The sequence below is a fragment of the Phyllobates terribilis genome, unplaced genomic scaffold, assembly GCF_046119375.1.
Source record: "Phyllobates terribilis strain yellow unplaced genomic scaffold, ASM4611937v1 Scaffold_11__3_contigs__length_659146591, whole genome shotgun sequence".
In the NCBI taxonomy this organism is placed as follows: Eukaryota; Metazoa; Chordata; class Amphibia; order Anura; family Dendrobatidae; genus Phyllobates; species Phyllobates terribilis.
Genome location: NW_027362771.1, coordinates 38,536,190 through 38,608,278, shown reverse-complemented (window position 1 = coordinate 38,608,278; position 72,089 = coordinate 38,536,190). Strand labels below are relative to the sequence as shown.

Below are 72,089 nucleotides of genomic sequence, written 5' to 3'. Positions count from 1 at the left end.
GAACCCCAGATTTTCGTTCAGACCCCGTGGTGCCAGGGTATCTAGGGTAACTATCCATCTCGCCTCCTTTTGTGCCAGGAGGCGTTTGGCATTCCCACCCCGGGAACCCAGGCGTACCACGTCAATTCCCCGTACTTTTAATGATCGGGGATCACAGTTGTGAACAGCCCTAAAATGACGTGGTAGAGTCTTAAGTTCCCGGGGGTCAGTGGCCGTCCGAGCCGCGCCAATGTCCCGTACGTGCTCGCGAACCCTGATTCTGAGCTCCCTTGTTGTTAATCCTACATAAATTAAATGGCACCCACATGTGGCATAATACACCACATGTGTGGTGCTGCAGGAGATATAGTGGCGGATGTCAAACTGGCGGGAGCCATCAGAGTTCGCGAAAGACGTGCTACGCAGGACATTGGCGCAGGCGGCACAGTGCCCACATGGAAAGGTACCCACCGTGGGACCACGGGATCCGAAAGGATTGGACAGAGGGGGAATGTAGTGGCTGGAGACCAGCAAATCCCCCAAGGTATTTGACCGCCGAGGTGTAATAAGTGGAAAATCACCTATGAATTCCCGGAGGGAAGTTCTCCTCGCCCAAAACACTCCAGTACCGGGAGAGAATCCGCCGCATCTCCCCCCACTCATGGTTGAATGTGGATATGTAGCGGATTCTCTCCGGCACCCCATGTTTATGTGTGGTAGAAGGGTAAATGAGATGATCCCGAGAGGTGTTACAAGCCCTCACATAGCCACGGCCGATGCATCGATTGCTATAGCCACGTTGTCTGAAACGTTCAGCCAGATCTGAGGCCCGTTTCTCAAAGTTGGAATTAGTCGAACAGATCCGCCTCATCCTGAGGAACTGTCCGATCGGGACGGCCCTGATAGTCGAGGGGTCATGTTCAGATGTTGCATGTATCAGGGAATTTACTGATGTAGGCTTTCTAAAAACATCAGTCTGGATCCGAAAGTTGGAATCCACCTCTAGGGTGATATCCAGAAAATCTATCCGTTTAGGATGGTAAATATAAGTCAGCCTGATCGCACGTTTATTCGAATTCAGTCGTGACATGAAATCGTCGAGCTCCTCCACAGTCCCCTGCCAGAAAAATAGAACATCATCTACATACCTCATCCATGACACGATCCGGTCCGCGCCCTGTACCCCCTCGTCGCCAAAAATCTCCCTCTCCCACGCGCCCAGGAAGAGGTTAGTGTACGAGGGGGCACAGGCCGTCTCCATCGCCGTGCCACGTCTTTGGAGGTATACTGTGTGCTTAAATATGAAATAATTATGACAGAGGACGAATTGGAGGAGCTCAAGGATAAATTCCCTGGACGGACCGTCTAGATCGGAGCTCCCCAGGAAGAGGCGGGCTGCAGACAGGCCCAGATCATGGCTGATGCAGGTGTAAAGGCTCTCGACATCGGCCGTGACTAGGAGGGTATCATCAGTCACAAGGACGCCATCAACCCGCGTGAGGACGTCCGTCGTGTCCTTGATATATGATGGAAGAGTTCCAACAAGTGGACGGAGGTGGCAGTCAATATTCTGACAAATGGGGCCACACAAACAGTCCAATCCTGACACGATCGGACGTCCCGGTGGGTTGAGGGCGTCCTTGTGAATTTTAGGGAGTAGGTAGAAGGTGGCTGTCCTTGGGAAGGGGACCGTTAGTGCCTCAACGGTCCGCTTATCAATAATACCCAAATCACAGGCACGACCAAGAATGCCCTGGAGTGCGTCAGGGTACAAGTACAGTCATGGCCAAAAGTATTGAGAATGAGACAAATAGTAATTTTTCCAAAGTTTACTGCTTCATTTTTTGTAATGGCAATTTGCATATACTCCTGAATGTCAAAGAGTGATCAGCTTAACAGCAATTACTGTACTTGCAAAGTCAATATTTGCCCAGAAAATGAACTTTAACCCCCAAAACACATTTCAACATCATTGCAGTCCTGCCTTAAAAGGAGCAGCTAACATCGTTTTAGTGATTGATCCTTTAACACAGGTGTGGGTGTTGATGAGGACAGGGCTGGCGATCAATCAGTCATGATTAAGTAAGAATGACATCACTGGACACTTTAAAAGGAGGCTGGTTCTTGGTATCATTGTTTCTCTTCAGTTAACCATGGTTATCTCTAAAGAAACACATGCAGCCATCATTGCACTGCACAAAAATGGCCTAACAGGGAAGAGTATCGCAGCTACAAAGATTGCACCTCAGTCAACAATGTAACATACCTGGCGGCGTCCTTGCATAGTGGTCCATCTCCCACTGTGCAAGAGCGCGCACTTGATCTCCAGTCCAGTCTGCTAGCCTGGCTTCCCTCCATGCTGTCTGCTTGCCTCTGTGTCTGCTGCTTAAGGGCGGCGCCCGATCACTTCCTGCTTTTTGTACCTGCTGCAGGCACACCCCTTGTGCGTCCTCACCCTATTGCTGTCTGTCATCTGGTATTTAACCCAGCTGCTCCAATGAATCCCTGCCTGAGCATTGTGTTTCTTTCAGTGTGCTCTTTCACTCTGAATGTGCCAGGTCCCTTTCTGTGTTTGCTTGCTTGCCTTTCTTGTAGGCTGTATTTCCAGTCCTGTCTGAACACACTCCTTGCCTGTTCGTTCCGCCTTCTAGGGGCCGCATACCTAGACCCGCTCCCGAATCTTGTCTGTCCTGTCTGAACACGCTCCTAGCCTGTTCCTCCCGCCTTCTAGGGGCTGCATACCTAGACCCGCTCCTGTATCTTGCTACTGTGTCTGTTCTTGTCTGTAAACTCTTCTAGCCTGTTTCCTGAGTTTCTCTATGTCCGTACCTTTCCTTTTTCTGCAGAGTCTGAACTCGTACCTAACTCCTGCTCGTTGTCTCTGTACTTCCGTTTGTGAGTTTGTGGTTCACTCGCTACTTCACTTCAAGTACCCTGTGGGTATCTGGTTCTGCCTTTCCCTTCCTGTCTGTTCCGTGTGAACAGAGCCCTGTCCCCTCTGCTCTGCCTTGCTCACTGCTCCGGCGGTTCTAGCCTGCTCTGCCTTGCTCACCGCTCCAGCGGTTCTAGCCTGCTCTGCCTTGCTCACCGCTCCGGCGGTTCTAGCCTGCTCTGCCTTGCTCACCGCTCCGGCGGTTCTAGCCTGCTCTGCCTTGCTCACCGCTCCGGCGGTTCTAGCCTGCTCTGCCTTTGCTCACCGCTCCGGCGGTTCTGGCCTGCTCTGACCCTTTGCTCACTGCTCCGGCAGTCTTTCTCCACTCTGACCCTTTGCTCACTGCTCCGGCAGTCTCGCTCTGCTCTGACCCTTTGCTCATTGCTCCGGCAGTCTCGCTCCGCTCTGACCCTTTGCTCACTGCTCCGGCAGTCTCGCTCTGCTCTGACCCTTTGCTCACTGCTCCGGCAGTCTCGCTCTGCTCTGACCCTTTGCTCACTGCTCCGGCAGTCTCGCTCTGCTCTGACCCTTTGCTCACTGCTCCGGCAGTTTCGCTCCGCTCTGACCCTTTGCTCACTGCTCCAGCAGTCTCGCTCTGCTCTGACCCTTTGCTCACTGCTCCGGCAGTCTCGCTCTGCTCTGACTCCTTGCTCACTGCTCCGGCAGTCTCGCTCAGCTCTGACCCTTTGCTCACCGCTCCAGGCGGCCTCGTCCTGCTCTACTCTTGCTCACCGCTCCAGGCGGTCTCGTCTTGCCCTGCTCTCGCTCACCTCTCTGGGCGGCCTCACTCTGATGTTTGTCCGCCACATCTGTGGTTCTGTTCCTGAGTCCCAGTGTGTACTGGGTCCTATTGTCACGCTGTCTCTGTATACTGGAGGTAGGGGGCCTAAGCTGACCCTAAGCTGGGGCCCTGACTAATCCCTCAACCTGGAGGTACTGTTAAAGGTACAGAGGTCCAGGCCGCCAGCGTAACCCCTACCTCCTGAGGATCCCTGCACCTAAGTAATCTAGTCCTGAGAAGGACCCCGATCACAACAAAAGGGGACAAGTAATAATATGCCCACACACAGTACTTAGACGAATGAGACAGTACAAGGGAAAACCCAAAACCACCTTGCATACAAAAACTACACAACTACAACAGAGGGAACACCAACGGGAAAGGAGATAAATGATAAAGCGAGGAAGGGAAAAAACACTCCAAATACACTTATCTCTGAAACTCCAAATACCACGATCCGCTCTGTTTAGTCTGCATGAAATGCTTTCACCGACACTTCCCTAACAGACCAGCAGGCATTTGAAGGAGTCTCACTACAGCAGCATTGATTGCAGCTGGGCGAGGCTGGACCTCGTCTAGCACAGAGAGAGAGAGAATTAACTCCCTCACTGCCGAAAAACACAAAGCACCAAAAAGTCAGCTGCGAGAAGTCAGGCTGTGTAATCGTGACGATCTTCGTGGCGACACACCCGTGACAGTACCCCCCCTTCTACGAGGGGCCTTCGGACCCTCAGGGCCAGGTTTATCCGGGTGAGTCGTGTGGAAGGCCCGAACTAATCAGTCTGCGTTAATATCCGACGCAGGAACCCACATCCTCTCCTCAGGACCATACCCTTTCCAATGAACCAGGTACTGAAGGGACCGGCGATTAAAGCGTGAATCGATGACCCTCGATACCTGGAACTCCAAGTTACCCTTGACCACCACTGGAGGGGGAGGTAAAGGTGACGGTACCACCGGCACCACATACCTCTTAAGCAACGATCTGTGGAACACGTTGTGAATTTTAAACGTAGGGGGGAGGTCAAGACGGAATGCCACCGGATTAATAATAGAACTGATTCTGTACGGCCCGATGAACCTGGGACCCAGTTTCCAGGAGGGAACCTTAAGTTTTATATTCCTGGTAGACAACCATACCCGATCGTTCACACTAAGGTCCGGACCAGACACTCTCCTCCTATCAGCCATACGTTTGTATCGGTTCCCCATAGTATTCAGATTCTTCAGCACCCCTCTCCATACTGAAGCGAGTGATGAGGAAAATCGTTCCTCCTCAGGAACCCCCGAAGAGCCCCCCCTACTGAAAGTACAAAACTGGGGGTGAAAACCATATGCCCCAAAAAACGGGGACTTACCAGTGGACTCGCTCCGCCTATTATTAAGAGCAAACTCTGCCAGAGGTAAGAAAGAAGCCCAGTCCTCCTGGTTCTCTGACACAAAACACCGGAGATATGTCTCCAAGCTCTGGTTCATACGTTCCGTCTGACCATTGGTCTGAGGATGAAAAGCCGATGAGAACGACAAATGCATCCCCCGCCGTGCACAAAACGCCTTCCAGAACTTGGACACAAACTGAGACCCCCGATCAGACACCACCTCGGAGGGTACCCCGTGAAGCCTCACAATCTCCCCAATGAACACTTGCGCAAGAGTTTTAGCATTAGGGAGAGCCGGAAGAGCGATAAAATGTGCCATCTTGCTGAACCTGTCCACTACAACGAGTATGACCGTTTTACCCGAAGACGGAGGGAGGTCCGTAATAAAGTCCATAGACAGATGAGTCCAAGGACGCTCCGGGATCTTCAAAGGTAAGAGGGCCCCAGACGGACGGGTATGTGAGGTCTTAGAGCGCGCACAAACCCCACAGGACGCGACAAAAGTTACCACCTCCTTATGTAAGTTAGGCCACCAAAACCGACGCGAGAGGAGATCCACAGTTGCTCTACTCCCTGGGTGTCCTGCAAAAACTGAGTTATGGTGTGCCTCGATCACCTTTTGTCGCAACTGATCTGGAACAAACAGTCTCCCCGGAGGTCCAACAGGGGCGTCCCCCTGAGCCTCCAATACCTCCTCCTCCAGCTCAGAGCATACTGCCGAAACCACCACCCCCTCCTGAAGGATAGGAATCGGGTCGTCCGTATTCCCGGCCCCAGGGAAACTACGAGATAAGGCATCCGCCTTTACATTTTTTGACCCAGGACGATATGTAACGACAAAATTAAACCTGGTAAAAAACAATGACCACCTAGCTTGTCTGGGATTCAGACGTTTCGCGGACTCCAGATATAGCAGGTTCTTGTGATCGGTGATGACGGTGACCGGATGGACTGCCCCCTCCAAAAAATGGCGCCACTCCTCAAAAGCTAACTTAATGGCCAAGAGTTCCCTATTGCCTACATCGTAATTCCTCTCAGCGGACGACAATTTTTTAGAGAAAAAGGCGCACGGATGCCACTTACCAGGGGACGAACCTTGTGACAATACTGCTTCCACCCCTACCTCGGAAGCGTCTACCTCTACAATGAATGGCTGTGACGCATCAGGTTGAATGAGTATGGGTGCCGAGGCAAAACATTTTTTCAAGGAGGAGAATGCTTGACAAGCCTTGTCAGACCACCTAGAAAAATCCGTCCCCTTTTTAGTCATGTCTGTGAGAGGCTTAAACATGGACGAGAAATTACGAATGAACTTCCGGTAATAATTAGCAAACCCCAGGAAACGTTGTAGTGCCTTAAGATTCTCTGGCCGATCCCACTCAAGAACTGCCCGCACTTTCCCAGGGTCCATACGAAAACCGGACGCTGAAACCAGGAAGCCTAAAAACTGGAGTTCCTGTACGGCGAACACACACTTTTCCCATTTGGCATACAGTTTATTATCCCGCAAGATCTGTAACACCTGCCTAACGTGCTCCTGATGAGACACCAGATCCGGCGAGTAAATTAAGATATCATCCAGATATATGACAACAAACTGTCCCACCAGGCGGCGAAAAATGTCATTAACAAAGTGTTGGAACACCGCCGGGGCATTAGTCAGACCGAATGGCATGACAAGGTTCTCATAATGCCCCTCCGGAGTGTTAAACGCCGTCTTCCACTCATCCCCCTCCTTCATCCTAATCAGATTGTACGCCCCCCTGAGATCCAACTTAGAGAACCATTTGGCGCCCACGATCTGATTAAAGAGATCGGGAATAAGTGGGAGCGGATACGGATCTCGGACCGTAATCCGATTAAGTTCACGGAAATCCAGGCAAGGGCGTAGACCTCCATCTTTCTTCTTAACAAAGAAGAACCCCGCAGCCACCGGTGAAGATGAAGGTCTAATATGCCCCTTAGCCAGACTTTCTGAAATATAATCCTTCATGGCCTGCCTCTCAGGACCAGAAAGGTTATACAACCTAGCTTTAGGTAACTTGGCCTCAGGGAGCAGTTTTACAGAACAGTCATACTCGCGATGAGGAGGTAGTTCCTGACACCCTTTCTCCGAGAATACATCCTCAAAGTCCGCCAGAAATGGAGGTAAGACCCAAGGAGTAACCGCACCGATGACCGTGTTCATGCAGTTTTTATTACAGAATTTACTCCATTGGCTTATCTCTCTGGTTTGCCAATTAATAACCGGGTTATGCTTAGTTAACCAAGGAAGGCCCAACACTATAGGAGTGGGAAGACCCTCCAACACGTAGCAAGACAACAGTTCTTTATGTATCGCCCCCACTTGAAGTTTTACGTCATGCACAGCTTGCAAAAAACTTCCCTGACCGAGAGGCCTGGCATCGATCGAGAATATGGGGATGGGTTTAGCCAACTCACTCAATCGCATACCTTGAACCCGGGCAAACCGAGCATCAACCAGATTAGCCCCGGCCCCACTATCCAGAAGAACAGATATCCTCTCAGTTCTCGTACCCACCACCACCTCCGCCGGTACGAGAAACTGAGACGAACCTAGGGACGAAATACCTACTCCCAGATTGCCGTCCACCACACAACCTGGGATCAACAGTTTTCCGACGACTCTTCACTCTGCAAGGGACGGGATGGACACCCCCCAATAAAATGTCCCTTTCTCCCGCAGAAGAAACACCTTCCTGTCTTATGGCGCACCACCGGTCCCCTCCCCCGAAATGATGTCCCTCCTAATTGCATAGGCTCCTCTGGACTGACCAGGGGAACCACCATATGAGGGGACCTGTAGGAGGTGGAGTCATCACAGGGGGTAGAGTTATCCCGCACCTCTCCCGAAGCCGTCTGTCAACGCGAATAGCAAGGGCCATAGCGGCTTCCAGTGACGCGGGAGAGTCATACTGTGCCAACACATCCTGTAATTTGTCGGATAAACCTTGACAAAACTGGCTCCTAAGAGCCGGGTCATTCCACTGGGTGTCCGTGGCCCACCTACGGAACTCCGAACAGAATTCCTCCGCCGGACGATCTCCCTGCTGGATCCTACGTAACTTAGACTCAGCAAGGGAGATCCGATCTGGGTCATCATATACGAGTCCCAGAGCAGCGAAAAACCTATTCACTGACTGGAGAGCCGGGGAGCCCGGGGGAAGAGAGAACGCCCAAGATTGTGGGTCCCCTTGCAGGAGCGAGATGACAATTCCCACCCTTTGTTCTTCACTCCCCGATGACCGAGGCCGCAGCCGAAAGTACAACTTGCATGCCTCCCGGAAAACAAAAAACTTGTCCCGCCCCCCAGTGAACCTGTCAGGGAGAGCTACTTTAGGTTCTGGTCCGGCTTGCTCCTGAGGATACAAAACCTTGGACCTAACGTCCGCCAGCTCCATGGACAAACTCTGCAACTGCCGAGCTAGACCGGCTACTGGATCCATGGTAGCTGGAGAAAAACTAAGTGGTCGGTGAAAATGTCACGCTGTCTCTGTATACTGGAGGTAGGGGGCCTAAGCTGACCCTAAGCTGGGGCCCTGACTAATCCCTCAACCTGGAGGTACTGTTAAAGGTACAGAGGTCCAGGCCGCCAGCGTAACCCCTACCTCCTGAGGATCCCTGCACCTAAGTAATCTAGTCCTGAGAAGGACCCCGATCACAACAAAAGGGGACAAGTAATAATATGCCCACACACAGTACTTAGACGAACGAGACAGTACAAGGGAAAAACCAAAACCACCTTGCATACAAAAACTACACAACTACAACAGAGGGAACACCAACGGGAAAGGAGATAAATGATAAAGCGAGGAAGGGAAAAAACACTCCAAATACACTTATCTCTGAAACTCCAAATACCACGATCCGCTCTGTTAGTCTGCATGAAATGCTTTCACCGACACTTCCCTAACAGACCAGCAGGCATTTGAAGGAGTCTCACTACAGCAGCATTGATTGCAGCTGGGCGAGGCTGGACCTCGTCTAGCACAGAGAGAGAGAGAATTAACTCCCTCACTGCCGAAAAACACAAAGCACCAAAAAGTCAGCTGCGAGAAGTCAGGCTGTGTAATCGTGACGATCTTCGTGGCGACACACCCGTGACACCTATCCCGCCTGTGTTCCAACCTGCTAGTGCCTCCCTGTCTGCACTCTAGCCGTGCTTGCCTGTACCCCCCTGCCTGCATACCCGCCTGCCTGCATACCAGTCGTGCCTGCCTATACCCACCAGTCTGTGTGCCAGCCTAACCTGTCTGTTCCTGTATTCCCCTGTGTGGGTCAACAGCCGAGTCCGGGGTCTGTCCTGGAGTAGCACTTGGTCCCTCTGCTCGGTTCCTCCTTGGTGCACTGGCGTCGTATGCCGTCGTGCGACCCTGGTCGGATCAGGTGAATACCTAGTTACGCCCTTCCAGGCATTCACTCTCCGGCACAGTGGAATCACACGCACACGCCGCTCAGCCCGGGCGTGTGCATTACAGCATGCTCAGGCCATGGTTCCCGTTGAGCCCCACGGTCTTCGCTCTCTGAGACGTTTTCCAGCGAATACCTGCATTAAAAATAAATAAATAAATAAAAAAACATTTTTTCTTTAGCTGAGTTCCAGGCGAAGTACGCACCCGTCCAGATGGATCTTTCTGCACTCGTCCCTGCGGATCCGCCACGGTACTTTGGGGATCCAAAACAAAGTCGTGCATTTGTGGAGCCATGCATGCTACACTTCAAGGCCTACCCTCTCTATTTTCCTTCCGATTGGGCTAAAGTAGCCTTTATGATTGACTACCTAGCGGGTGATGCCTTGAAATGGGTCACCCCCCTATGGGAAGCATGGGATCCTTTCGTCCTTGACCTGCAGGCCTTCCTGGTGGCCTTTCGTATGGTCTTCGAGGACCCTAACCCTGAAGCCCCTGCTGAAGCTTCACTTCCCAATATCCCGGAGCAGCCCCGACGGGTAATGTGTGTGGGTAGCGCACTAGTCCTCCTGCCTGAAGAGACTACTGCCCACCCAGAATCCACACAGGATGACTACGCTCTCCGGAATACTTCTCACGACCTCAAGAGGCAGTCCAGACGTGCTAGGCGTAGAGGCAAGCCGTCACGCCTGGGTCTGTCCTCCCAAAGACCTCCTGATCCCAACCTTGAAGTCCCTGCTGAAGCTTCATTTCCCTGTATCCCGGAGCAGCCCCTATGAGTAATATGCGTGGGTAGCGCACCAGTTCTCCTGCCCGAAGAGACTTCTGCCCACCTAGAATCCTCCGGGATACCACCTGATGACAAATGGATAGACTTCCCTACACCCGGTACCCGATACTTCGTCCGCTCCGTCCTGTGAGCCTGACAATGGGTACCTCAAAGCGGTACTTAACCCCGAGTCTCTACACCCCTCCGACCAGGCGGAGGACCTCCAGTTGTCTCCAGAACCCTTCGGGGTGCTACCTGGTAGCGAATGGACAGAGTTTTCCCTATACTCTGTACCTGATACCTCGCCCGCTTCGTCCAGTGAGTCCGACCTAGTGTACTCCGAAGCAGAGGTTATCCCCGAGTCTCTACACCCCTCCAACCAGGCGGAGGACCTCCAGTTGTCTCCAGAACCCTTCGGGGTGCTACCTGATAGCGAATGGACAGAGACTCTCCTATACTCGGTACCTGATACCTCGCCCGCTTCTTCCAGTGAGTCCGACCTAGTATACTCCGAAGCAGAGGTTATCCCCGAGTCTCTACACCCCTCCGACCAGGCGGAGGACCTCCAGTTGTCTCCTGAACCCTTCGGGGTGCTACCTGATAGCGAATGGACAGGAACTCTCCTATACTCGGTACCTGATACCTCGCCCGCTTCTTCCAGCGAGTCCGACCTAGTGTACTCTGAAGCAGAGGTTACCCCCGAGTCTCTGCACTCTTCCGACCCGGCGAAGGACCCCCAGTTGTTTCCTGAATCTTCCGGGGTACCACCTGATAACAGACAGTGACTTTTCTACACCTTGTACCTGATACCTCGCCCATTTCATCCTGTGAGCTTGACAAGATGTACCCCGAAGCAGAGGTTACCCCCGAGTCTTTGCACCCCTCCAACCCGGCGGAGGGCTTCCAGTGGTCTCCTGAACCCTCTGGGGTGCTACCTGATAATAAGTGGAGAGAGACTTCCTTGTGTGCTATTCCTGGTACTCCACCCGTTTCGTCTGTTGCTGAGGATGGCTGGATAGGAGGTAGCATCCTAGCTACTCAGAGGAGACCAGTTTTTCCGGTGCACAGTGGAAGTGATCTCCTTGAAGTAAAGGATTGGCCCTCGAATTCCCTGTGGAACATTCTGGCAGGCCTGAATAAGAGGGGGCGTAAGGGGGGGGTACTGTAACATACCTGGCGGCGTCCTTGCATAGTGGTCCATCTCCCACTGTGCAAGAGCGCGCACTTGATCTCCAGTCCAGTCTGCTAGCCTGGCTTCCCTCCATGCTATCTGCTTGCCTCTGTGTCTGCTGCTTAAGGGCAGCGCCCGATCACTTCCTGCTTTTTGTACCTGCTGCAGGCACACCCCTTGTGCGTCCTCAGCCTATTGCTGTCTGTCATCTGGTATTTAACCCAGCTGCTCCAATGAATCCCTGCCTGAGCATTGTGTTTCTTTCAGTGTGCTCTTTCACTCTGAATGTGCCAGGTCCCTTTCTGTGTTTGCTTGCTTGCCTTTCTTGTAGGCTGTATTTCCAGTCCTGTCTGAACATGCTCCTTGCCTGTTCGTTCCGCCTTTTAGGGGCCGCATACCTAGACCCGCTCCCGTATCTTGTCTGTCCTGTCTGAACACGCTCCTAGCCTGTTCCTCCCGCCTTCTAGGGGCTGCATACCTAGACCCGCTCCTGTATCTTGCTACTGTGTCTGTTCTTGTCTGTATACTCTTCTAGACTGTTTCCTGAGTTTCTCTATGTCCATATCTTTCCTTTTTCTGCAGAGTCTGAACTCGTACCTAACTCCTGCTCGCTGTCTCTGTACTTCCGTTTGTGAGTTTGTGGTCCACTCGCTACTTCACTGCAAGTACCCTGTGGGTATCTGTTTCAACCTTTCCCTTCCTGTCTGTTCCGTGTGAACAGAGCCCTGTCCCCTCTGCTCTGCCTTGCTCACCGCTCCGGCGGTTCTAGCCTGCTCTGCCTTGCTCACCGCTCCGGCGGTTCTGGCCTGCTCTGACCCTTTGCTCACTGCTCGGGCAGTCTTGCTCCGCTCTGACTCCTTGCTCACTGCTCCGGCAGTCTCGCTCAGCTCTGACCCTTTGCTCACCGCTCCAGGAGGCCTCGTCCTGCTCTACTCTTGCTCACCGCTCCAGGCGGTCTCGTCTTGCCCTGCTCTCGCTCACCTCTCTGGGCGGCCTCACTCTGCTGTGTTTGTCCGCCACATCTGTGGTTCTGTTCCTGAGTCCCAGTGTGTACTGGGTCCTATCCCGCCTGTGTTCCAACCTGCTAGTGCCTCCCTGTCTGCACTCTAACCGTGCTTGCCTGTACCCCCCAGCCTGCATACCCGCCTGCCTGCATACCAGTCGTGCCTGCCTATACCCACCAGTCTGTGTGCCAGCCTAACCTGTCTGTTCCTGTATTCCCCTGTGTGGGTCAATAGCCGTGTCCGGGGTCTGTCCTGGAGTAGCACCTGGTCCCTCTGCTCGGTTCCTCCTTGGTGCACTGGCGTCGTATGCCGTCGTGCGACCCTGGTCGGATCGGGTGAATACCTAGTTACGCCCCTCCAGGCATTCACTCTCCGACACGGTCCAGTGGAATCACACGCACACGCCGCTCAGCCCGGGCGTGTGCATTACAAACAATCTATCGCATCATCAAGAACTTCAAGGAGAGAGCTTCCATTGTTGTCGAAAAGGCTCCAGGGCGCCCAAGAAAGACCAGCAAGCGCCAGGACCGTATCTTAAAACTGTTTCAGCTGCGGGAGCAAGGGCTGGTTTCAAGGAGGGCAGCAAAGAAGCCACTTCTCTCCAGAAAAAACATCAGGGACCGACTGATATTCTGCAAAAGGTACAGGGAGTAGACTGCTGAGGACTGGGGCAAAGTCATTTTCTCTGATGAATCCCCTTTTTGATTGTTTGGGACATCTGGAAAACAGCTTATTTGGAGAAGAAGAGGTGAGCGCTACCACCAGTCTTGTCTCATGCCAACTGTAAAGCATCCTGAAAACATTCATGTGTGGGGTTGCTTCTCAGCCAAGGGAATCGGCTCACTCACAGTCTTGCCTAAAAACACAGCCATGAATAAAGAATGGTACCAGAATGTCCTCCAAGAGCAACTTCTCCCAACCGTCCAAGAGCAGTTTGGCGCCCAAAAATGCCTTTTCCAGCATGATGGAGCACCTTGCCATAAAGCAAAGGTGATAACAAAATGGCTCATGGAACAAAACATAGAGATTTTGGGTCCATGGCCTGGAAACTCCCCAGATCTTAATCCCATTGAGAACTTGTGGTCAATCATCAAGAGACGGGTGGACAAACAAAAACCAACAAATTCTGGCAAAATGCAAGCATTGATTATGCAAGAATGGACTGCTATCAGTCAGGATTTGGTCCAAAAGTTGATTGAGAGCATGCCAGGGAGAATTACAGAGGTCTTGAAGAAGAAGGGGCAACACTGCAAATATTGACTTGCTGCATTAACTCATTCTAACTGTCAATATAACCTATTGGTACTCATAATATGATTGTGACGCGCCCCCTGGGCCATGTTGTGCAGCGTTGCGCATGCGGGGAATACCCGGAGCCGGATCTGATAGGGGTAGTAGTCCTCGTGGCGGTGACCCGGTCCGTGCCCAGGGTGTCAAACCAAGTGGCAGAACTTAGAATAAGATGTTATATTGTTCGACTACGCCACCCGTTGATTGCGGCTATGAAGCCGCCGCTGCAGGGCAGACCGCTGAGGCCGGTGGTACGGGTGTGCAGCGTGGATAGTATAACCCCCAACGGGAGGGGTATGGCCCCAGGGCAGCAGGCGAAGCGGGGATGATGGTAGTGATGTTATAGTAGTCCCCGTCCTAATAGTGCTAATGCGACAAGGAATCAGTGAGACGTACAGCTGCAGTTTTCAATGCTTTACTCACAGTTCTTTATCAGGTCCCTTGTGCGCAGTCAAGACCGCCCGAGTCATGCTGCGTCCACCAGGTCAGGGACTCGGCCAACTCCCAGGCAATTCCAGAGCGTGGTCCAGAGCTCCCCTCTCTTCCTTCCTACTGGCCGTCCCCACCAGGGACCCACCTTTGTCCGGCTCCCTCGGGCCTTCTGCTGGCGAAGCCTTTCCCGGTTTCCCTGACCCTATACGGTATGCCTTCCTGGTGGATATGGTGAGGGGTCGCGCTAAGACTTGACCACGACCTCCGGTTCCTGGCTAAGGATAATTGGCCTCCACCAGTTTGGGATCCGGTACCCTGTTCTGCCAACCCTTCACCCGTTATTCCGTGGGATCTTAGGGTTCCCTCTTTTCTTGCATCTCTGGACCTTTCCTGGTGTTTATGTTCCTTCTTCCTCTTACTTCTCTCTCTCTCTCTGCTTCAGGCCTCCACTTCAGGCCTGGCTCTGGAGCTGGGCCCGGACTGAGCCTCAGCTCCCTGTCAGCCCTCTCTGGCTGAACTCTCTCAGACTGCACTCCTCTGCACCTCTCCTCCGTTCTATCATGGTGCCCACCTTTTATACTCCCTTCTGACACCCGAGCCCAGGTGACCAGCACCCAATGGGCTCCTACCTATGCCCAGAGTCCCTCCCCTGTCTGCTCCTATACCACTGGGATATTCCTCCCCCCTCCCCACTCCAGCCAGGGACAGACGCTGTCGTACCTGCACATCTATCTGGTGGGAGTACCGTTGATCTGTCCCCCGGAAATGGGGTGAGTGTAGTGTATGCAGCTAACTGAGCCCCGTTCCACACTCCATCCTTACCCGGGAGTGGAATACCGCACCTCTGGTTCGAGGTGCAATACCCCTGTAGCAGCCGAGTCCTCGGGGTGCTACATTTGCAATTATATTTATGTATGTGATATAAACATCAGACAAACACTAATAAAAACCAGAGGCCAGCAGATCATGTGAAAATATAATTTTGGTGTCATTCTCAAAACTTTTGGCCATGACTGTACAAAAAAATACATTGCTGTATACAATGTACATGTATAAGCTGTTTCTGGGTTCACTGCCTGCAATACAGGTCAAGATTACCAAAATCTCCTATGTTTATCATTATGAGATGTGGCTTATAGTTAACGCTGATGCCTTTCAAACATAGAAAAGTGAGTTTGTGTCATGGGGATGTGGAGGTTTCACCAATGTAAGATACACCAGGTAACTGCTCTCCTCCAAATTAAAGATGTCCGAGTACATGCAAAGAAGCTAATTAACCAGATTTGCTAATCTGGTTGAAAAACTTCACTCAGAGACTGAACCACGCAAAATGGCATCCTTTATTATGTAGACATGGGGTTATATAGTATTCTACTCCTAGGTGGGATTAGTAAAATTCATTGCTCCTTCTGATAACTTGGCACGCTACAATTTGCTCATCCATGTATCTCCTGGCCTCACTAACGCTTTAGGAATTCTGATGGAAGGGGCGAAGTCGTCTCTCAGCGCCATCTTTGCCAACTCGACAATAATCTCACTGTTATCAGCCATGCACATGCATACGTCATTCCCAGAAAATCATTTAGTTATTTATGTCTACAATAAGAATAGAAACTGTTAGTTATATATTCATTAGCTATCAACATAATCCATGTGCATATACACATTTGCATACTTAGATTATTCCATCATCTCTATGTTAATTCACATAATATATATATTTTACCTTGACAGACCCCCCTAGAATCAATTATTTGCTTTTAATATCCATATGCTAAAAATCAGAGGGGGAGAAGGAATTGACCCTATGTTAAGACTAGTCTGGAACCCTACGATGTGGTGGGCGCCCCGTCCCTTTTAGACGGACCCATCGACGTTTCCTAAATCTAACTTAAACGAAGACCTACAAGAAAGGGATGGAGACCCTAAAAGATCTAGTGACTGTGTAATCGAGGGCCACCCCTAACACAGAAATATGGATATTAACTTTACATACCCATTTCCTTCCTCTCTGGTACAACACCGTACTGCTGCATCTACTGTTTTGGCAATTAACCTTGATACAGGGAATCACACAGATTAGCAATACACTAATTGGAATTATCACACTTAGTAAAATAATTCCCCCTTGGATTAACCAATTTTTCCAATCTCTAATCCAAGAAAAATATTTATCCCAGGGATCAGTCACACCTGAATTCCTTTCCAGTTCGTCACTTAAATCTGTCAATTTTTTGAGAGCCTTAGTAACTTTCCCTGTGGGGCCGGTATTATCTGGGATATAATTACAACAATGCTGACCTATCATTTTGCATACCCCTCCTTTTTCTGCAAGTAACATATCCAGAGCTATTCTGTTTTGGAAGGCCATGGTAGATTTGGGTGGTAGTTGGTCAGCTATCCCTTGTAAGGCATCTTTGGTGTAATTGACAAATCTTTGTTGATTATAATATATGTCATTTATCCAATCTATGTTCTTGTTAACGGATATTATGGGTATTATGGACTCAAATCACGCCTTCACTTGGTCTCAGGCCTTGAATTCGTCTGGCACCCCCTTAGGCACTCCGAGAACATCAATATATACAGTACAGACCAAAAGTTTGGACACACCTTCTCATTTAAAGATTTTTCTGTATTTTCATGACTATGAAAATTGTACATTCACACTGAAAGCATCAAAACTATGAATTAACACATGTGGAATTATATACTTAACAAAAAAGTGTGACACAACTGAAAATATGTCTTATATTCTAGGTTCTTTAAAGTAGCCACCTTTTGCTTTGATGACTGCTTTGCACACTCTTGGCATTCTCTTGATGAGCTTCAAGAGGTAGCCACCGGAAATGGTTTTCACTTCACAGGTGTGCCCTGTCAGGTTTAATAAGAGGGATTTCTTGCCTTATAAATGGGGTTGGAACCATCAGTTGTGTTGTGCAGAAGTCTGGTGGATACACAGCTGATAGTCCTACTGAAAAGACTGTTAGAATTTGCATTATGGCAAGAAAAAAACAGCTAAGTAAAGAAAAACGAGTGGCCATCATTACTTTAAGAAATGAAGGTCAGTCAGTCCGAAAAATTGGGCAAACTTTGAAAGTGTCCCCAAGTGCAGTTGCAAAAACCATCAAGCGCTACAAAGAAACTGGCTCACATGAGGACCGCCCCAGGAAAGGAAGACCAAGAGTCACCTCTGCTTCTGAGGATAAGTTTATCCGAGTCACCAGCCTCAGAAATTGCAGGTTAACAGCAGCTCAGATAAGAGACCAGGTCAATGGCACACAGAGTTCTAGCATCAGACACATCTCTTCAACAATTGTCAAGAGGAGACTTTGTGCAGCAGGCCTTCATGGTAAAATAGCTGCTAGGAAACCACTTCTAAGGACAGGCAACCAGCAGAAGAGACTTGTTTGGGCTAAAGAACACAAGGAATGGACATTAGACCAGTGGAAATCTGTGCTTTGGTCTGATGAGTCCAAATTTGAGAACTTTGGTTCCAACCACCTTGTCTTTGTGCGACGCAGAAAAGGTGAACGGATGGATTCTACATGCCTGGTTCCCACCGTGAAGCATGGAGGAGGAGGTGTGATGGATGTGGGGGTGCTTTGCTGGTGACACTGTTGGGGATTTATTCAAAATTGAAGGCATACTGAACCAGCATGGCTACCACAGCATCTTGCAGCGGCATGCTATTCCATTCGGTTTGCGTTTAGTTGGACCATCATTTATTTTTCAACAGGACAATGACCCCAAACACACCTCCAGGCTGTGTAAGGGCTATTTGACCAAGAGGGAGAGTGATGGGGTGCTACGCCAGATGACCTGGCCTCCACAGTCACCAGACCTGAACGCAATCGAGATGGTTTGCGATGAGCTGGACCGCAGAGTGAAGGCAAAAGGGCCAACAAGTGCTAAGCATCTCTGGGAACTCCTTCAAGATTGTTGGAAGACCATTTCCGGTGACTACCTCTTGAAGCTCATCAAAAGAATGCCAAGAGTGTGCAAAGCAGTCATCAAAGCAAAAGGTGGCTACTTTGAAGAACCTAGAATATAAGACATATTTTCAGTTGTTTCACACTTTTTTGTTAAGTATATAATTCCACATGTGTTAATTCATAGTTTTGATGCCTTCAATGTGAATGTACAATTTTCATAGTCAAGAAAATACAGAAAAATCTTTAAATGAGAAGGTGTGTCCAAACTTTTGGTCTGTACTGTATATGTGGGTCAAAACTGCCTTTGGGGTTAACTTCTCTCTTGGCCCTGTATGTACCTGCAAACGCAGCCTTTATTTCCTCTTTGGATTCCTGGGACTCGGATATAAGGTAAACAGACATTATTGCTTTAATTAAGACACATTCCCCGGTCGTAGTCACCTGTGTTCCACCCAACAGCACCCCAGTAATCACATTTTTGTCCCCAGTAATTGTCAGTGACACAGATATATTGGTCAGCGTCCACCCACAAAGCTCTTAACCAGTCACTACTAAATTTCTCATACCCACTACTAGATACTATCCGACAGTAATCAATTTGGAAAGTCACCACATTCAAAGAAGTGTTGTACCAGAAAACTGGAATATCATTCTCTTTAGTAATAATAACTTGGAATGCAGGTGTTACCATAAGAAAGGCTTCCCCCATAGCTACCGTCATCAGAAAAAGGAACATCAGGGTTGTGGGTCTGAGACCGCCTTCTTGCAATGGGATGCGTGGACCCATGATGTTCGACCTTCACAGCCGTCGGTGATGTAAGCAATAGTGTTGAGCGAGCACTAAAATGCTCGGGTGCTCGAAGCTCGGGCAGAGCTCACCGTGATACTCGGGTGCTCGACCTGAGCAATGAGCCCAATGTTAGTCTATGGGAGACTCGAGCATTTTTGCGGCGGGCACCCCCGGCAGTCTGTAGAAAGCCTAAAAAGTGCCCAAAACGATAGTGACAGTGCTCAAATGACATGGGGACAGCATGGGGATCGCCCCAGGAAGCATTTCTGACCCCCAGGTCACTGCTGTCAACAACGTGGTCAGAGGTATTAAGCCAGTTTTACAGGCTCACAATAAAACGTTCAAAAACGAAAGTGAAACTGTTTTCCTGTGAAATATGTTAAGGAACATCCTTTCCAGGGTAAAGACTTGTGTATAAGGTAAAATAAATAACCAAAAACAAAAATACTCCTCCACACCTTGGGCTATGTTCACAAGTAGCATTTTTTATGCGTTTTTGCACTTTTGTATTGCTTTCAACCGTGACAAATGCATTCACCGGGAAATGTCATTTTAACATTTTACAACCTTATCTGGCCATGTGCTGTGTGACACATGCATACAGTGCTGAAAAGACATGGGGACAGCATGGGGAAGACCCCTGGAAGCATCTGACACCCAGGTCACTGCCTAAAAGCGTGCCCATCAGAAGTGATCCTTGCCGCATCAGAAGATGCAGTCTTGCAACTATCCCCGTGCAAGTCCTTGTCCCAGGGCACTGTTCAATTGTACTTCCCCCATTCTTTGCAATGCAAGCGCAAGTATGCAGCCTGCCACCCACCCACCCCCAGGCTGCAATACCATACTGCTTGCTTGCTTGCACTTGAAATTGGGCCTTTTAGGCATGTGGAAGCGGAATCTGGCCACCACGTCATGGCTGCGTCGGCGGCCTGGTATCCATACTCAGTCCCCAGCTGCCCGGCGGTCGGGTGTCCACGCTTGGTCCCCAGCCACCAGGGGGCGGCCAGGTGTCCATACTCGGTCCCCAGCCACCCCGCGGCCGGGTGCCCACGCACGGTCCCCAGCCGCCTGGGGGCGGCCGGGTGTCCATAAACGGTCCCCGGCCACCCCTATTTGAAGGACAGCCTAACCACAAACACGTGGACAAGTGAATGTGGCCAGGGATGGTCCATCTTACTGACGCCTTCACACTGGGTTAATATTGTGGAAGCCGGGACACAGTTGGACACTGGGATGCAACACGTCCTCCAGACATAGAGGATTGTGGGTCCTGGGTCAATCAGGCTTCAACACAAAGTTCAGAAGGTAGATAGCAGCAGTGGTCGGCCTCCTACACAACAAGTAAATTATTCATGATCATGAGGCCATCCATCTCCTTAGCTTTCTGTTCCTTGGAATGCAAGCGCATGTATGTAGTAGCGGCTAGGCCTGAGGTGGTCAGCGTTTTGGCGCATATCCTACCTCCTCCTAGGATTGCTGGATGTTTTCCTGCTACTATCCCAGTTCTGTGACTCCCGTTAAAACAAAGCTTCAGGTGATGAATGATGGATGAGGTGGTGGCAAAGGAGAAAGAGCAGGAGGAACAGAGACCATTCACATCAATATCAGGCCAGTCAACCACACATGTCTTGTAGGATATGTTTCTGTACCAAAAGGAGCGGTTCGGCTACATAGTTATAGGGCATATAGTGAGTGCAATGCCTACCAAAAATTTCGAGGCACTCCAATGCCCCTTGGAAGTGACATGGAGGTCAGAGGGCCTTAACTAAACCATTTTTTCCATTTATAGCAACTGGGTCTCCTATACACTGTTGTCCTAAGCAGTGAATGGAAGGCTTTCCAAAAATTATGAGGAACTGCAATGCCCCTTGAAACAGACATGGATTACAGCGTACTAAAAACCTTCTACCCATTATTGGGGAGTGGGTCTCCCTTAGTGTTCGCCTATGCATTGAAAACCAAAAGCTGACTAAAATTAGGAGGAAATACAATGCCCGTTGTAAGAGTCATGGAGGTTAGAGTTAATTAAAAACAGCATTTCAATGCCCCTTGGAAGAGCTGTGGAGTTCAGAGTGGTTTAACAAGACGCTTTTAATGCCCCTTGGAAGAGACATGGAGTTCAGAGTGGTTTAACAAGATGGTTTTAATGCCCCTTGGGAGAGTGGTGGAGGTCCCAGTGGCTTAACAAGACGGTTTTAATGTCCCTTGGAAGAGACGTGGAGGTCACTGTAGCTTAACAAGATGGTTTTAATGCCCCTTTGGAAGAGTGGTGGAGGTCACAGTAGCTTAACCAGACGGTTTTAATGCCCCTTGGAAGAGACGTGGAGGTCACAGTAGCTTAACAAGATGGTTTTAATGCCCCTTGGAAGAGTGGTGGAGGTCACAGTAGCTTAACAAGACAGTTTTAATGCCCCTTGGAAGAGACGTGGAGGTCAGAGTGGTTTAACAAGACAGTTTTAATGCCCCTTGGAAGAGTGGTGGAGGTCACAGTAGCTTAACAAAACAGTTTTAATGCCCCTTGGAAGAGTGGTAGAGGTGACAGTAGCTTAACAAGACGGTTTTAATGCCCCTTGGAAGTGTGGTGGAGGTCACAGTAGCTTAACAAGACGGTTTTAATGCCCCTTGGAAGAGATGTGGAGGTCACAGTAGCTTAACAAGACGGTTTTAATGCCCCTTGGAAGAGTGGTGGAGGTCACAGTAGCTTAACAAGACGGTTTTAATGCCCCTTGGAAGAGTGGTGGAGGTCACAGTAGCTTAACAAGACAGTTTTAATGCCCCTTGGAAGAGTGGTGGAGGTCACAGTAGCTTAACTAGACGGTTTTAATGCCCCTTGGAGAAGTGGTGGAGGTCACAGTAGCTTAACAAGACGGTTTTAATGCCCCTTGGAAGAGATGTGGAGGTCACAGTAGCTTAACAAGACGGTTTTAATGCCCCTTGGAAGAGAGGTGGAGGTCACAGTAGCTTAACTAGACGGTTTTAATGCCCCTTGGAAGAGTGGTGGAGGTCACAGTAGCTTAACAAGACGGTTTTAATGCCCCTTGGAAGAGACGTGGAGTTCAGAGTAGCTTAACAAGATGGTTTTCATGCCCCTTACAAGACCCATGCAGTACAGCATCTTATAAACATTATTCCCATTATTGGGGAGTGGGTCTCCCATAGTCTTTGCCTGTGCCTTCCAAGCAACAGCTGCCAAAAATTGGAACAGAGGAACTTGCAATGCGGACCACGGTCACCCTGGTGGTATAGTGGTGGTAGAGGCTGAGGATAAGGAGAAGAGCAAAAAACAGCCGAAATGAGGAAGCATATAGCCATGTGTGGGTGTGAAGCGGTGCATGGGATGGGAATACACCTCCCAAAATAACACAGTGGATTTGACTTTATGTTACTCTGCTGTCATTTGGTGGTGATGAGAAGTCTGGCCCAATCCAGCCCTTGTTCATTTTGATAAGGGTGAGCTTGTCAGCATTGTCAGTTGACAGGCGAGTGCGCTTATCAGTTATAATTCCCCCAGCGGCACAAAAAACACGCTCCGATAACACGCTAGCGGCAGGGCAGGTCAGGACCTCCAAGGCGTACAGAGCGAGTTCATTCCAAGTGTCCAGCTTGGATACCCAATAATTAAAAGGCACAGAGGAATCATGGAGGATGCTGGTACAGTCGGCAAGGTACTCCCTCACCATCTTTGGAAACTTTCCACTCCTTGTGAGTAGAGATGAGCGTTGTTCTACTCGAACTGTTCGCCAATCTCAAATTCGAGCTGTTTTGGGCGGTGTTCGAGCCGGTCGGCGAACACGAACAATTTGAGAAAAATTCGGCTGTTCGAGGTTATGTTCGATAACTGTTCGTGCACCAAAATCATAACTGGATTTTTTCTCAGTAATGATGAAAATTAATGTTAATACGCAGTTTGAGTGTACAGCGGGGCGGGGGGAGGGGCAGGGGATGGATCTCTGCAGGAACAATGAAGATCTCCATTTTTTTTCTCTTTCCCGCATTTGCAGTGGGGAGGTGCAATCTGTCAGCCTATCAGCAGCGCACACACGGAGCGAAGTGCTTTTTTTCACACAAGCAAGGGCATGTGTGATTGGCAGTGTATGTCACATGTCCTTGCCCTATAAGACCAAGCCATTTTCCCCGTCGCCACCATTTTCTCACTGCTGCAGCTGCGTGTTAGACGGCACCGCTGTTGCTGTGTGCGCTATACCTTGTTAATTTCAAGCCAATTTTCGCACAAATATACAGATAGCTTGGGAGTAGGGAATAGTTGTGATTGCAGTCCTTTTAAGGACTAGGTTACAGCATTTCCTACGACTTTTATCAAGCAGGTCTGTGCTCTTAAATAGATAGATTGTGGGAGTAAAGACTAATTGTAATTGGAGTCCTTTTCAGGACTAGGTTACATCAGTTCCTATCAGTTTTTGCCAGGCAGGTCTGTGCCAGTGCTGTGCAAGTTTTTTTCACAGCATTTGGCTGAATCTAGCAAAGCTAATCCTTTTTGGCCTATTGCAGAGTGTGTTAGTCAGTGGAGTAGCCTATCTGTGTTGCAAGATATACCACCTGTGTATAGAATACCAATTTTTTTACTGCACCTAGTGAAGTAAAATCTTTTGGGCATAGCATCATTCTATTAGTCCATCTATACTGACCTCCATCAGGTTGCAAATTAAAAATAATTTTTTTCTGCATCTAGCTCTGAAAAAATATTTGGGCTTCTAGCAGTGTGTGGGACTTGGTCTATTAGTCCATCTATACTGACCTCCATCAGGTTGCAAATTAAAAATAATTTTTTTCTTCATTTATCTCTGAAAAAATATTTGGGCTTCTAGCAGCGTGTGGGACTTGTTCTATTAGTCCATCTATACTGACCTCCATCAGGTTGCAAATTAAAAATAATTTTTTTCTGCATCTAGCTCTGAAAAAATATTTGGGCTTCTAGCAGTGTGTGGGACTTGGTCTATTAGTCCATCTATACTGACCTCCATCAGGTTGCAAATTAAAAATAATTTTTTTCTGCATCTAGCTCTGAAAAAATATTTGGGCTTCTAGCAGTGTGTGGGACTTGGTCTATTAGTCCATCTATACTGACCTCCATCAGGTTGCAAATTAAAAATAATTTTTTTCTTCATTTATCTCTGAAAAAATATTTGGGCTTCTAGCAGCGTGTGGGACTTGTTCTATTAGTCCATCTATACTGACCTCCATCAGGTTGCAAATTAAAAATAATTTTTTTCTGCATCTAGCTCTGAAAAAATATTTGGGCTTCTAGCAGTGTGTGGGACTTGGTCTATTAGTCCATCTATACTGACCTCCATCAGGTTGCAAATTAAAAATAATTTTTTTCTTCATTTATCTCTGAAAAAATATTTGGGCTTCTAGCAGCGTGTGGGACTTGTTCTATTAGTCCATCTATACTGACCTCCATCAGGTTGCAAATTAAAAATAATTTTTTTCTGCATCTAGCTCTGAAAAAATATTTGGGCTTCTAGCAGTGTGTGGGACTTGGTCTATTAGTCCATCTATACTGACTTCCATCAGGTTGCAAATTAAAAATAATTTTTTTCTGCATCTAGCTCTGAAAAAATATTTGGGCTTCTAGCAGTGTGTGGGACTTGGTCTATTAGTCCATCTATACTGACCTCCATCAGGTTGCAAATTAAAAATAATTTTTTTCTTCATTTATCTCTGAAAAAATATTTGGGCTTCTAGCAGCGTGTGGGACTTGTTCTATTAGTCCATCTATACTGACCTCCATCAGGTTGCAAATTAAAAATAATTTTTTTCTGCATCTAGCTCTGAAAAAATATTTGGGCTTCTAGCAGTGTGTGGGACTTGGTCTATTAGTCCATCTATACTGACCTCCATCAGGTTGCAAATTAAAAATAATTTTTTTCTTCATTTATCTCTGAAAAAATATTTGGGCTTCTAGCAGCGTGTGGGACTTGTTCTATTAGTCCATCTATACTGACCTCCATCAGGTTGCAAATTAAAAATATTTTTTTTCTGCATCTAGCTCTGAAAAAATATTTGGGCTTCTAGCAGTGTGTGGGACTTGGTCTATTAGTCCATCTATACTGACCTCCATCAGGTTGCAAATTAAAAATAATTTTTTTCTTCATTTAGCTCTGAAAAAATATTTGGGCTTCTAGCAGTGTGTGGGACTTGTTCTATTAGTCCTTCTATACTGACCTCCAGCAGGTTGCAAATTGAATATAATTTTTTTCTGCATCTAGCTCTGAAAAAATATTTGGGCTTCTAGCGGTGTGTGGGACTTGGTCTATTAGTCCATCTATACTGACCTCCATCAGGTTGCAAATTAAAAATAATTTTTTTCTGCATCTAGCTCTGAAAAAATATTTGGGCTTCTAGCAGTGTGTGGGACTTGGTCTATTAGTCCATCTATACTGACCTCCATCAGGTTGCAAATTAAAAATAATTTTTTTCTTCATTTATCTCTGAAAAAATATTTGGGCTTCTAGCAGCGTGTGGGACTTGTTCTATTAGTCCATCTATACTGACCTCCATCAGGTTGCAAATTAAAAATAATTTTTTTCTGCATCTAGCTCTGAAAAAATATTTGGGCTTCTAGCAGTGTGTGGGACTTGGTCTATTAGTCCATCTATACTGACCTCCATCAGGCTGCAAATTAAAAATAATTTTTTTCTTCATTTAGCTCTGAAAAAATATTTGGGCTTCTAGCAGTGTGTGGGACTTGTTCTATTAGTCCTTCTATACTGACCTCCAGCAGGTTGCAAATTGAATATAATTTTTTTCTGCATCTAGCTCTGAAAAAATATTTGGGCTTCTAGCGGTGTGTGGGACTTGGTCTATTAGTCCATCTATACTGACCTCCATCAGGTTGCAAATTAAAAATAATTTTTTTCTGCATCTAGCTCTGAAAAAATATTTTGGCTTCTAGCAGTGTGTGGGACTTGGTCTATTAGTCCATCTATACTGACCTCCATCAGGTTGCAAATTAAAAATAATTTTTTTCTTCATTTATCTCTGAAAAAATATTTGGGCTTCTAGCAGCGTGTGGGACTTGTTCTATTAGTCCATCTATACTGACCTCCATCAGGTTGCAAATTAAAAATAATTTTTTTCTGCATCTAGCTCTGAAAAAATATTTGGGCTTCTAGCAGTGTGTGGGACTTGGTCTATTAGTCCATCTATACTGACCTCCATGAGGTTGCAAATTAAAAATAATTTTTTTCTTCATTTAGCTCTGAAAAAATATTTGGGTTTCTAGCAGTGTGTGGGACTTGTTCTATTAGTCCTTCTATACTGACCTCCAGCAGGTTGCAAATTGAATATAATTTTTTTCTGCATCTAGCTCTGAAAAAATATTTGGGCTTCTAGCGGTGTGTGGGACTTGGTCTATTAGTCCATCTATACTGACCTCCATCAGGTTGCAAATTAAAAATATTTTTTTTCTGCATCTAGCTCTGAAAAAATATTTGGGCTTCTAGCAGTGTGTGGGACTTGGTCTATTAGTCCATCTATACTGACCTCCATCAGGTTGCAAATTGAATAAAAAATTTTTCTGCATCTAGCTCTGAAAAAATATTTGGGCTTCTAGCGGTGTGTGGGACTTGGTCTATTAGTCCATCTATACTGACCTCCATCAGGTTGCAAATTAAAAATAATTTTTTTCTGCATCTAACCCAGCCAATAGTTTTGGCCTAATACCACAGTTTGGCCACTCAGCTCTGCTCGGTTACCATCCATTGTTTTTTTGTGCAAACAACTCCAGAGTTGTGAATTAGTTAACCACCAAAATGAGTGGAAAAAGGCCTGCTGCTGGTGGAAAGGGGAATAGGCGTGTTGGGAAGGGGAAAAAAGGTTGTGTCCGTGGGGTAGGTGCAGAAGAAAGACCATCTTCCAGCCAAACTAAAATGTCTACTTCTTTTAGCGGACAATGTGATAAGATCCCTTTCTTACGGCCACGCCAATCGCTACAAATTCCAGATGAGGCACAAAAACAGCAGGTGCTTCAACGGATATCAAGTGCTCCTTTAAGTGGGCTCTCCTCCACATCAACTTCAACATCACAAATACTCCAGTCCTCAAAGGTGTCACCCAAATCGCACTTGCTTCCTCACAGCTCCCAAATCTCCAGCTGCCCGTCTGAGTATGAGGTAGAACAGATGGTTGAGTCTGCAGAGCTGTTTACTCATACTATAGCCTGGGAATCAGAGGTCGACTCCAGCGCTTCTGTGAATCCAGACGAGGAAATGATCTGCACTGATGCCCAGAATCTTTATGAGTCGGATCCAGGACCAGACGCAGAAGGTTCTGACCATAATGTAGACCCTCATTCCCAAACTGTAACTCCTGTTGGTGGAGACAATGAGGAAGACGATGATAAGACTCAAATACCTGATTGGAGCGACAACTTTAGTTTTTTGTCAGGGCAGGAACAGGTTGGCTCTGAGGACGACGGGTGTGATAACGCACAGGGTGATGATGATGAGGTCGGAGATCCCACTTACTGTCAACCCACAGTCAGCTAAGAGATGAGGTCAGCAGAGGAGGTGGAGGAAGATGCTAGTGACGACGAGGTCAGGTTGCGCCTTCCTGGACAGAGACGTAGTACTGGAAGCACGTCAACAACTGCATCCTCAAACACAACTCTGCCTCTCACCACAAGTCGTGGTGGCTCTTCAGGTCGCATGGGTGCTAAGCCTTGCATAGCCTGGGCATTTTTTCAGATCGATAAAGATGACCCAACTCGTGTTATCTGTAACATTTGTCAGCAAAAGCTAAGTAGAGGCCAAAAAATACATAGTTTGAGTACTTCATGCATGAACCGGCACATGGACATGAAGCATAAGTTGCAGTGGGAAGCTCAGTGTGCTACAATGCGGCCTAGCCGGCCGGGCCAACCACCGTCTGCCATATCTTGTGCATCCGCGGCCTCTTCATCCTCTGTGACTGGGGGGACAGCAGTCACACCTGTTTTGGGGCGCAGACCTGCCACCTCTTTACCCGCAACAGCCAGCGTGATTGGCAGGTCATCATTTTCTTTGGAGGTGGTAACACCAGCTGGTCTTGAGCGCTGTCCGACATCGATAGCACCACCTTTGGATCAAGGCAACCTAACATGTCCGCCTGCATCTTCCTCACAGACCGGCAGTTTGCCGGGGACCCCATCTAAGCACAATAGCCAGCCCTCGGTCCCTCAGATGTGGACAAGTAAAAGACCATTTCCTCCTAACCATGAGAAAGCTAAGAGGTTGAATTTCACCATCTGCAAGCTCTTGGCTACAGAAATGCTGCCTTTCCGCCTGGTGGACACAGAGGATTTTCGAGACCTTATGTCCGTCGCAGTTCCCCAGTACCAGATGCCCAGTCGGCACTACTTCTCAAAGAAAGGTGTGCCTGCGCTCCACCAGCATGTCGCACACAACATCACCGTTTCTTTGAGAAACTCTGTGTGTGACAGGGTGCATTTCACCACAGACACTTGGACGAGTAGGCATGGACAGGGGCGTTACATGTCGCTGACTGGGCACTGGGTAACTATGGTGACAGCAGGACAAGGGGCTGCTGTCCAAGTCTTGCCGTCCCCACGAGTTGTGCGTCAATCCTCTTTATGTCAAAGTTCCTCCACTGCTTCTGCCTCCTCAACCTCCTCTCGGTCTTCCACCTGCACCCAAAGCCTGTCTGGTCATGCCACAAGCTTTCTAACTGCGCAGAAGGGATCCTGCACACCTCCTTACTATGCTGGCAGTAGGGCTCAACGTCATCAGGCGGTTTTTACATTGAAATGTCTGGGAAATGTGAGTCACACAGCTGAGGAGTTGTGGTCAGCTCTGGAGAACCAATTTCATGAATGGTTGTCTCCACTGGACCTGAAACCAGGGAAGGCCGTGTGCGACAATGCTGCAAACCTGGGTGCGGCCCTTCGCCGGGGCAATGTCACACACGTGCCTTGTATGGCTCACGTGTTGAACCTGGTTGTCCAGCAATTTTTAGCCCACTATCCCAGACTAGATGGCCTTCTGCAGAGGGCACGGTCGCTGTGTGCTCACTTCCGCCGTTCGCATCCCGCAGCTCAGCGACTTACATCTCTACAGAAGTCGTTGGGCCTGCCACTTCACCGGCTAAAATGCGATGTGCCTACCCGGTGGAATTCAACTCTGCACATGTTGCAGCGACTGTGGCAGCACCGACAAGCCCTGGTGCAATACGTTCTGAAGTATAGCCTGGGCCAACGAGATTCAGAGGTGGGGCAAATCACGCTGGAGGAGTGGTCTCAGATCAGGGACCTATGCACCCTTCTGCACAGTTTTGAAATGGCGACGAAGATGTTTAGTGCTGACGATGCCATTATCAGCATGACTATTCCGGTGATTTACATGCTGGAGCACATGTTAAACAGAATTCGGAGTCAGGTGGTGGCACAAGAGGAGGTGGAGGAAGTAGAGGAGGAGGAGTTGTATGCGGAAGGGCTAACATCTGCAAGGTCCAGACGGTCGGCAGCACCAAGGCGGCAGGCATGTGAGGGTGGGGGAGATGATTTTACCAGGGCGCATGGTAGCAGCCAAACTAGTGAGGAAGGTGCAGGAGCCCAGGAAGAAGTGGAGGACGAACTGATGGAAGACTCATCAGATGAGGGAGACCTTGATCACATTTCTGTTGTGCGAGGTTGGGGGGAGAGGACAGAGGAAGGAAGCATGATTGTTACCTCGCCACCAACACAACAGGGACTTGGTGCTCCTGGATGCGCAACACACATGAGTGCCTTCTTGCTGCACTACCTGCAACATGACCCTCGAATTGTGAGAATTAGAAATAATCCTGACTACTGGGTTGCCACACTGTTAGATCCCCGGTACAAAAGTAAATTTGCAGAAATTATTCCTGCCATAGAAAGGGATGCACGCATGCAGGAGTATCAGCAGAGACTGTTGCAGAATCTTACATGTGCTTTTCCACAAAATACCAGTGGTGCACGTAGTGAATCTCACAGTTCCAACTTGCCAACCGTGGGACCGTCAAGTGTTCAGCACTCAAACCGTAACAGAACCACAGTATCTGCTGGTAACATCAATTTTGCGGAATCATTTCACCACTTTTTTAGCCCATCCTTTGCAAGGCCACAGGAGACAAGAAGTCTGACACATAGTCAACGCCTAGAGACGATGGTACAGGAGTATCTCCAAGTAAACATTGAAGCCACGACTGTGTCACTGGACCCTTGCTCTTTTTGGGCTTCCAATCTGGATAAATGGCCGGAGCTAGCCACTTACGCCTTGGAGATCTTGTCATGCCCCGCAGCCAGCGTTCTGTCTGAACGTGTGTTCAGCGCTGCTGGTGGTGTGCTGACAGATAAGCGCACGCGGCTCTCCACTGATAATGTAGACAGACTCACGTTCATAAAGATGAACAAATCATGGATCCGAAACGACTTTTCTACCCCTGTGTCATCCTGGGGAGAGTAAAAGCTTGATGATTGGTTAAAATCACCCTACCAACCGTTTTAAGCTTTCAAATTACTAATCATGTTTATCTGTATCTTGACTGGAAAATAATTTGGGCTTTGTAGCAGTGTGCAGCACTGATCCTATTAGGCCATCTATAATAAGCTTCACCAGATTTAAAATTAAAAATAATTTTTAGCTGCATCTAGCCCGGAAAATAATTTTGGGGCTCCGAGATGCGCAAGACACATAAGTGCCTTCTTGCTGCACTACCTGCAGCATGACCCTCATATTGTCAGAATTCGAAGTAATCATGACTACTGGGTTGCCACACTCTTAGATCCCCCAAACTTTTCGATCAACCTTTTCATTTTAATAAAGACCAAAAAAATGGTCATTTTTGAAATTATAAGCATTAGCAGGTTGTTAGAAACTGAAATCAAACAGTTTTCAACTCAAAACTTTATTCTAGGTGATGTTACATTTTCACATAGGACCCCTTGTTCGAAAGGAGCTTCTGAACTCTCTCGTCCATTGAATTTGTCAGGTTTTGGATGGTTTCTGCTTCAATTGTTTTGCATGAGGACAGAATACCCTCCCAGAGCTGTTGCTTAGATGTGAACTGCCTCCCGCCATCATAGACACTCCTTTTAATGATGCTCCAAAGGTTCTGAATGGGGTAGAGGTCAGGGGAGCATGGGGGTCACACCATAAGTTTGTCCCCTTTTATGCCCATATCAGCCAGAGATGCAGATGTTTTATGTGCAGCATGAGATGGTGCATTATCATGCAGAAAAATGATCTTGCTGTGAAATACACGGTTCTTCTTCTTGAACCATGGCAGGAAGTGCTGTTTGAGAAAATCCACATACATTATGGAGTTCATCTTTAGCGCCTTCAGGGATCCTAAAGGGGCCGACAATCTCTCTCCCCATGATTCCAGCCCAAAACATTACTCCACCTCCTCCTTGTTGGCGCTGTAGCCGTGTTTGCGTGGGGTGTCCATCAACCAGCCATCCTCCACTCCATTCATCTGGACCATCGAGCGCTGCACGGCACTCATCCGTGAACAAAACAGTTTTGAAATCAGTCTTCATGTAATGTTTGGCCCACTGGAGCCGTTTCTGCTTGTGTGAAGTGGATAGAGGAGGTCGACAGGATGGCGTATGCACAGCTGCAAACCTCTGAAGGACCCTGCATCTTGTTGTTCGGGGGACGTTGGAGGCACAAGCAGCTTCAAAAACTTGTCTGCTGCTATGACAAGGCTTTTTTGCCGCTGCTCTTTCAACCTGACGTAATTGCCTGTAGGAAAGAGTCCTCAATTTGCCCTTATCAGCACGCACACTTGTGTACTGTGAATCAGCTACATACTTCTTGATTGCCAAGACACTTCATCCTGATCATCGCACAATGTTGATTGTAGTCATGCCTTGACCTAAACACTCCACAATTTGTTGCTTCTCAGCAGCCGACACATCCTTTTTCTTTCCCATTTTGGCAGAAAATGTAGGCTGCTTAATAATGTGAGAGAGCCTTCTTAAGTAGTCTTGCCTTTCATTGGACACACCTGCCAAACTAATTAGCACAGGTGTCTGCAATTGCTTACAGTGATATAAAGAGCCCTGACACACATCACCATCAATGAGTTTAACTGACAAACAAACAAATTCTTCCCTTATCACTCCTAAACACTTTTTGCATAATAATTTGGAACGCGGTGTACATGTGCTTTTCCACAAAACACCAGTGGTTCACGTAGTGAATCTTACAGTTCTAACTTGCCAACCGTGGTCTGTATGGAATTGTTCAATAAAGGGCCCAAAATTAAGATAACATAGATGGGAGAGGTCTCTATGAATAGGAATTCCTAAGTATTTGATACCCTGTGAGGGCCAGGCAAAGGGAAAGTTGGACTGGATGGAATCCTATATGGATTTAGGGAGGGAGACATCGAGGGCCTCAGACTTCGCTGCATTGATTTTAAAATTTTACCATGTAACAAAGTGATCTATTTCAGCCATAACAGCAGGGATGGATATATGTGATTGAGTGATATATACTAGGACATCATCAGCAAATAGAGAGCACTTGTACTCGGTGCCTCCCACCTCAATCCACCTAATATTGGGGTTATGGCGAATTGATGAGAGCAGGTGCTCCGTCACTAGGATGTATAAGAGAGGGGACAGAGGACATCCCTGCCTTGTCCCATTGGTGATTGTGAAAGGTGATGAAAATGTTCTGACGCACCCCCTGGGCCTTGGGACACCCGGAGCCGGACCCTTTTTGGTGGATGCTGGTGGTTGTAGTCTTCGTGGCGGCGATCCGGTTCCGTGGCTCAGGGCGGTCAAACCAGTGGCGGAACTATTTATGTGGTTTTGATGTTTAAATGTCCGACTACGCCACCCGTGGATTGCGGTCAGAGTGAACCGCCGCTACAGGGCAGACCGCTAAGGCTGGTGTTGTGGGTGCAGCAGAGCGTAGCATAACTCCCCACGGGAGGAGTATAGCCTCAGGGCAGTGTATGCGGAGGATGGGGGTGATGGTGCAGGGCAGCAGCAGTAACGACACGGAGTCAGTGATGCAGTTCAGGGCCTTTACTCACAGTTCTTATTATCCAGACCACGTCTGCAGGTAACGGCTGCCCACGTCGTACTGTGCTCACCAGGTGAGGGGCTCAGACAACTCCCAGATAACTTTGGAGCGCTTCACAGGACCCCCTTTGTGTGTCCTTTGTCTGGCCTTTCTTACCAACACTTCTGTCCGGCTGCCTCGGGCCTCCTCTTGGTAAACTTGGCGCCAGTTTCCCTGACCCTATGTGGTGCCTTCCTAGCGGGTGGAGCATGGGGCTGCGCCACATAAAATGTCAGAGCCTCCGGTTTCTAGCTGAGGGTCGTTTCCTGCCTCCACTAGTTCGGGGACCGGTCTCCCCCTTTCGCCTGACCCCTCCACGCAGGTGGATTCGGGCGTGCGGTGGCGACTCGCCCGTCCGCACCCCTGGGATCCCTTCATTCCTCGTTCCTGGAGCCTTCTCCGCTCCTCTTCCTTCCTTCTCCCTCTTGCAGGCCTGGGCCTCTGTTACTAGGCCCGCCTGCGGAGCAGAGCTCATGCAGAGCCCCTGCTCCCTGCCACTTCTGCTCAGACTTCTCTGCACTGAACTAAGATGGTGCCCACCTTTTATACTCCCTTCTCAATGCACCCAGGAACTGCTTCCTCCCTGCTCCTGCACTGCAGGGTTCCCCTTCCTCAGTGTTCCCTCCCCCCACTCCAGCCAGGGACAGGGACTGTCGTGCCCATCTCAGGGGCATATTGGTCGCCCTGCCCCACGGCAATGTGGTGTAATGCATGCAGGTGTCGGGTCCTGATCCACACTCCATCCTTATCTGAGAGTGAGATATCACACCTCTGGGTGAGGTGCAATACGTCTGTAGCAACCGAGCCCTCGGTGCTACAGTTCCATTTATCTTCAGCCTAGGTGACGTATTGTGATACAGGGCCGTGATTTTGGCTATAAAAGGGTCCCCTAGACCCCTACCCCAAGCTTTTTAAGAGAATCATATATGGCGTGCCAGGAGACTCTATGGAATGCTTTCTCAGCATCCAACGAGAGTATCTACTTACAAATTTTTAACTGCATCTAGCCCAGGAAATACTTTGTGCCTAGTAGCAGTGTCTGCTAGTCAGCGGATTATCCCGGCTGTTAAGCAAGCTACACCACCTGTAGTTTGGACACTTAATTTTTTCAAAGGAAATGCTTCGGGACCACGGGATACTCAGTGAAGAGCATCAGGAGGCACCCCAAGGCATAGGGGCTGGGACTGGCACTAGGATGCCTTGCGGTGGACAGCCGAGCTCGATCCTTATAAAAGCTTTTTAACTGCAGCAGCTTTAGTGGACGCTACTGGAGCTGGAATTACGCGGCTGCTGGCATGAGACTTGCCCTCCAATAGATCCTTGTAAATGGATTTAAAGTGTATTCATTCAAATTAGAGGGACAATTTAAATTAAAAAGCTTAGAGCTGCCTCCACCACAGGGGGGCTCTCTCGACCCACCAGCAGACAGGCACCAGTATTGGGAGAGGGGGGCTGGCCGTCAGGGTTCACCGCGGCTCTGGCACAAACCCGGCGACACGGAGGTGGCACGGGCAGGAGCGGACTGGCCGTCTCGGCTTCTCACTTTTTGGATTTTAGAAGGGCATGACATGCCTATATCTGTGTCTCACCCTCCTTTTACTCCTCCACCTCTTTTCTTTTCGCATGACTATATGTACTTGTCACTTTTCCATGTGTTAGTTGTGTCTTCTGAGCAGTTTGTCAGCTTTTGGACACCTTTGAAGGTGTTTTCTATGTGTTTCTATGTGTTTTTGTTTGCCTGCCATTGGTTTTAACGGTGTTCGAAGGTGTTCGACGAACAGTTCGACGAACAGTTCGGCGAACACACGGGTGTTCGACGAACCGAACCGAACTCGAACACTACGGGGGTGGCTCAACACTACTTGTGAGAGTACCCTGTGCCTCAGGGCCTGTAAGCTGGGCAGGTCTCAGAAAACTGTCCGAGAATGTTGACTGTGTTCCCCTGCCTCTGCTGGATTGGAGTTGCGTCTCTCTCGCCTGTATGCCTTGGTTGGTCAACGAACTGTGACCTCTGCTGCTAGCGTGTTCAGATGGGAATTTTTTTAACAGTTCTGCAGCAAGGGCCTTCTGGTACTGCCACATTTTTGTAGACCTCTCCACCTCAGGAATTAGAGAGTGAAAGTTCTCCTTGTAGCGAGGGTCTAAAAGTGTCACCAATCAGTAATGACTGTCACCCAACAGTTTGACAACGCGAGGGTCACGGTTAAGGCAGCGTAACATAAAGTCAGCCATGCGTGCCAGACTGGTAATGGGCAAGACTTCAGTGTCCTCACCAAGATGACGACTGACCATGCTCTCCCCCCCCCCCCCCCTGTCCTCAGGCCACCCACGCTGAACCGACGGTATGACAGTTGTACAGGTACTACCGTCTACAGCACATGATAATAGCTCCTGTTCTTCCTCCTCCTCTCCCTCATTGTCCCCCAATGCACATTGGGATGAGATGAGGCTGGGCTCTGTGTAATCGCCCATTACGGCTTCTTGATCCATCTCATCATACTCTGGCTGCAATGCCTCCTCTTTCATTCTCTGCAGAGAGCGTTGCAAAAGACAGACAAGTGGGATGCTGACGCTAATGATGGCGTCATCGCCACTCACCATCTTGGTGGACTCCTCAAAGTTTGTCAGGATGGTACATATGTCAGACATCCAGGTCCACTCCTGAGGTCTTATGTGCGGAGTCTGACCTGAATATCGATGGCCTTGTTGCAGCTGGTACTCCACAACTGCTCTCTTCTGCTTACAAATCCTTTGCAACATGTGGAGGGTAGAGTTCCAACATGTGGGGACATCACACACAGCAAGGGCGGCGGAAGCGGTAGCCGAGTTGACAGGCGGCGTACTTTGACGAGCAGATCTGGCAACTCGGGGTACGATTTAAGAAACCGCTGAACCACGAGGTTAAGCACATGAGCCAGGCATTGTACGTGTGTGATCTCGCCTCGCCTCAGAGCTGCCACCAGGTTACGGCCATTGTCACACACAACCATGCCTGGATGTAGGTTCTGGGGTCTCAGCCACAGATCTGCCTGCTCTTTCACAGCTGTCCACAACTCACAAGCAGTGTGAGGTTTATCACCTAAACTTATGAGTTTCAGCACAGCCTGTTGCCGCTTGGCTGACGCAGTACTGCAGTGCTTCCAGCTTGTAACTGATGTGGTGATATCTGAGATGGAGGCAGAACATGAGGAGGAGGATGATGCGCAGGATCTGTACACTGTGGGGGCAACTCTGATTGACATAGGGCCCGCAATCCTCGGTGTGGGGAGGATGTATTCCGTCCCAACGTCCGACTGGGTCCTGGCTTCCACTATGTTACCCAGTGTGCCGTCAGGGAGATGTACCGTCCCTGGCCACAAGCACTAGTCCACGTGTCCGTTGTCAGTAACTGCGTTGTTGAGGGCACGGTAGATGTTTTGGGACACGTGCTTGTGTAGTGTGGGGATGGTACACCGGGCAAAATAGTGTCGGCTGGGGACCGAGTACCAAGGGACGGCCACCGCTATAAGGTTGCGGAAGGATTCCGTCTCCACCAGCCTAAAAGGCAGCACTTCCAACGCAAGCAGTCGTGAAATTTGCGAATTTAGGACTGTGGCCTGTGGAGCATTGGCTGCGAATTTGCACTTTTGTTCAAAGGTCTGGGATATGGACAATTGAACGCTGCGGTGGGTTGTGGACGTGGACGTTGATGCTGTTTCTTGAGAAACTGCCATAACAAGTGAAGACTGAGAGGAGGGGGCATCTTTGCATGCAGTATGGACAGGGGATTGCCTTGCACGCACAACAGGGGGTTCTATTACATGCACAACAGCGGAAGAAGCAGTGGTGACACCCACTGACACTGGTCGTGGACCCTGGGGTTTGCCCCACAAAGTCGGGTGCTTTGCTGACATGTGCCTGATCATGCTGCTGGTAGTCAGGCAGGTAGTTTTGACACCCCTGCTGATGCTGGCATGGTAGATGGTACAAATGGCCTTTTTGGCGAGCATCGACTTCCTGTGGCCGTGGCTGTTCAAATATTTGGGCATCGCTACATGGGATCTCCTCTTACACCACTTCAAGCGGAACAGGCGAGGGGCACAAATATGGAAATGGACCAGTGAACAGCTCTTCAGAGTGTCCAAGTGTGGGATCAGTTGCTGTCTGACGACACTCGGCATGGTGGGAGGAAGGAGCATCAGGGTGAGGAGGAGTATGCGGTCGAGAATCACGGCTACTAAAACTTGACCGTGTGGAAGACAGACCAGAGGTGGTGGTGCCCAGGTAACTGGAAGTATTATCTCCTATCCAATTAATAACCTGTTCACACTGATCAGTACGCAATACTGGTGTTGTAGTGTGCTTCCCTAGTAATTCGGTCAAGAAGTGGGAGCGAGAAGATGTGGCTGTTGGTTGCGGCACATTTTCACCTTGGCCACGTCCCCGTCCTCTACACGCACCGTCACCAGAATGTCCAGTTCCACGTCCCTTGCCACACGCCTTGCCCATTGTAAATGAAGTAAAATAGCTTACACTCGCACTATAAATGGAAAAAGGGTAATAAAAAGGAGATTAGAACCGTGGAAGAGGAAAACCACAGTTCTATTTCTCTGGCCTACACCAGAATATATATTTGTGTCTGAACACTGAGCGAGACACTAAATTTTTTTATTGTTTATGTAAAAAGGCAAAAAGGTGGATAATACAGAGATTTGAACCGTGGAACTGCAAAACCACAGTTATAGTTATGTGGCCTACACCAGACCCTTTTAAACAGATATATTTGTGTCTGAATAGTCAGGGAGACACTATCACTGTTTTTTTTTATGGAAAAAATGCCAAAAGCAGGATAATACAGAGATTTGACCCGTGGAACTGCAAAACCACAGTTCTAGTTATCTGGCCTACACTAGACTCTTTTAAACAGATATATTTGTGTCTGAACAGTCAGGGAGACACTATTACTGTTTTTTTTACGGAAAAAAATGCCAAAAGCAGGATAATACAGAGATTTGAACCGTGGAACTGCAAAACCAAAGTTCTAGTTATCTGGCCTACACCAGACTGTTTTAAACAGATATATTTGTGTCTGAACAGTCAGGGAGACACTATTACTGTTTTTCTTACGGAAAAAATGCCAAAAGCAGGATAATACAGAGATTTGACCCGTGGAACTGCAAAACCACAGTTCTAGTTATCTGGCCTACACCAGACTCTTTTAAACAGATATATTTGTGTCTGAACAGTCAGGGAGACACTAAGACTGTTTTTTTTTACGGAAAAAATGCCAAAAGCAGGATAATACAGAGATTTGACCCGTGGAACTGCAAAACCACAGTTCTAGTTATCTGGCCTACACCAGACTCTTTTAAACAGATATATTTGTGTCTGAACAGTCAGGGAGACACTATTACTGTTTTTTTTTTTTTGGAAAAAATGCCAAAAGCAGGATAATACAGAGATTTGACCCGTGGAACTGCAAAACCACAGTTCTAGTTATCTGGCCTACACCAGACTCTTTTAAACAGATATATTTGTGCCTGAACAGTCAGGGAGACACTATTACTGTTTTTTTTACGGAAAAAATGCCAAAAGCAGGATAATACAGAGATTTGAACCGTGGAACTGCAAAACTACAGTTTTAGTTATCTGGCCTACACCAGACTCTTTTAAACAGATATATTGGTGTCTGAACAGTCAGGGAGACACTATTACTGTTTTTTTTATGGAAAAAATGCCAAAAGCAGGATAATGCAGAGATTTGAACCGTGGAACTGCAAAATCAAAGTTCTAGTTATCTGGCCTACACCAGACTCTTTTAAACAGATATATTGGTGTCTGAACAGTCACAGACACACTCAATTTTTTTTTTGGGGGGGGGGAATACCAAAAGGTTAATAAGACATGTATTTGTACAGTCTGACTGAGGGAAAAAAAATACAGGATTTAGATGAAAAAAAAAAAAGGATTTTTCCTGGCCCCTGAGACCGGGGGATAAGTCTAGCAATTTGACCAGCAGGAGCACACAGGACTGTAATGCAGCGTTTGCTGGTATAACCACTGCGTCTCCTATACAGCCTGCCTGCCTGATATCTGGGATGGATATTAGTCCTGAGAAGAACTGTTTGTTTGATTTGGCAGGCTTTAGAGACCCTACACTACCTATTTCGCACTATATATCTCTCCCTAACTCAGCCGCACTCTCCCTACACCGTCTGATCCCGGGCAACTGTGTCCAAGATGGCGGCGCCCGGTTTGAAATACTCAAGGTGACGCTGTGCAGCCAGCCAATCACTGTAATGCCCACAAACAACATGGCTGCGGCATTACAGTGACTGGCTGGCAATCCCTGCATGTTCATTGGCTCTGTAAAGAGTGCCAAACGTGCAGGGCGGAGACCCGAGCTCCCGCCCGAGTAACCCGGAAATGCTCGGTGCTTGCTGAACATCCCGAGTAGTGAGATGCTCGGGCGAGTACCGAGCAGTGTCGAGCATGCTCGCTCAACACTAGTAAGCAACACTTGGTAGGGCCCTTCAAATCTGGCATCCAGAGTACACTGTAGCATGTGTTAGTTTTAACTCTTTAGAAAGTCCGACAACAAAATTCACAAGCTTATCATTCCCTGAACTAAGCTGCTGTGGGTTATATCAACCCATTCTGGGTGGCCCCCCAAACAAGATCTCATATGGTGTGAGCCCTGTGGGTTGTCTCGGGGTATTTTGGACTGAATATAGGGCAGTAGGCAGCACCTCCGGCCATGGAAGTGACAATTCTTTACTGACTTTAAGAATTTTGTTTTTCAAAGTGCCATTCATCCTTTCAACTTCTTTAAATATCGAGCCCCTTTTTAAATATTGGCTCGATATTTAAAGAGGGACCCTCTCATGTGCTGTAGCAGCGCCAATTAGGGGAAACCTTTTTTGCCCCTTAATGGAAATCTATGAACCTCTGTTCCCCCTGAAGGCTCAATCTGAAGAAACGTGTCGGGTGGTTCATATAAGATGATGCTCACCTCAATTGAGAATGGACAATAGAAGTCTCTAGAGCTAAGGGTGAGATCATTCCATTTTTTGGATATATGCCCTTCCTTTCCCCCATGTCTATTTAAACTGGGGATATGTGTTGTAGGGTCATGAAGTAGTTGGGTATTTTCCCTGCCCATTGGTTTATTTGTGCAAATTAAGTATCATAACCATGAAGGAGGGCTAATTATGGGAAGACCCTAATATTACTATTTGCTGCGTTTTAGGTAATAAACAACTATGTTACCTTTGCATTTTCTCCTGTCCAATAAGCATCTTTCACTATATCTGACATATCTATGTTTATTCAGCACTAAGGTAATATGGTCATTGATGTGTATCACCAGATGCTTTTTGTTGAGTGACCACTGATTCATGCTAGTAGGACTACTCCAGTTAAACTTTCCTGCTTATACAGTAACTGTGTTTAGGTCGGACGACCATTGAATACATGTAAGGTCATTTGAACACTTGATGTCTGGATATTGGGTGTGACTTGGGAGAAAAAGGAGTGTATGAGTGGATCACTCTTTTATTATATTACATTTTTGTCAGTCTGTGAGCACTTGCACCTTAAATTTTATAAATATCTGATTAAAAGTTACTTTTTAATTGATACACGGCTATGGCAGTTAAGTTCCATATTCATCTGCGTATCTGGAGCCGTCAGTATACAGTATCATATTCGCTTCAGGCAGTGGCTGTTCAGAGACAGTAGGTAGGTGAGAGGTTTATGCCTTGATGACCTCAAGGCAATCATGGTCACTCGAATCAGGGTATTCATGGTCTCCTGAGGTCCCTCCTAAGTCTTCAGGGCAGTTCCCTCTTGACAGAGGAAGCAGAGTGGAGGGTTTCAAGACAGTACATCACCAAAGAGCTATATTTTCTGGTAAAAGGAGCTCACATTGGATTCTGACACGGCGTTGCATAGATAGATGGTTGTGCTGGGTTTGTGCAAGGATAGATTTCAAATCATGAGGGGCCAGTATAGTTGTAGGATGGCCAAGTACAACATCTGCTGTTCTGTGGAGGAGTTCTGTAGCTGCCAGCACTGCATTGAGACATGTTGAAGCTATTTGCGCCACTGGATCCAATTTACTGGAATAATATCCGATGGGTCTCATGTGGCCTCGATGTTTTTGTGCCAGAACTCCTGAGGCATGGCCACATGCTTCAGAGACAAATAGAAAGAATGGAAATTCATAGTTGGGAAACCCCAGTGCAGGGGCTGAAATGATGAGTTCTTTCAACTGGTCCATTGCATCCTCAGCTTCTTGGTCAAAATGCAGGTCAAGCTCAGAAGAGTGGACCCGATCATATAGAGGTTGCATGAGAACTGACGCATTAGGGATCCACTGCCTGCAGTATGAGACCATTCCCATGAAAGCTTGGAGTTGTTTGACAGTTCTCGGGTACGGGATGTCACGGATGGCAGTTTTCCGCTCTTCAGTGAGATGCTTGGTACCTTGGGATATGCAATGACCCAAAAACACAACTTTGGTACAACACCATTGTAGCTTTCGCAGAGTAACTTTGCATCCGATGGTGGCCAGAAATTGGAGCAAAGAATAGCTGAACTTGTGGCAAGCTTAGTCATCGGGACAACAGAGGAGTAGATCATCGACATATTGTATCAATGTGACTTTAGGGTTCTCACTCTTCCAGGGTTGGAGACAGGTAGTTAAGGCCAGTGTGAAGTGATGAGGGGAGTTCTGAAATCCTTGAGGCATAATGGTCCAGGTGTACTGTACTCCTCTGTGTGTAAAAGCAAAAAGATACTGACAGTCTGGATGCAGAGGCACACTGAAGAAGGCGTTTGCCAAGTCGATTACTGTAAAATGCGTTGCCTCAGGGGGAATTTCACTGAGTAATGTATGTGGATTTGGCACCACTGGGGTCTCCAGGATTGTAACTGCATTCACAGCTCTCAGATCTTGCACCATCCTAAATTTATCCGGTTCTCTTCTTGCAGTTTTCTTCTTCACTGGAAACAATGGAGTATTAGCAGGAGAAACACAGGGAATTAATGCTCCTTTCTTGAGTAATTCTTGGATCTGGGCATCTAATGACACTTCTTGGGCTGCTTTCAGTGGGTACTGTGGGAGTCTGGGAATCCGTACACCTTCTTTCAGGAAAACTTGGACTGGTGGGACAGGCAGCCGGCCTATATCATCAGGACCTTGAGACCAGAGTTCAGGTGGTATGCAGTCAAGATAATGCTGTGGTATGGCGGTTGTTGCAAATTGGATGACACACAGTGGGAGGGCATGTACCTTTGTTTGTTACTCTAATGATAACGGAGTAGAGACATCTAGATGCATTCCATTCTCATCATATGATATCTGAGCATTTAACTTCTGGAGTATATCTGCTCCCAACAAATGTGGGCAGGTGTTTAAAACGAGCAATCTGGCCAGCAGCTTCTGTTCTTTCCCAATAGGCAATGGAAATGTTAGTCGGGATGAGTGTGATTTTCCATCCACTCCCACACATGAAAGGAAATCATCAGATATAAGCGATTCATAGGGTAAATCTCTTGAGCAGGTGCTGGAGCAGGCTCTGGAGCAGGCTTTGGTACAGCATTCAATTGTTTCTCTATAGCTTTAGCAATGAGGAGTACCTTCTGCGAGGACATGTCCACGTATTCTGGCCTGGAGTCTGTAGGCTTCGCTGAGATTTCCTCTCTGAGTCCCCTAACAAATGAAGTGACTAGCAGATTCTGTTGGATCCTCTGACCTTCATCGAACCCTTGATCCTAGAACAGAGTATAGATTCTGGTGTAAAATTTTTCGACATTCTCCCCTGATTCTTGAATACAGTCCAATACACTGGTAGATGAGTCTGTGAGCCGCTCCTTGGCCCACTGCTGAAGTTGTTGACAAAAGGCTCCTCCTGATTGGTAAGTTTCCTTGTCTGTCACTTGGCTGTCATTCAGAGCTACTTGAATTATTGGCCAAAAGGCATTTCCCGCTTTAATGCTAGTGATTTCATGAAGATCTTTCCAAGTGGCTGAATAAATTTGTTGAATTTGTCTGATTCTTCTGTAGAACGCCATAGGGTGTCTGTCTGGGTCAGGTAGTTGACTAATCATTCGATAAACTTGTGAGGGTGTGAATGCCACATATCTATTAGGCTATGTGCCCACGATGCAGAAATGCTCTGGATTTTTTCCTGAACGTTTCTGCATCTCCCTGGCAGAAAAAACGCATGTGGATTGTACATGCGGATTGTACATGCGTTTTTCCTGCCAGGGACAAGCGGATGTGAAGCGTTCTTCACATGCATTTCCGCATGAGGGTTGACAAGCTCTTTCCAAGCGATTTTAGCATCAATTGGAAATTGCTTGACAACTAAGTCACACTATATAAATCCATGCAACCGGCATGGATTTATATAGTGTGACCGAAAGAATGTTAAAAAATAAAAAATAAATATATACTTACCTTCTGATGGCCCCCAGAGTCCTTGTCTCTGCTTGTCGGCAGCTCGCGGTAGATTTAAGGACCTGCCGACGTCAGCGGTCGCGTGACCGCGAGTTGCCGGCAAGCCAAGACAAGCACACCGGGGGCCATCAGAAGGTAAGTATAATATTTATTTTTTATTTTATTCTTTTTTTTTACAGGTTCTATGGTACCTAGGTACGGAGGAGAGTCTCCTCTTCTCCAAACCCGGGTACCATCCGCACATTGAAACGCATGGATTCCGCATGTACAGATGCAGTGATACGGATTCCATGCGTTCCAATGCAAGTCAATGGTGGCAAAAACGCAGCGCTTCCGCAAAATAATTGGTAGTGCTGCATATTTTTCCGCAATGATAATCCGCAGCGGAAATTTCCGCACTATGTGCACAGCACATGCGGATTATCATTGGGGAACATTGCAGACCTTCTACCAAGCGTTTTTTAAGCGTTTCTACAGCGGAATTGCCGCTGCAGAAATGCTTAAGCGGATAATGGGCAGACAGCCTTATGGTGATCTGACACTGGAGATTCTGACTGAAAAGATGTTGAGGGAGATACCGGCAGCACAGCAACAGGAGGTGGGCTTGTTTGTCTAGGAAATAGTTAATTTGGGTTATCTTCTGAAATCATCTGGCGGCTGAGTGGGTCCGATCTAGCTGTAGCACTTTCCACAGCTTGGGTGAGAATTTGAGATTTATGATAGTCATTGCTGATTAGTCTTATCTCCTCCAACGTAGTTAGTCCTCTGTACTCCTGTATAGCTTGGACTATTGCTTGGGCACAGGCTTGCATAGGAAATCCATACATTCCAGAACTTATAGCAGGAAGAGCAATAGAAGTAAGGTTCCTTGTTCCAGCATAGTTCAGAATATTGATGATTGTAGCTCTAAGCTGTGTCACACACTGATCATGATGATCTTCATCATACACTGGACCTACTGCATGAATGATAAGCCTGCATGGTAATCTCCCTTGTCTGGTGGCTACCAAGTCTGTTGCCTCGACCGGTCCTGAAGAATGTACACTGCTGTTACAGACTTCCTGAGTAGCATTACCTCCGGCTTGCACAATAGTCTTAGCCACTCCTCCCCTATGTTGTAATCTAGGGTTTGCTGCATTAACTATAGCATCTACCCGTTGTGTTACCAGATCCCCCAGACCTGCTGTTAGTACCATTGATGACTTCCAAATCATTCTTTCTGTCCATGGTTTCCACACCTGTGGGTATTCTTCATCTGAAAGGGTGATACGGGAATCCTCCCAATCCGGAGAGAATTCTGATATTGGTGTACGAAATGTCACACGAGCCGGTTTACCTTCTGGATCGCTTATTGGTGTGGACGCTGATGGTAGTGGTGGTGGTGCTGCTGCTGCCGCCTCTTCATCCCATGGCTCCTCCGGTTCAATAGTATTTCTCCTTCGGTTAAGGGCCTTCCGGAACTCCGGACTATTAAATAGAGTTTCGGCACTAGGCAAATGATGATATAGAGGTACATAGTCTTTTGGGACATAGTACGCACCATCCAGAGTGACAACCGGACACACTGGTATAGGAGTAAATGTTGCAGTTGATGTTCCGGGTGTAGTGTGTATTGTGGCCTGTATTCCAGGTGCACCAAGATGGCCGCCACCAGAAGGAAGCACGCTACAGGAAGGGTGTGTGCCACTGGGAAGGAGCACACCCACTGACATCTGGTCAGAGGCCGGAAGTGATGCAATGAATGTAGTAACATGGCCGCTGCAGGAAGTGTTGGAACTTTGGGCGGACATAAGTATAACGGATGAGGATGGGGCACTAGGAGTGGCTTGGGTAGTAGCGAGGGGTGGGCCTCCTGGACGGGGCGCGTGACATGCAACACAATAATCTGCTGACAATGGATTCTGCTGGCCACAATTAGAACACACCCAACAATTCATTGTGCCCCCATTATAGGGCGGTGGCGGAGGCATCTCTCTAACATAGAAATAACCAGTTATGTTTCCTTTGTTATCCCTATCCTCAATCTCCACAAACCCTTCTTTCGATTAAACTCAGCGCAACCTTTTTCCACATGTATGCACTTTGAAACAACCCATTATCTTCCAGCTTTCCCCTTTTCTCACAAATTACTGCATTCAACATCTCGTACTGTAATCTACCCCCCGGGTACAACCCACACAATGACATTACTTTTTTGTTTTTCTCTACATATTTCCTTCCTTCTCTTCTAGCAACTACAGTATATCTTTGGGGTCCTGTCGCTCCTGATCAAGCGACCCCTGTGACATGAACAATGTCTTTAGTTTTTCCATGATTTTGGCTCTAGGCGTCCCGTCCCCTTAAACTTATGATCAGACCAGGCAGCTGATACATAAGTAGAATTGTAACAAGTCCCTACACTCCCTACCAAGCACTGAATTGGTTCTTTTACGTCTTAATGAAGCACTGAACACCCTGCGCACCCGCATCCTAGTGACGCCTTAATATACAGCTTAACTATGCAGTTGGCTCACCGCGTATTCCACGTCTTAATAGAGGATTGGTTGACCCAGCGTACCCGCATCCTAATGGTGTCTTAATACACGACTTATCAGCAACTTCACTCCCCACGTGTCCCACGACTTAATACACTACTTAATAGAGGCTCCGCATGCCTGCGCCCTAATGGCGTCTTAATACATGACTTATCAGCAACGTCACTCCCCGCGTGCCTGCGTTATAAACAAAGAAATTTTCCTAAATTCTCAAGTGTATACTTGTACGCCCCTGCGTACAAAAATCGTTCTAATGGGACGGAACACCTCAGAAACCACAGAGCAGCAGTTATCCAGGAGCGACTACACACCAGAGTTCTTGGAATCACACAGCGGGTACCCGCCCAGTCGCACGGGGCTGTCCCTAAGGGCCAATCTAGACACCACAAACTCACCAGAGACCGCTCAAAATACGAGTAAGCACTACGGATTTATTAAATCTGCAGACTTACCGTATTCAGTGATGAGAGTTGATCAGGCTCTCACTTTGAGCAGTCCCGGCTTGTCCGTAGGTGGTCCGGTGATGGGCACCCCAAGACCTAGAGTCCCATCGAGTGTGATGCGAGTAACGGCACCATTTGTGGAGGTTTCACCAATTTAAGATACACCAGGTAACTGCTCTCCTCCAAATTAAAAATGTCCGAGTGCATGCAAAGAAGCTAATTAACCAGATTTGCTAATCTGGTTGAAAAACTTCACTCAGAGACAGAACAATGCAAAGTGGCATATTTTATTACGTAGACATGGGGTTATATAGTATTCTACTTCTAGGTGGGATTAGTAAAATTCATTGCTCCTTCTGATAACTTGGCATGCTGCAATTTGCTCATCCATGTATCTCTTGGCCTCAGTAACGCCTTAGGAATTCTGATGGGAGGGGTGAAGTCGTCTCTCAGCGCCATCTTAGCCAACTCAACATGAATCTCCGTTATCAGCCATGCACATGCATACGTCATTCCCAGGAAATCATTTAGTTGTTCATGTCTACAATAAGAATAGAAACTGTTAGTTATATATTGATTAACTATTAACATAATCCATGTGCATATACACATTTGCATACATACATACACATAGATTATTCCATCATCTCTATGTTAATTCACACTGATTAGATAATCTATTAAAAGAAACTAATTGATTTTCTGTAATATATATATTTTACCTTGACAGGGACACTGATCAGAGGGTAAGAGGCAGTGAATATATAATTTATGCACTGAGCAGAGAGGATGTGGCACTGCCGTCCCCTCCAGAGGAGGAGGAGGACCAACGGCAGCAATGAAGACCTTGGAGCAGGGTCGGACTGGGGTGTCTGGGGCCCACAGGGAGAACTGACTCTAGGGGCCCACCTACAGCCATATGCAAATATCTGTTATCCGCTATCCTTGTTATAGTGGAGCATTGACTGGCGGCTCCTGCACATCTACTGTGCGACACTAACTGGGATGTACAATTACGGTAGTTTGCATTAAAGGGGTCCTTTGGCTAAAACAAGTTATCACTAGTGTTGAGCATTCCGATACTGAAATATCGGGTATCGGCCGATATGCACTGTATCGGAATTCCGATACTTAATTCCGATACTTTTATAATATCGAATACCGGAATCGGAAGTTCCCATAATGCCTGCGCTCTGCAGTGTCTCTGAAGGATGACAAGCTGGATGGCAGCGCTCAGCTGCGATCCAGCTTGTCATCAGAATGCCATCCCAGCGGGGGAGAATTCTCCTGATTGTTTAAAAGCCGGCGCGCGGTAAAAAGCCGCCGGCTTTTAAACAATCACGCAGCCCCATACTGCTTCCCCGCAGCCTCCCACCCCGATCCTCCGCTCCCCTCGCCACCTCCCATCCCGATCGTAAATTAGGACCGGGCGGGGAGCGCAGCACCAAGGAGCGAAGGACCCGGGCGGGGAAGCCGGCAGTGAAAAGACTTCACCGCCGGCTTTCCCGTTCTGTGCTGCGCTTTCCCGCCGGTTATTTCAAATGAACAGCTGAGGTATCAGGTGATGCCGATCAGCTGTTCATTTGAAGTAGCCGCGGTGCCCTCAGAGGGTTCATGTGAGTTCATGCTTGACTGCATGAACTCACATCAACTTTCCCACGGCCGCACAGGTCAGCCTCACCTCCCGGACCCGTCATGATTAGTGTGTGCGGGGTGTGTGTGTGTGCGGGGTGTGTGTGCGGGTGTGTGTGCGGGGTGTGTGTGTGCGGGTGTGTGTGCGGGTGTGTGTGCGGGCAGACATAGGCCGATGTGACACTACTACTCCCATCGGCCTATGTCTGTCCCCCGTCCACTCCTGCCAGCAGGATCAGCTCGATGGGAGCAGTAGTTCCCATCAGCCTGATCCTGCTATTTAAATTGCCCTACTGTGTCCCCAATAAATGTTAAATACATGTCATTGGTGGCCAGTGGTTACCTAAAAGAAATTAGTTCATACATTACCTGTCCCCGCCGATCGCCACCTAAAATAAAGTAAAAAATAAAAAACTACACCTATACTCACCAAGACACCTAATTCCCCGAAGCCATCGATCTCCTGTAATAAAATATAAAATAATAAACCACAACCTTATCCTTACCCCTCCGTAGTAGTCCACGAGTGTCCCACGAAGATCTCCAGTTCAGAGCAGCCACATAGAATGTGACCGCTCTGAACCGCTGCCGCCGCTAGAATGACGGGGCCGTAAGGGTTCACCGGAGTTCAGGCAGCGCTGCTCCGGTTAGCTCCTTTACGGCACTGCTGTATCGTGAGAAATTCCCACGGTACAGCACTGCCGTAAAGGAGGTCTCCGGAGCTGCGCTGCCTGAATGCACTCCGGTGACCTCAGTCAGTGGCTCCCGCTGCCGGGAGCGGACGTGTTCCCGGCAGCGTGAGCTTACAGCAGCCATGCACAGCTGTCACCATCTCCAGATGTGACAGCTGTGCATGGGAGATCAGCGCAGGAACGTGGACAGGTAACTATTTTTTTTTTAGTAAACTAAGAATTAAATAAAATGGTGTTTTATTTCAAATAAATTATTTTTTTCTGGGTGTAGTGTGTTTTTTCTTTTTAACACTTTGTAGGTTAGTAATGGGGGTGTCATATAGACGGCCATCATTACTAACCTGGGCTTCATGGCAGCTGGCGCTGACATGAACCCCACCACTATTACCCCCTGCCACCGCACCAGGGCAGCGTGGAAGAGCGAGGCTAAGTGCCAGAATTGGCGCATCCTATGGATGCGCCATTTCTGGGGCGGCTGACGGCTGGTGTTTCTAGCCTGGGAGGGGGCCAATATTCATGGCACCCTTCCTGAGCTATTAATATCAGCCCCCAGCTGTCTGCCTAGCCTTTGCTAGCTATTAAAATAGAGGGGACCCCACGTCATTTTTTTTTGGGGGGTCCCCCATTTTAATAGCTAGTAAAGGCTAGGTATTCAGCTGGGGGCTGATATTAGTAGCCTGGGAAGCTCCGTGGGTTTTACCCCCTTCCCAGGCTTCAAACATCTGCCCCAGCCGTCTGCTTAACCTCTGCTAGAGACTAAAATTATGGGGGATCCCACGCCATTTTTTTTTTAAATAAATCCTTTATTTTAACACTAAATGACATTTGAGGACTTAATAAAGATGCAGTCCCTAAATTATTATTTATTTTTTAATAAATTTTTCCCAAAACTTTTGACGTGGGCTTCGCCATATTTTTGTATGCCAGCCAGGTACAGCATCCAGCTTCTATGAACGCGCCATTTTCCGGGGCGGCCGCGGACTGCAATTTTCAGCGGGGGGGGGGAGGGCAAAAAGCTTGGGCCTCCCTGCGCTGCAGATTCCATCCCCCAGCTGCCTAGTTGTACCTGGCTGGACACAAAAATAGGGAGAAGCTCCACGTTTTTTTTTTTTTAATTATTTCATGAAATTCATGGAATAATTAAGAAAAAAAGGGCTTCCCTATATTGTTGTGTCCGGCTAGGTACAAATAGGCAGCTGGTGGTTGGGGGCAGCCCGTTCCTGCCTGCTGTACCTGGCTGGACACAAATATAGTGTGAAGCCCCACGTCAATTTTTTTTTAATTATTTCAGGAAATTCATGAAATAATTAAAAAAAAATTATGTGGGGCTTCGCCCTATAATTGTGTCCAGCCAGGTACAGCAGGCAGGAACGGGCTGCCCCCAACCACCAGCTGCCTATTTGTACCTAGCCGGACACAACAATATAGGGAAGCCCTTTTTTTCTTAATTATTCCATGAATTTCATGAAATAATTAAAAAAAAAAATGTGTGGCGCTTCGCCCTATTTTTGTGTCCAGCCAGGTACAACTAGGCAGCTGGGGGCTGGAATCTGCAGCGCAGGGAGACCCAAGCTTTCTGGGTCCCACCCGCTGCAAATTGCAGTCCGCAGCCGCCCCGGAAAATGGCGCGTTCATAGAAGCGCCATCTTCTGGCGCTGTACCCAACTCATCCAGGGCCCTGGTGCGGTGGCTCACTGGGTAATAAAGGGGTTAAGGCCAGCTTGGCATTATCAGCTGGCCCTAAGCCCGAAATTCATGGGGTCACGCCAATATTAGACATGACCGCCATGAATTTCTAGTAAAGTATTTAAAAAAAACACAAACACCCAGAAAAAAGTCCTTTAATTGAAATAAAGACACAATTCTTTATTGTTCTAAATTAAACCATACTTACCGCCACACCCATTCCAGCTGAAGCCAACGATCTCCTGCAATAAAAGTAAAATAATAAAGCAACCTCATCCTTACCTTTCCATGGTTCCCAGGACAGCTTCAGCTCTGCTACATCGAGATGACAGGCTGGACCGCAGCAGAACGCTGCCATCCAGCCTGTCATCCCGCGGACACTGAGAAGCGCAGGCATGCTTGCGCTCCTCAGTGTCTTTCTGTGACGTCATCCAGATGAGCCGAGGTCATGTCCAATGAACTCAGCTCACCTCATGCACGTCACTGACAGCGTGGGAAAATTCTCCTGCACTCAGCGCTTCAGCGTGAGAATTCTCCCACGCTGTCAGTGACGTGCATGAGGTGCGCCGAGTTCATGGGACATGACCTCACCTCATGCACGTCACTGACAGCGTGGGAAAATTCTCACGCTGAAGCGCTGAGTGCAGGAGAATTCTCCCACGCTGTCAGTGACGTACATGAGGTGAGCCGAGTTCATTGTCGGCTCATCTGGATGCCGTCACAGCCAGACACTGAGGAGTGGAAGTATGCCTGCGCTTCTCAGTGTCTGCGGGATGACAGGCTGGATGGCAGCGTTCTGCTGCGGTCCAGCCTGTCATCTCGATGTAGCAGAGCTGGAGCCGTCGTGGGAGCCATGGAAAGGTAAGGATGAGGTTGCTTTATTATTTTTCTTTTATTGCAGGAGATCGTTGGCTTCAGCTGGAATGGGCGTGATGGTAAGTATGGTTTAATTTAGAACAATAAAGAATTGTGTGTTTATTTCAATTAAAGGACTTTTTTCTGGGTGTTTGTGTTTTTTTTAAATACTTTACTAGAAATTCATGGTGGTCATGTCTAATATTGGCGTGACCCCATGAATTTCGGGCTTAGGGCCAGCTGATAATGCCAAGCTGGCCTTAACCCCTTTATTACCCAGTGAGCCACCGCATCAGGGCCCTGGATGAGTTGGGTACAGCGCCAGAAGATGGCGCTTCTATGAACGCGCCATTTTCCGGGGCGGCTGCGGACTGCAATTTGCAGCGGGTGGGGCCCAGAAAGCTTGGGCCTCCCTGCGCTGCAGATTCCAGCCCCCAGCTGCCTAGTTGTACATGGCTGGACACAAAAATAGGGCGAAGCTCCACGTTTTTTTTTTTTTTAATTCATGAAATTCATGGAATAATTCAGGAAAAAAGGGCTTCCCTATATTGTTGTGTCCGGCTAGGTACAAATAGGCTGCTGGTGGTTGGGGGCAGCCCGTTCCTGCCTGCTGTACCTGACTGGACACAAATATAGGGCGAAGCCCCACATCAATTTTTTTAAATTATTTCATGAATTTCCTGAAATGATTTAAAAAAAATTGACGTGGGGCTTCGCACTATATTTGTGTCCAGCCAGGTACAGCAGGCAGGAACGGGCTGCCCCCAACCACCAGCTGCCTATTTGTACCTGGTTGGACACAACAATATAGGGAAGCCCTTTTTTTCTTAATTATTTCATGAATTTCATGAAATAATTAAAAAAAAAAAATACGTGAAGCTTCTCCCTATTTTTGTGTCCAGCCAGGTACAACTAGGCAGCTGGGGGATGGAATCTGCAGCGCAGGGAGGCCCAAGCTTTCTGCCCCCCCCTCCCCCCGCTGAAAATTGCAGTGCGCAGCCACCCCGGAAAATGGCGCGTTCATAGAAGCTGGATGCTGTACCTGGCTGGCATACAAAAATATGGCGAAGCCCACGTCAAAAGTTTTGGGAAAAATTAATTAAAAAATAAATAATAATTTAGGGACTGCATCTTTATTAACTCCTCAAATGTCATTTAGTGTTAAAATAAAGGACTTATTTTAAAAAAAATTGACGTGGGGCTTCGCCCTATATTTGTGTCCAGCCAGGTACAGCAGGCAGGAACAGGCTGCCCCCAACCACCAGCTGCCTATTTGTACCTGGCCGGACACAACAATATAGGGAAGCCCTTTTTTAAAAAAATTATTTCATGAAATAATTAAAAAAAAATTGACGTGGGGCTTCGCACTATATTTGTGTCCAGCCAGGTACAGCAGGCAGGAATGGGCTGCCCCCAACCACCAGCTGCCTATTTGTACCTGGTTGGACACAACAATATAGGGAAGCCCTTTTTTTCTTAATTATTCCATGAATTTCATGAAATAATTTTAAAAAAAAATGCGTGGGGCTTCGCCCTATTTTTGTGCCCAGCCAGATACAACTAGGCAGCTGGGGGCTGGAATCCGCAGCGCAGGGAGACCCAAGCTTTCTGGGCCACCCCCGCTGCAAATTGCAGTCCGCAGCCGCCCCAGAAAATGGCGCGTTCATAGAAGCGCCATCTTCTGGCGCTGTACCCAACTCATCCAGGGCCCTGGTGCGGTGGCTCACTGGGTAATAAAGGGGTTAAGGCCAGCTTGGCATTATCAGCTGGCCCTAAGCCCAAAATTCATGGGGTCACGCCAATATTAGACATGACCACCATGAATTTCTAGTAAAGTATTTAAAAAAACACAACACCCAGAATAAAGTCCTTTAATTGAAATAAAGACACAATTCTTTATTGTTCTAAATTAAACCATACTTACCACCACGCCCATTCCAGCTGAAGCCAACGATCTCCTGCAATAAAAGTAAAATAATAAAGCAACCTCATCCTTACCTTTCCATGGCTCCCACGACAGCTTCAGCTCTGCTACATCGAGATGACAGGCTGGACCGCAGCAGAACGCTGCCATCCATCCTGTCATCCCGCAGACACTGAGAAGCGCAGGCATACTTCCACTCCTCAGTGTCTGGCTGTGACGGCATCCAGATGAGCCGAGGTCATGTCCAATGAACTCCGCTCACTTCATGTACGTCACTGACAGCGTGGGAAAATTCTCCTGCACTCAGCACTTCAGCGTGAGAATTTTCCCACGCTGTCAGTGACGTGCATGAGGTGAGCTGAGTTCATTGGACATGACCTCACCTCATGTATGTCACTGACAGCGTGGGAGAATTCTCACGCTGAAGCGCTGAGTGCAGGAGAATTTTCCCACGCTGTCAGTGACGTGCATGAGGTGAGCTGAGTTCATTGGACATGAACTCGGCTCATCTGGATGACGTCACAGAGAGACACTGAGGAGCGCAAGCATGCCTGCGCTTCTCAGTGTCTGCGGGATGACAGGCTGGATGGCAGCTTTCTGCTGCGGTCCAGCCTGTCATCTCGATGTAGCAGAGCTGGAGCTGTCCTGGGAACCATCGAAAGGTAAGGATGAGGTTGCTTTATTATTTTTCTTTTATTGCAGGAGATCGTTGGCTTCAGCTGGAATGGGCGTGATGGTAAGTATGGTTTAATTTAGAACAATAAAGAATTGTGTCTTTATTTCAATTAAAGGACTTTACTCTGGGTGTTTGTGTTTTCTTTTAACTTTGACTATGGGGTTAGTAATGGGGGTGTCTTATAGACGCCTCTCCATTACTAACCTGGGCTTGATGTCAGCTGGCATTATAAGCTGACATCAACCCCAACCCTATTACCCCCTGCCACCGCACCAGGGCAGCGTGGAAGAGCGAGGCTAAGTGCCAGAATTGGCGCATCCTATGGATGCGCCATTTCTGGGGCGGCTGACGGCTGGTGTTTCTAGCCTGGGAGGGGGCCAATATTCATGGCACCCTTCCTGGGCTATTAATATCAGCCCCCAGCTGTCTGCCTAGCCTGTGCTAGCTATTAAATTAGGGGGGACCCCACGTCATTTTTTTGGGGGGGTCCCCCATTTTAATAGCTAGTAAAGGCTAGGTATTCAGCTGGGGGCTGATATTAGTAGCCTGGGAAGCTCCGTGGGTATTACCCCCTTCCCAGGCTTCAAACATTTGCCCCAGCTGTCTGCTTAACCTCCGCTAGAGCCTAAAATTAAGGGGAACCCCACGCCAATTTTTTTTTAAATAAATCCTTTATTTTAACACTAAATGACAAGTACAGTAATCAACACTGTCACTGTACTTCATATATATGTGACTGACATGTTTCTATCTATCTAATCTATGTGTGATTCTCTATTCCTTCTATTCTAAATTGTCGGGTACAGATGCTGAATTGCCGGCCGGCTTTCTTAAAGAGACGGTGCATGAAAACACTATTATTTTTTTAAATAAATCCTTTACACTAAATGACAAGTTCTGTAAGCAACACTGTCACTGTACTTCTTATATATGTGACTGACATGTTTCTATCTATCTAATCTATGTGTGAAGCTCTATTCTGTCTGTTATAAATTGTCGGGTACAGATGCTGAATTGCCGGCCGGCTTTTTTAAAGAGACGGTGCACGAAAACACTATTATTTTTTTTGATAAATCCTTTACACTAAATGACAAGTACAGTAAGCAACACTGTCACTGTACTTCATATATATGTGACTGACATGTTTCTATCTATCTAATCTATGTGTGAAGCTCTATTCTTTCTGTTGTAAATTGTCGGGTACCGGTGAATGCCGCTGATGAATTGCCGGCTTTTCATGTCATTCTACATTATTCTTAGTTGTTTTACTTCATGCAGAATTAACCTACAAGGAAAGAAAGGGTTTATTTTCATTCCGATATTTGTGTCCCATTGACTTGCATTGGTTTCCGGTATCGGAATCGGCGATATCCGATACTTTTTGGGTATCGGCCCGATCCAATCCGATACGATATTTCCTGATATCGGAAGGTATCGCTCAACACTAGTTATCACCGATCCATGGGCTCCACAGGATAGGTGATCACTTATTGATCGTTTGGGTCCGAACATTGGAAAACGCACCGATCGGAAGAATGGGGAAGTTTTATCCCTGACAGGATACTTATCTCCATTTTAAAATGCAGCGACAGCTGGGACGTTTGACCTCAGCTCTATTCATTCTCTTGGGGGGCTTCCAAAAAAGAGCAGCGCTCACAGCCACTGAGGGAATGAATGGATCAGTGGTCGCATCTCACATGCCGCTCCAGTCTAATGGGGAGAAAAGCTCCACATTCTGCCAATTGTGTCCCAGCAGTCAGGCCCCCACCAATCAATATTATCACTGATCCTGTGGAGAGGTGATTACTTGTTTTCACCAGAGAACCCATGTAAGTGCATCTCTGCCATTCTGGTCCAAGTATTTAATCTCTAAGGCCACGGCCCCACTATCAGTATTTGGTCAGTATCCGGTCAGTATTTTTTCTCAGGAGTGAGAGCCAAAACCAGGTGAGGAACAATCAGAGAAAAGGTATAATAGAAACAAGTGCACCAATTCTGCATTTATCACCCACTCCTTGTTTTGGCAGCGACTCCTGAGAAAAAATACTAACCAAACACTAATGGTGGGGCTGTGGCCTAATGGAAAAAAATATTTTCCTAGTTAATATCAGCAAGAACAAAATGACCGCCATACACAACACAGTTCACTATATCAACACCAATAATACCACATACAAAAGGGACAAATATCGCCACACCATGACTAGATCACATATTACCACCACATAGTGACCGAATAATACCACATACAAGGAACAAATATGGCCACACCATGACCAGACCACATATTACCACCCCAAAGGGACCAAATACTACAATACTGATCATGAATACAAACCACAATACTAAGAAAACTGTTATTACCACCAGCGACATTATACACAGGAGCTCTGTATATAGTGTCAGTGTACAGGTAACACAGTGATCATCAGTTACATTATAAACAGCAGCTCTGTATATAGTGTACAGGTAATACAGTGGTCACCAGTGACATTATACACAGAAGCTCTGTATATAGTGTATACGTAATACAGTGATCACCAGTGACATACACAGGAGCTCGTTTAATGAAAGAAAAACCCACAATGGTCACAGAAATAAATGAATCTGACAAAAGTGATAATAAATTAAAAATCTATGAAAATGAACAAATGAAAGTCAGACATTGCTTTTCAACCCTGCTTCCACAGAATAAAAAAAAAATTAAACTCATGAAATAGACCTGGAAAGAAATTATGGTACCCCTGAAAATAATGTGACAAAAGGGACATGTTAAATCAAGTTGTGTCCACTAATTAGCATCACAGGTGTCTACAATCTTGTAATCAGTCAGTGGGCCTGTATATAGGGCTACAGATACTCACTGTGTTGTTTGGTGACATGGTGTGTACCACACTCAACATGGACCAGAGGAAGCAAAGGAAGAGTTGTCTCAGGAGATTAGAAAGAAAATTATAGAAAAGCATGTTAAAGGTAAAGGTTATAAGACCATCTCCAAGCTGCTTGATGTTCCTGTGACTACAGGTGCACATATTATTCAGAAATTTAAGATCCATGGGACTGTAGCCAACCTCCCTGGACGTGGCCGCAGGAGGAAAATTGATGACAAATCAAAGAGAAGGATAATATGAATGGTAACAAAAGAGCCCAGGATAACTTCTAAAGAGATTAAAGGTGAACTTCAAACTCAAGGAACATCAGTGTCAGATCGTACTATCCATCGTTGTTTGATCCAAAGTGGACTTCATGGGAGACGACCAAGGAGAACACCAAAAAAGCCAGACTGGAATTTGCTAAACTACATGTTGACAAGCCACAAAGCTTCTGGGAGAATGTACTATGGACAGATGAGACAAAAATGGAAGTTTTTGGCAAGGCACATCAGCTCTATGTTCACAGACAGAAAAATGAAGCATATCATGAAAAGAACACTGTCCCTACTGTGAAACATGGGGGGAGGCTGTTATGTTCTGGGGCTGCTCTGCTGCATCTGGCACAAGGTGTCTTGAATCTGTGCAGGGTACAATGAAATCTCAAGACTATCAAGGGATTCTAGAGAGAAATGTGCTGCCCAGTGTCAGAAAGCTTGGTCTCAGTCGCAGGTCATTGGTCTTGCAACAGGATAATGACCCAAGAATGGCTAAGAGGAAAATGTTGGACTATTCTGAAGTGGCCTTCTATGAGCCCTGACCTGAATCCTATTGAGCATCTTTGAAAAGAGCTGAAACATGCCATCTGGAAAAGGCAACCTTCAAACACGAGACAACTGGAGCAGTTTGCTCATGAGGAGTGGGCCAAAATACCTGTCGAGAGTTGCAGAAGTCTCATTGACAGTTACAGGAATCGTTTGATTGTAGTGATTGCCTCAAAAGGTTGTTCAACAAAATATTAAGTTAAGAAGAGTCTCATCATTTCTGTCCAGGCCTATTTCATGAGTTTAATTTTTTTTTTTATTCTGTGGAAGCAGAAAAGCAATGTCTGACTTTCATTTGTTCATTTTCAAAAATTTGTAATTTATTATTACTTTTGCCAGATTCAAGTTATTTCTGTGACCATTTCTGACTTTCATTTGTTCATTTTCAAAGATTTTTAATTTATCAGATTCAAGTTATTTCTGTGATCATTGTGGGTTTTTCTTTCATTAAACGAGGGGTATCAACAATTTTGACCACGTGTGTAGTGTAAGTGTACATGTAATACACTGACTCACCAGTGATGTCTCTAGGTGAAGTCCTTCATCTTCGCTGTTCTTCTTCATCTGGCACAGACAGCCATCACTTCTTCCAGCCAGGAATTATCTCTGCAGAAAATAACACACAGTTATCAATAACTGATCTCTTCTAGCGCACATTCCCACTTTTCCTCCCCAGTTGAAGAAAAAAAGCAACATAGTGCCATCCTGCACAGTAGCAGGAGCCCTCTTTTGTCCCATCCTATGGAAAACAATTTCCTAAAAAGTAAATTATATTACAGAAGTAATAATGTAATAATAATAATTGGAATCTAAAGTAATAATGTTCCCCACTGGCCACCATAAACTAATAAAGTATGTTCCTCAATCTGGCCCCCAAACAGTAATTAAGTCCCTTGTCCAGCCAGGCACCCCCATATGTCCCTTCTGGCCCCCATATGTCTAGGGTGGCCTCTCCATATATTTATCCTAGCCCATGTGTATTGAGCCTGCCCCCCCCCATATATCCATCCTGCCCCCCTCCCCTGCATATATCCACCCTGACACCCCCTGCATATATCCCTTCTGGCCCCCATTTGTCCAGTGTGACCCTTCCATATATTTATCCTAGCACACATGTATCAAGCCTGCCGCTCCCATATACCCATCCTAGCCCCCCATGTGGCCAGCCTGCCCCCTCCCCACATATCCATCCTTGCCTCCATGTTTCCAGCCTCCCCCCCCATATATCCATCCTGGCTGTGTCCAGCCTCCCCCCCATATATCCATCCTGCCCTTCCCCCCCTGCATATATCCATCCTGACACCCCCCCATATATCCATCCTGTCCCCCCATATATCCATCCTGGACTCCATGTGTCCAGCCTGCCCCCCTACATATCCATCCTGGCCTCCATGTGTCCATCCTGTTCCCCCTACATATCCATCCTGGCCTCCATGTGTCCAGCCTGCCCCCTCATATATCCATCCTGCCCTTCCCCCCTGCATATATCCATCCTGACATCCCCCATACATCCAGCGTGCCCCTCCATATATTTATGCCCACGTGTATCGAGCCTGCCCCCCCACATATCCATCCTAGCCCCCATGTGTCCAGCCTGTCCCCCCCCATATATCCATCCTGGCCTCCATATGTTCAGCCTGCCCCGCCCCCATATATCCATCCTGGCCTCCATGTGTTCAGCCTGCCCCCTCCCATATATCCATCCTGGCCTCCATGAGTCCGGCCTGCCCCCTCCCATATATCCATCCTGGCCTCCATGAGTCCAGCCTGCCCCCCCATATATCCATCCTGACCTCCATGTGTCCAGCCTGCCCCCCATATATCCATCCTGGCCTCCATGTGTCCAGCATGCCCCCCCATATATCCATCCTGACCTCCATATGTCCAGCCTGCCCCCCATATATCCATCCTGGCCTCCATGTGTCCAGCCTGCCCCCCATATACCCATCCTGCCCCCCCTTTGCCTGGGTCCAGCCAGGGTTCCCCCTTGTGTGTCCATCCAGGGCCCCCCCTTGTGTGTCCAGCCAGGGCCCCCCTTGTGTGTGCAGCCAGGCCCCACTCCTTGTGTGTCCAGCCAGGGTTCCCCCTTGTGTGTCCAGCCAGGGTCCCCCTTGTGTATCCAGCCAGGGCTCCCGCCTCGTGTATCCAGCCAGGGCTCCCCCCTCGTGTGTCCAGCTTGGCCCCCCCTCGTGTGTCCAGCCAGGTCCCCCCTTGTGTATCCAGCTGGTCCCCCCCTTGTGTATCCAGCTGGGCCCCCCCTTGTGTGTCCAGCTGGGCCCCCCCTTGTGTGTCCAGCCAGGACCCACCCCCTTTTTGTGTCCAGTCAGCTCCCCCCTTGTGTGTCCAGCCAGGCTACCCCCTTGTGTGTCCAGCTGGGCCCCCCTTGTGTGTCCAGCCAGGGTTCCCTCCTTGTGTGTCCAGCCAGGGTTCCCCCCTTTTGTGTCCAGTCGGCTCCCCCCTTGTGTGTCCAGCCAGGCTCCCCCCTTGTGTGTCCAGCTGGGCCCCCCCTTATGTGTCTAGCCAGGGGCCCAGACCATTACATACACACACACACACAACTCTTACCTTCCTGCGCTCCCGTGTGGTTTCCTCCTTCTCCGGCGGCTGAGTTGCGTGCCTCCTTCACAGCAGGCACATGACGATGACGTCATACGCCGGCCGGCGAAGGGAGACGCGCAGCTTCAGCTGCTTCACTGGGACGTGCGCCGCGGTGGTTCAGGTAATGAACGCCGCGTGCGCGCGTCCCTGCATACACTGTGCCTGCGCTTTTAAAGGGCCCGTGCCCCTTAATACCGCAGGATTTTTTTTTTGTTCTCTTCTCCCCCTCTCCTCTGCAGCAGGGGGCGGGGCCCACCAGGAAAATTCCCGGTATCCCGCCAGCCCAGTCCGACCCTGCCTCGGAGAGATAAGTATAGAAGCTCTGACGTGGCGGAACAGTCCTGCTGCATCCCGGACGGTTCGGTGCTATGGATAAAAGTTGGGCTATCTCTGCTCTCTCCTTTGGACATGGACAATGAGCCAAGCAGAACATTTATTTGTTTAGGGAGGTAACTGACAGCTGAATGATTGGTCGGCAGTAAGCTATTGAATGTGAAGGACCAGCTTAATTCAAGAAAAAAGAACTTCCATCATTTCTCAGTACTGCTTCCAAATCCCCAAGTAATGCACAAATATCAACTTGACAGGACTCTATCTTTTATTGTCTTTATTTTTTTATCCTAATCATTGTATAATAAAAAGCTCTGCACTGTTACAGTTGCTCATTATTTTTAAGATCTCTGCTTGTTCTCTGAGAATAAGAATATTTTCTTCATTCAACAGCTGAAAACCTAAACAATTGGAAAAAAATGATGTACCTCAGTACTAAAAAAGACTACAACTTGTCCCACAAAAAATCCCTAACAAGGCTCCATAGATGGAAAAATGAAAAGGTTTTGTGCTTCAGTGGTGACATAACTAAATTGTCCAAAAAAAAATTAAGCAATAAAACAAAAAACTATAAGTTTTGGTGTTTTCATAGTTGTACTGACTCAGGGGAACAAAGTTGGCATGTCATTTTTACTGCACAGTAAATGCAGTAAAAAATCCAGACAAAGATGGTGTTTGTTTGTTTTTTCATTCCTCCCCACAAAGATTTTTTTTTTCAATGGCTTGTATGGCAAATTAAATGGTTAGAAATTAAAAATACAACTTGTCCTGTAAAAAACAAGCCATGATACGGCTGTGCAGGTGGAAAATAAAAATACGTTAGGGTATGTGCCCATGATCCGGAGCCGCTGCAGCCCCGATGCTACAGAATAGCTGAGTGACTTCCGCCCTCATTATGCAGATGAGCGTTCGCAATTTTTTTTTTTTTCATATGCGGACTTTCCTCATTGATATTAATATACGGGGAAAGTCCATATGCGAACACGCAAGAGAAATTGACATGCTGCGGGTCTGAAAGAACCAACACAACTGGATTTCTACATACCTTACTTATCTTAACTATCCGATCTAAAATTTGAAACCACCGTAAACCGCGCTGACCTTCCCAATGAACGACGGTATTCATCTGACCGAGATTTTGACCTGCAGGACGCATCTCTGCCTGTCTCTCTGCCCAATATACACTGTGTTCCAAATTATTATGCAAATAATATTTTCTAAGATTTTCCCAAATTACCTATATGAATTGCAGTCATTGTAATTTTCTAGTCAAATAACTATTAGAGTACAATTGAAAGGTTTTTGTACAAACAGTATATTTTTAAAAAAATAAAGAACTCAAACTGCACTCAAAATGCATGTTCCAAATTATTATGCACAGCAGAATTTTCAACCTTTTCATTTTAATAAAGAACAAAAAAATGGTCATTTTTGAAATTATAAGCATTAGCAGGTTATTACAAACTGAAATCAAACAGTTTTCAACTCAAAACTTTATTCTAGGTGATGTTACATTTGCATAATAATTTGGAACACAGTGTATATGAGTGTCCTACAATCCAAACATGAGGAGTTGCTGTATCTGAAACGACAACCAATAATATATTTAACAATCTAAACCGACTGTTTTAGAGACAGACTAAATTAACCATTTACAACAAATTCGGTCTGACGTATGTTAAGAAACAAGAAGACTTCTATCTGCCAAGTTTTTTAATTGCTTCCTCGCCCATCCCTAACCCATTTGTTTCCGTGGCTGCACCAATCCTGAAAGAGTGTGTTCCAAACTGTGACGCATCCATGCCCACCTGACATAAACAAGATTTGAAAATTGTTTTGAACTAATTTAATGCTAATTCATTGCCAGACTCGTGGATCAAAAATTGCTTATTTTCAGGGAGTCTTACCATGTAACCGCCAACTAATTTCTACAGGGCAAAAGGGGCTATCCAACGCCCCTATCTTAAGCCAAGAACCTTTTCCAACCTGATCAGTTTTTGACCTTCGTACACAAACGTTCAAACACCCTTGCTGTATTATGATGTCGTCAGTTCACAAACCACCAACTCAGAAAACACTTGGAGCTACCAACTCGTTGACCCGAAATGCTGCAAAAAAGGCCAAAGAAAAGGCTGCTGAAAATAAACACGATTCATATGGCCTAAGAGTAACAAACCCCAAACCTCCGATAAGCTGAGTCAATAAAGCAAAAGACACTGGGCGCCTCTTGTCCTGTGACTGGCGCTTCTTCTTCCAACCTTTTAAAATCTGCTTAACCAAGGAATTTGTGGCTATATCTCTATATCCTCGAAGTTTTAACATGAAGGCAACACAAAAAATTACCACTGGCCAACCTCAACCATTCGTTCCATGCCACAACATGGCTCTACCAAGTAGCGCGGGCTACTCAAGATTCAACTAAGCGTGCCAACTCGACTTTACGATGATACACAAATGATTCAGGCAAATAACACCTATCTCGTCCACACATGGATGCAGGTCCCTGAATCGATCCATCTGGGAACGAGATAAAGCATCCACAATTTTATTATCTACTCCTGGAACGTATCGAGCTCTAAACCATATATTTAGCTGTAGACACCGTAAAACTAGATGCCTAAGTAAAGCTAACACTGGCAGAGAGGAAGATGATAATGAATTTATTGCGTAGACCACCAATAAATTATTGGATCAAAAATGTATGTTTTTGTTCGCTAATGATGGGAAATAGTTCCAACATAGTCAAATTAATTATAAGAGGAAGCTCATGCCATGCCTGTGGCCAATCTGATCTACACCACTACAAACCAAAAACCTCTCCAAAACCGCAACGACTTGATGCATCCGTAAATAGATGCACGTCAATGTTCGAAATATCAGCATCTTGACATACTGTATAAGCCTTCCATCAAACATATGCAAACATTTTTTCCATACTAACAGATCCTCCTAAACAGCTCTAGAAATTCTAACAAAATGATTAGGCCTATCAATGCCTCTTGTTGCTAGAGACAAACGCCTGGAAAAAACATGCCCGATAGGAGTTATTCTACACGCAAAAACCAGCAAACATTAAAGGGATTGAACCTGCCGCAGCCTAGCTTTCCAAGCCACTACAAACTGGTCAATGAGTGATGTGAGCTTCAATAGTTTTTCTTCAGGCAAGCGAAAAACCGCACCCTCCGATGCGGCCTACCGCGGGGTGCAGGGGAGCCGTTACGGCCACGCAAGATGGAGTCCTCATCGCTCTGCTGCTGCGTCCGCGCCAGCATTTCTAACAGCCCGGATGATCCCTGCCGAACCACCCGGTCCAAAATTTGTCTTTCCAGGGCGTCACTCATGGTGGTACCCACTCCTGTTTTCACAGAACAGAGGTCAGAAAGAGGGGGTTTTCTTCCCGCTCTTGACCTATAAACCCCTTTGTGACCCTCTCTCTTCACCTATAAACCAATCAAATTCTCCCACCTCCAATTTCAAACCATCATCCTCATCCTTTTTAACTCTTGCAGTCCCTGGCACCTTCATTAGGCATTGTGGTGCCTGCAATTCTTGAAAAACGATGATAAAAAAAAAGCAAAAAAAATTGGAATGATACTGCCACTTCAATACACCTCTGGTCTTTCTTGACAGACTGCAGTAGTGACATCACATCTAAAGCACCTGATTGCTGCATTCAATTACAGGGCTCAATGGTCTTGTGCTGTCTACCTTACCATTACAAATAAGCCTAGTGATCGATGCAGTGGCTCCATTCTGTTTACATGACGTCATGTTTGCAGCCTGTCATCTAATTTCAGGAAAGCAGCGGAGAGGCAGCCCTGGAACAGCGGTGTTTAATTTAATTTTAGATGTACTTGACTAAAAACAGTTCCCTTTTCAAATTTAAACTTTGGGGATTCCCTGATTGGTGGAACCTTGTGTAGTTCTAAATCACAGACCTTAACAGTTTCCACATCCATACTTACCTACGGCTATAGATTGACTTTTCACATTTGACTTTCATGAAGAGAGAAAGTGTTGGGTATAAATACAAATGCTGCAGTTGAGAGAAATTAGAACGTGAAATATTATCTGGAGAACCTGGCATCCATGCTGTCTCAAGCTGTGAAGACCACAACAGTGACGGTACTATGTCACAGAGCGGCACATAAACAGTCTGGTGTTTCACTCACATTGGTTTCTTAATCTAAGCACCCTTGAAGGTGCACCAGCCATAAAGGTGCAATAATGTGTTGGGTGGTACGAGATTTTTTAGGATAATACTTTTGAGCTTAGCATGAAGGTAGGTCAGTTTAAGAGTGTGACAAGGATGGTCATACGCCTCTCCCTTATTAAGAAAACGGTCATGATTTGTGTATTGGAAAATGTTTTTTTATTGTGCATAGAACCTTAGAAACACCAAGGTGCATGGTTAATGTATTGTAATGTAGTTGGTATAATATGTGCAATTTCATAGAATCTTATTAATACTTAGTTATGTGGATCTCCTAATGTGTTTTTGATGAATGTATAATGTACTGTTGTATTAGATATAGGGAAAGGATAAGGTTAAGACATAGGATATAGGTTTAGCATCAGATATAAGTTAGGGCTGGAAAAAGTGCAGTTGTGGGCACAATAGATTCAGGAACTGATTAGCACAGGTTAGCAAACGATTCGGTTACAGAGTTCGGGAGCAGCACCAACATACGAGGAGGCAGAGTTAGATATAAAGGGGAGCACTTCCTGATTAGAGTTAGATGAGGAGATTGAATAAAAGTGTAGATAGCAGAAGTTCAAGGCCAGAGGGCTGGAGAGCACAAGAGATTATGGACTGTGTGGGCAGCATCAGAACAGCTGCGACAAACTTCACTGGACCGTCCTGAAACGTCCAGGGCCTACGGATCGAACTAGGCACAGAGAAGCCTGCCTTATTCTCTTTCCACCAGGGAAAGACAGACAGGGAATCACATATGGAAGTTGGGACGGGACTCATGAGAGCTGCGGAGTTTGGTGGAGTATCCCAGGGGCCAGATATGCCAGTGAAGACAGGGATAGCTTAGGCTGAAGGAACCATAATTATGACAACGTATTGTGCTGTAGCAACAATTGAACTTGGACTGCTGAGTAAAGTTAATCTGTTTGAATAGAACAAAGTGTCTCCTGTGTGGCTGTTCCTTGATCCGGAATTGTGGAGATAGCAGAGGCTTGCAACCAAACCGTGAGTGTTATACAGTAGACCCACAGCATAAAGTAAACAGGACACTATTTACTTGTGGGGTGCCACGGTGTGGGAGAACAGCAGCCCCTCACCCATGACTACCGCCCTGCGCAGCTTACAACTGTACAGCTCACTGAGGGACATTGCAGCATTTCTTTAGCTCTCTTATTGCTATACCAGCCTAATTAGAAAAGTGAATGTTGAGGGTGTTATCAAGAAATAATAAAGAATATTTTAATCATCTTTTCAAGCATTCAAGATATTCTAAGTAGTTTGGATAAAAATCTTTTGCTGTACTTTGAATGATACTGTAATGCCAAAAAAGATGGTTTCAGGCAATTCCTGGTTCCAATGTGAAGGAATCTGTTTTGGAGGATAATAGGAGTTCCTCTCACACACATACACACTGCTTCATCTGTCTGAAATAAATGTTGCCAAAACCGCAGTGTTATCCATGAATGGACACTTTTGAGAATTTTGGGCATATTGACAAATTTACAAAAAGAGTGGACGAATATAAATATTTTCAATTTTATTGTGTTCTGAGACACATGGGGGCTGACAAAAATGGATTTAGATACAGGGAAGTCTGGTGAATACTTAATTTTCTTCATGTTTGGTGCTGTTCCATTGATTTCATTGCTATTATGGATGATAATTTATGATATCTCATCTACAAGCTGCAAAGAAAACCCGTCGATGTTAAATCTGCAGAATGCCAATTTATGCAGTGGATTTTCGTAAAGAACTCTCCATTGCAATGCAAAAAAGTGAAAATGTTTTTTAACCTGCAGCATTTCCACAGCAAAATCTGTGTCTTTTGATACAGATTTTGATGCAGAATTTCTGCAGTGGCTTTAGTTTCAAGTAGACATACGTTTATTAGTCAGCTTACTGTATGTTTATACAGTATGCTTAGTAGGGTAAATACACACGTGGTCAAAATTGTTGGTACCCCTCGTTTAATGAAAGAAAAACCCACAATGGTCACAGAAATAACTTGAATCTGACAAAAGTAATAATAAATTTAAAATCTATGAAAATGAACAAATGAAAGTCAGACATTGCTTTTCAACCCTGCCTCCACAGAATTTAAAAAAAAGTGTAACTCATGAAATAGGCCTGGACAGAAATGATGGTTCTTCTTAACTTAATATTTTGTTGAACAACCTTTTGAGGCAATCACTGCAATCAAACGATTCCTATAACTGTCAATCAGACTTCTGCACCTCTCGACAGGTATTTTGGCCCACTCCTCATGATCAAACTGCTCCAGTTGTCTCGTGTTTGAAGGTTGCCTTTTCCAGACGGAATGTTTCAGCTCTTTCCAAAGATGCTCAAAAGGATTTAAGTCAGGGCTCATAGAAGGCCACTTCAGAATAGTCCAATGTTTTCCTCTTAGTCATTCTTGAGTGTTTTTAGTTGTGTGTTTTGGGTCCTTATCCTGTTGCAAGACCCATGACCTGTGACTGAGACCAAGCTTTCTGACACTGGGCAGCACATTTCTATCTAGAATCCCTTGATAGTGTGGCGCCCTGCTGCGCAATAGTGCCACAAATCCTAGAGGGGTGCATTAAAGGATTTCTCCACAAGAGGCCGCTCACAGCATACACACACCTCCACCCTACCTCAGACCACCAGAGGGAGCGCGGATAGGGACATAAATACGGAGGGTGGAGTTAGGCAGTTCAGTTCCTAGCCTGCTAGAGTACAGAGCAGCTAGGGAGTTCCTGCAGAGTGAGACACAGAAACAGGTCAGTCTGCAGTGGAGCTCAGTCTAGTTTTAGTTTGCAGTCTAGAGAACACAGCTAAAGGTTCAGCAGCGGAGCACGAGGCTCCTGCTAGTCTAGACTCAAGCAGCTCAGGTTAGTGAGCCAGGAGCGTTGCCGACACTCAGAGAGCGGCAGAAGAGGCAGCCAGCTAACCGCCAGTGTGTATAGCCTAGTGAGGGCCCGAGTAGGCCGAAGGCTAGAGGAGTGAATAGCATTGGGGGCAGAGGAGCTTTACCAGCTCACCCCAGAAAGCATCTACCGGACACCGGGTCCGCGTCTACAGGGCTGTATACCCCCCTGTAGAGACAACCGGAGACCCCTGGAAGACTTCAGCTCCCAGGATCACCCAAGAGCTGATATGTAACAGAGCCAGGAGTCTTGCAGGCCCCGCAAGCTGGGAGAGTGCTCTCCAAAAGAAGGCCCTACCACAAGGTCAGCCGGTGCAGGACAGAAAGCAAGTTAGGCCTAGCTCCAGGCAGGTCAGAAACTTACTACAGAGAGGCAAGAAACAGGAGGCTGTACACCCGCTCACTGGGGAGAATCCGGACGAGCACCACTCACCCTACAATGCTCCGGGGTGTCCCTGAACTAATTCCAGTAAAGGTACAGAAGTGACTTTCTTGTGTGCTCCCATTCTTGCTCTGACCCGGCTGGGTCCCCTCTGTCCTGCATCACCCCTCCTACGCTGCCCTGAGGCCCTGCTCCACCTGTGGGGAGCGATAACATCTAAGCTGCCACAACACCGGCCTCAGCGGACTGCCGCAGCGCTGGTGACCCTCACCAGACACCACAGGTGGCGTCACAAACTTTGACATTTCATTTCCCCTTTTTTAAGAGAGACCCCAGGGTACGGGCCCGGGAGCCGACCACCGCGACATCCCCCAAGACCAGGCATCAAGGCCCGGGTGCCGAGTAGTCCCCATCCCCTGGGCGCCACAATAGTCTTGAGATTTCATTGTACCCTGCACAGATTCAAGACACCCTGTGCCAGATGTAGCAAAGCAGCCCCAGAACATAACAGAGCCTCTTCCATGTTTAACAGTAGGGACAGTGTTCTTTTCTTGATATGCTTCATTTTTCCATCTGTGAACATAGAGCGGATGTGCCTTGCCAAAAACTTCCATTTTTGTCTCATCTGTCCATAGGACATTCTCCCAGAAGCTTTGTGGCTTGTCAACATGTAGTTTGGCAAATTCCAGTCTGGCTCTTTTGTGATTTTTTTTTCAACAATGGTGTTCTCCTTGGTCTTCTCCCATGAAGTCCACTTTGGATCAAACAACGACGGATGGTGCGATCTGACACTGATGTTCCTTGAGTTTGAAGTTCACCTTTAATCTCTTTAGAAGTTATCCTGGGCTCTTTTGTTACCATTCGTATTATCTGTCTATTTGATTTGTCATCAATTTTCCTCCTGCGACCACGTCCAGGGAGGTTGGCTACAGTCCCATGGATCTTAAATTTCTGAATAATATGTGCAACTGTAGTCACAGGAACATCAAGCTGCTTGGAAATGGTCTTATAACCTTTACCTTTAACATGGTTGTCTATAATTTTCTTTCTAATCTCCTGAGACAACTCTTTCCTTTGCTTCCTCTGGTCCATGTTGAGTGTGGTACACACCATGTCACCAAACAGCACAGTGAGTATCTGTTGCCCTATATACAGTCCCACTGACTGATTACAAGATTGTAGACACCTGTGATGCTAATTAGTGGACACAACTTGATTTAACATGTCCCTTTTGTCACATTATTTTCAGGGGTACCATCATTTCTGTCCAGGCTTATTTCATGAGTTTAATTTTTTTTTAAATTCTGTGGAATCAGGGTTGAAAAGCAATGTCTGACTTTCATTTGTTCATTTTCATAGATTTTTAATTTATTATTACTTTTGTCAGATTCAAGTTATTTATGTGACCATTGTGGGTTTTTCGGTCATTAAACGAGGGGTACCAACAATTTTGACCACGTGTGTAAATGTCATAAAAGGGTAACCCTTGGGATCTTCCTCTATAACCCACAGTAGATAGACACTCATAAAGAATGGCCACCGCAGAGGTAATATATAGCCAAGGTCTCCTGAAAAGTTAGCTGTTTGTTGATAGCTTGAGAAGAAAGCAGTTGTCTACCTAATTTTTCATGGAAACATCTACCCCTTTTTTGGTGACAACGTGCTATCACCAGAGTATAACTGTACACCAGGGGCATTGCTAGGGTCCTAAAAGATCCGGGGCCCAAGCCCCAAAGTACTTGTATCCCGATACAATCTCCCCGCCACTTAAAAGAGCATCTATACATATATAATTACAGTATACCACTGTTGCTAACTCTAAAACACACTATACAAAGACCAATATTTTCAAAATGACTACTATACAAGGCCAAAATAATACAGCTCCACAACGTCCTCTACCATCACCACTACAGTGAGTACATAGTATTATAATATGACCATTACCTCTGCATAACAAAACACACTATACAAACACCAACAATACCGCCATACACCTACCACTACAAAATGACTAAAATGCATTAAACTGTTACTAAATAAAAAAAAAACGTCATTAAAGAGACTGATATTACCACCATACGTTGACAATACAGTGGTGTGTAGCAGTCCTGCCAACCATATTAGAGATTACAGTACAGATATATGCAGTATAGGGACTTACAGATGATGTTCTTTCTGATGGAGTCATTTACTTTTCTTGTCTTTTTTATATGGCCCAGACCGGTCTGACAACTTATCCAGGCAGGACTCACCTGCAGAGATTACAACAAAGACACATTTGACTTTTAATATTTCAGGCACTGTCTCCATCTATTCCCAACCTGCACAAATACCTCATCCTACCTGCTCTTCAAGCCTGACCCCAATACTTCAAAAATAATGTCATTACTATGATTACCCTCCATCAATTAAAGCTACAAAGTCAGAGTGCCTTTAAAAATAATAGTTTCCCCTAGAAAGTAGTATAGTATGATAGCCTCTACAGCTCTCTATATGCTGTATTATGGCCCCCAGCCCCTAATTTACTGTATTATGGCCCTCACAGCCATAATACCAGACCTCCTTATACGCTGAATTATACCCCAACAGCTCCTTATATATAATATGATGGTCCCCACAGCTCCAAATATGTATGATGACCCCCACAGCTCCTTATAGATAGTATGATGGCCCCAAAGCTCCCTCTATGCTGTATTATGGCCCCCATAGCTCCCTATAGCCGGTATTATGGCCCCCACAACCCCTCATAAAATTTATTATGGCCCCCACAGCTCCCTATATGCTGTATTATGGCCCCCACAGCTTCGTACAGTCTGTATTATGGCTCCCACAACCCCTTATATACTTCATTATGGCCCCCATAGCTCCTTTTATATAGTATGATGGCTCCCACAACCGGATAATATAAAAAAAAATAAAGATTATACTCAACTAATCCTGATTCCCTGTACCGCAACCTCCGTCTCCTTGTCTGACTTCTATGGCAGACCTGCAGAGGTGGCGCTATGCAATTACATCATTGCACTGCCTGTGTGGGTATGCTGAAGTCTCGTAAGCTGCAGGCCTATAGCTGTCTGCAGTTTAGGAGACCGACAGTGATAGGACAGAGAGCTTGTGTCTCGCTGTTCTATCACGGGAAAAAACTGTGTCAGTGTCAAGGGCTGGCAAATTTTAGCCTGGTGGGCAATTAGAAAGACCTGGTCCACGACTAATGGCAGCCCATCTTTAGCCTGCTTATCCTTGGCTGCTGCAATAAAGCAGCAGAGATAGCAGGTTTTAAGAATAACGGTGACTCATACATAATACGGGAGCAGAGCCGAGCCTACTACCTAGATGCGGGAGCAGAACCGAGCTTACTATCTAGATGAAGGAGCAAAACCGAGCTTACTACCTAGATACGGGAGCAGAACCGAGCTTACTCCCTAGATACGGGAGCAGGGCCGAGCTTACTCCCTAGATGTGGGAGCAGAACCGAGCTTACTCCCTAGATGCGGGAGCAGAACCGAGCTTCCTACCTAGATGTGGGAGCAGAACCGAGCTTCCTACCTAGATGTGGGAGCAGAACTGAGCTTACTACATAGATGCGGGAGCAGAACCGAGCTTACTACCTAGATGTGGGAGCACTACCTAGATACGAGAGCAGAACCCAGCTTACTACCTAGATGCACGAGCAGAACCAAGCTTACTCCCTAGATGTGGGAGCAGAACCGAGCTTACTACCTAGATGTGGGATCAGAACCAAGCTTACTATCTAGATGCAGGAGCAGAAGCGAGCTTACTACCTAGATGCGGGAGCAGAACGGAGCTTACTACCTAGATGTGGGAGCAGAACCGAGCTTATTACCTAGATATGGAAGCACTACCTAGACACGGGAGCAGAACCAAGCTTACTATCTAGATTCAGAAGCAGAACCTAGCTTACTACCTAGATACAGGAGCAGAACCGAGCTTGCTCCCGAGATACGGGAGCAGAACCGAGCTTACTACCTAGATGCAGGTGCAGAACCGAGCTTACTACCTAGATGCGGGAGCAGAAACGAGCTTACTACCTAGATGCGGGAGCAGAACCGAGCTCACTACCTAGATGCGGGAAAAGAACCGAGCTTACTACCTAGATACGGGAGCAGAACCGAACTTATTACCTAGA

General features: G+C 47.0%; 1 long non-coding RNA gene across 1 annotated transcript; it reads right to left on the bottom strand.

The window, feature by feature from the left end:
* Positions 1 to 46,678: 46,678 nt before the first annotated feature.
* Positions 46,679 to 70,202, bottom strand: LOC141164980 (uncharacterized). Its single transcript, XR_012251010.1, has 3 exons — positions 70,104 to 70,202; positions 58,046 to 58,135; positions 46,679 to 46,911 (listed from the first exon to the last, which is right to left on the bottom strand). It is a non-coding gene; the product is annotated as an uncharacterized lncRNA (long non-coding RNA).
* Between the last annotated feature and the right edge of the window lie 1,887 nt (positions 70,203 to 72,089).